Below are 72,089 nucleotides of genomic sequence, written 5' to 3' on the forward strand. Positions count from 1 at the left end.
ATTGTTTATTTTTTGGTTGATGCAACTTGTACTCATGTGTGACTTATAGTACCAAAAATACAGTGATAGAAAAGTGGTATCCTGCAGAGATGAAGTTTAGGCACTTTACTTTTCACATTGCCTTCTTTTGACAATTTAAATATCTCCTGATAATACCAGTTAAATATCTCCACTCTTCATCTAAATTTTATTTACCCAATCCTGGATGACAACTCCATTGGTGCATTAGTTTCTATTAAAACAATAATTCAACTCCTAAACAAAGAATTTTCATTTGTATTACACGTTAAATGTACGTAGAAGAAGAAGTCCAGTTTCTGAAATTTGAGTTAAAGCACCCAGTGTCCAATTCTTATACACATTCCATTAATAATTGTCCAGCATTTTGATCAGAAAGAAGGAAAAGTTCACCGAGTGTGTGGGAGAGGATAAGTTTGTTAGCGTGTATGTTAGAGAGAGACTGAAGAGAGATTTGCGTGTCATTTTTTTGGATATATACTGCTTGTGTCCTGCAATAGACTGAAGAGGTTATTTATTGCCGCACAGCGGCGTGCCTCACATTCTCGTTTGGTACATGTTGTGATGTGGGAGTAATGCAGCTCCACTGAAAAGCAATTAAAACCATCCACAGTATTAAAAAAAAATAGCAACTAAACCACACAACCCACACATTATTCCACGTTTGATTTCTCAGAAGTTATATTCAGCTTTTTTTGTTTTATTTCACAGGTTGAAGACTGTTATTTTAGTGGGTTAAAGAGTTTTATTACATTTTCTGAAAACAAAGCCAATAAGAATAAATCAAATTCATCTATTCCACAGAAATCACGTTTGTCCACATCTGCCATTCATCCTAAATCTTTGCTAAGGGAAATCATTTTTGTCTTTCTTTCCAGGAGGTAGACAACCTTTTTTACTTTAGAAAAATTCCATTTATATTACCATGTCTTTATATATAGACTTTGTTTAAGATTGTGCTGGAGGTACTTAACAATTTAAGAAGCCAAAACCTCTCTATCATTCACTTCCACTCAATCTTTGCATACAAAACAATGAAAATCACTCAAAACTATGGCACACCCATGAATTATTAACATTTTCAGCCAAATTTAAAATATGATAGGCCCTAAAATAGGTAAGGGAAAAAATCTGCAGAGCGCTACCAATGTGGAAAACAAAAACATTATTATAAGTTGTAACCTGCTATAAAAAGCAGACCCTAAACTTCATAATCTGGAAAATATGGTATACTAGTATTACTTCTTAAACTACTGAGAGTCACAAGATGTGAATTGATCTCCATCTTTTGGTTGATGACTTATACAAGAGGTCATTGCAGTCTGAAAAATATAATTCCAATCATTGTGATGAGATTGGAAATGTAGTTTTGAAGATATAACAACAACAACATACCAATTTATGTATTTCTCTGTGTAGGATACTCCAATTCATAAGAAAATAGTCTTCAAAATGCAAATAAATAAATAAATCTATCTGACAAAGCAGCAACTAAACCCACCTTTGAAATATAGCTTTGTTTTGAAGATTTTACATGTGTTTTTCTCAACCTAGAGAGACATTCATATTTTGAACACATGTTGAAAATGTAGAAAAACTATGCACACATTCGACCTTTGACCCCTAGCGAACTCAAACCCCTTTGAACTGGAGATCACATAAAATCCATCAATTGCTTCCCTAAAAGCTTGTTGAAATTTACAACTCAGCCTAGAAGAGAGCAAACAAGGACATTATGCAGATGTAGTGGACAAAGCCAGAATGTACTTTTGGTTTTCATCTCTTCTCAGGAATAGTAACACTGATTCTATTGGTTTATAATGGCAGAGTGTCAGTTTTATGTATTTTGGTTGAAGGAAATTCTCCTTGTTGAGCTAGTTGTTAACCTAGAAGCTTCCTCTTATCAGCTATATCCTGAAAATACACAAAATAAAGTTCAAGGATAGGCTAACCCTACTGCATAACCACTTAACCAGAAAATTCAACTGATTTTCTGCATGAGGAATTCATAAAATGTAGCGATTATGTTTCTTTCTGCCTGAACTTAAAAGCCATTTAATGGCTTGGCTGAGTCTTTCCTTGCAAATGAATCACGCCGTCAGTGAGGAGACGTAGTACGTGTTTACGAGGTTTTGTTTTGACGCGGGCTGACAGATTTAAAGTATACTGGTTACAGTTCAGTTTCAGACGCAGATTAACGCAAGACTATGAGTCACTAATAAACAGACAACATTATGTGTGTCATGATAAATTACAATCATCCAGGAAAAAACAGTTAGAAGTGAATCCAGGCTCTGTACTGTCAATTCTTTTATTGTTCTCAAGCTTATGAGAAAATTTTTGTGTCTAGGATGCTCTTATCAAGTTTATTTATATACTTTTCTGAAATTAGACCTAACTAACATTGAGAACTATCAGAATATGAATAAAGGTGGTTCTGTTCAGGGTCTTCTTCCATCCCATATTCCAAAAGAAATACATGTTAGCTATTTTGAAGAGGAAAGGGTGCTTGAGATTAATATGAATGGATTTTGCTCATTTATAACCTGTGATTGGCTGGAAATGATGAGGTACAGAGTGTACTTATCCTTTCTCTCTAGTATAGCCTTCCCCTTACTAACAACTCAATATATATATAAAAATAAATGTATTCATAATTTTCAACTGTGACAGAGAATAGTGTATTTTTTTTACTGTTTAGTTTGCAAATTTGTTCCACCTTAGAAACAAGGCAGATGTGATTTATGTTAGAGTTTAAGCTTAAAATTATTATTATCATTATTATTATTACTACTACTATTACTATTTGCATTATTTTTATTTATTATTTATCTGCAAGGCCTATTTGATGAACAATAACCATCTAAATGTCCTGGAATCGGCTGGCCACCATGATGTCCCCTGCCTGGTGCCTATGGTTATCTGGAATAGTCTCCAGCACCTCCGTGGCCCTTATGAAATTAAGTGGTACAGAAAAGGAATGAATGAATATATGTTGAAAATGTTTTTAAAACTTGGAATCTGAAGGTCAGTTAAGGCCACATGTTGCACAATCTGTGTTACAGTGCCCTCCTGTGGTAACTTTTACCACATACAGCAACACAGGAGACTACAATGGGGTCTGGCATCTTATTTCTGTCTCTGTTTAGGCTATACATCTCATTGAATTGAATGATTTTATTGGTGATCAATCACAGGATTTTCCACCATTTAATGAAATATGGTCCATAGGATTTTTTTTATTTTATTTTTAAATTGAAACAATAATAATGAAAATGTCTGTCGCTGTCAATGGTGCTGAAACATGAAGAGCAGAAAATCAACTTTTGGTTGTTATCTAACCCTAACTAGTGAATTTCTGTTTTTATGTAATTTATTTGTTTTTATTAACAGTATATGCATACATTTCTTTAAAAAATCATAATTTGACATACTAATAATTAATAAATTGTTTAATTGTTAATCTGTTGTGAAGTCTAACTATACTTATGAATGACTGCTGTACTCAAGAGCAGCAAAGAACTTTGACAACTAATAGTGAATCTATATATTAGTCACCAAACAAGACTAATTAGTGTTTTTAAATCAGATCTTGGCTGAGTAAACCTTACTCATCATTTTTTAACCACTATCCATAACTATGATCCATGATATTAAAAATAAAACACCTCATGATGAGAAATATTTCTTTGCATATGATCCTTTTGTTTAAAAGCTTTTTTAAAGGTTTAAATTATAGACAATACAGTTGCTCAAAGACTTTTAATCTATAGTTGTTAGGGTCTGTAACCCTAAAATTGATTAAAAAACTGAAACGCGTGCACACTCTGAGTAGATGTTGATACAAAGGGAGAAGTTCAGTGAACTGTGATACACTAATGGGATTTCTGACAATATAATTTACTAATGAGGCTGATGGAAACGACAGCAGTCCATCACCAGACACCCACTGGCTTCCCCAAATTGAGACCCCTCCCCCCAATGTACGCAGTGCTCTCCCATCTGCTGCTGTTTGCCTCCATTTTAGTCCTTATGTGCACCTTCATCATTTTGTGGATCACTTACAGCCTCTATGTTTTGTTTCCACACTCATTAGCTCCAATGAGTACAAATCATATGTAAGCCAATACATTGTCAGATGAGTACTTTATTGGTCTAACCATTCTATCTCTTCCCTTCAATGAAATTCAAGTGATTCATTCCTAACAGTATATTGCCTTCATTTCATAACATTTCACTTGACTACACAATGTTGGATAAATGTATGGAATTACAATAAAGTATGTTTGTGATAATATTTTTGACAAAATGCGCTGAACCTAATATTGCATATTTCCCAAAAAATAGCATTTTTTCATCCATTTATGTCTTTTAGTCTTTCATTTTTTCTAAAGTATTTCCTAACAAGTTAAACTGTAACTGTTCATGAATAAAAATAAACATTTTAATGTAATATTCTTCCTGTTTTTATTAGATATTTTTACAATGAATAATTTCCTTCATTCATTTTCTGTACTGATCATCCTCACATTGATTGTGGGGGTGCTGTAGCCTATTTAATTATGGCAGTAAGCAGGGGACACCTTGAATTAGATGCAAATGATCAACTTGTCAATGCATACTGGCGTAATTTCTTGCCATCTAATATTTGCCCCTACAGTTTTATGTTGTAATTTTTTAGCCTTTATTCAGAGAGTTATGTGTGATGCTTCCCAGTAGGAGCTTGACACCAGCTGGGCCATAAATCCCCCTGTCTGATGTGTGTGAGTTGCAGCTTTTACCACCTGCCTTTTGTGATTACAACTTACGCTCAGTGGGATGACACATTTGTTCTGATGACAAGACCACTATGTGCAAGCTTATCCTTTCGTTTTAAAAAGGCCCATAAATTGAGGATTGACTCTTTTTTGTGAACAAACACCCTTATATTACTTGCTTTTCATTTTCATTAACATCAACAAGCTAAATGTATACCCTGGGGTGTATACACTTATCTGAAGTCCCCCCATGCAACCCAAAATCTTTAACTATGCCAACATAAAAATACTAAATATAACAAGAAGTAATGTACTCACATTACCAGGTGAAGCTGGGACAATCAGACTTTACTTTACACTAAAACATGTGCTTTTTAAGGAAAGAAAGGACTCCACTGACTCAGCAGTTACAACCACAGGCAGCCAAGTGAGTCAAAGCCAGGAATCAAGAGAAACCAAGTCAGAAGTAAAGAGATCAAGAGACAGGAAACTTGATGAATCTTAATTGGAGGAGGGATGATGGGGAAATAGTCCCAGTTGTGTTGGTCTGGGCAGGGCTTTGTCACAGGGGTGGAGCCCCAGCTCCATGTACCTGTAGAGGAAAAGAAACCACACCCCCTTCTACATAGTGTGTCTAGGCTGACAGCCGTAACAACCATTATGGCCTTATACATTTGCATCTCGGACTTGATTTACAATCCACATCATAATTGAGGAAAGTAACATTTGAATTGACATCCCCACAACAATCAAGCACCCCCATATAAGGTTAACGTCACCACCATTTTTTACTGTAAAGTGTACTCCTCAGCTTCCAAAGCCAGCCACTAGTTCCTAAAACATATATCTTGTTTGTATTTTGATAATTTTGCAGCTCAAAACACACTTTTCCTTTGTTATGTATTGAGAAATTGAGCTTTGTTAATATGTATAAAGACTTTTTTCAACCCACTGTAAATCAAGTATGTAAAGAGCCTACATGAAAACTAGTAAACGTTTAACCTATGGTCATGCTTAATGAGACAGTTAACACTATTGGGTACCCTAAAAGGCTATGAACTTTGGAGGTCACGGATCTGTGATGCTGACGTTGCCAAAATGGCATGATTTATCTTGTGCTCCACTGTCACTGGATTGATGGTGGTCTCTAATTTATTGCGTCCCCCCCCCCCAAAAAAAGGATCCCTTTGTCCAGTAGAATAAAAGCCTGGAATGTTGAACACTATTGATTGGATGGTGTGTTGTGCTCACAGAGGAACATGCTAATTATTAAGCTATTCTTTTACTCCCATTATACACACACAATTATCTATAATGAATGTATTGAATTTTAGAGTTAGATTACCTTCATTCATCCTGTAAGGGTTTAACATACATATATACATATAACATGCAGAGTTAATGTAAATGTTCCCCTTTTTTTCCCATTTTTAATCTTCCCCCATACCCTTATCTAAATGTTTTGACCTCTGACCATAGGACTAAACATAATTAGGGCTAAATTTGGGCAGTAGGGGGCAGTACTATCAAGTGTAGGAAAGATGTAGTATATGCCTCTATTCATGTAGACTGAAAAATTGTAGTAAATGTAACCATTTAAGTATTTAATGAGGACAGGGGATAACAGTACAAACCACCACCAGTTATAAATGTTTTTTTTTTATTATACTTACCCTAACAGTGATTTAGATGGCAGTAATTTGAGTTCATGCTTAGGTTAACTGCAAACCCCAATTCAGCAGAATTGTGAATGTGAATATTTGTTGGTATTTCATTTGAAGCAATTGTGTCTTTTTTAACTCCCATTTCATCAAATAGGATGTTGAGTCTGAGTATTTCTTTTCAACACTTACTGACCTCCTTTTCCAGTTGCAGTCATACACATTGATGTATTGATTTCTTCAAATCAATAGGCTAGGGTCACAAAAGGAACTGAGTTTAGGATAATTATAAAACGTTTACAGATATGTTGATGTGTTTGGTCAGAAATAGGATATAGCTTATCTTAATTGAGCACTATTTTAGCTTCCATTGTCAAATATAAAATGCGTCTTTACAGTTCTTTAGTTAGTTTGATGATTTCTAGTAAGCAAAATTGACAAATATAACACATCAAATTTCTAATCTGCTGCTGCAAAAAAAGAAGCATTTGGATGAAAAGCCAGAAGATGCTGTTAAAAGAACTATTATTGTTTTGTCTTTGAAGTAAGTTAAATTGTAGCTAGTGGATGGACACAAGAAAAGCCTCTGATAGGCTTCTGTGAGTGACACAAGTCTCTTTCCTTTCCACACATGCCTTCCACCTCTCAGCACGTTTTTTTTTCCTCACCATGAATATGCCGGCCTGGATTTATCTTTGGCTCCACGCCTGCTGGTGTCCAAACTCTTTATCAGGTGTCAGCTGTGGGTTCGGTGTCACCGAAGTCGGGTTTGTTTCCTTTCACACCTCGCTTTTTTAAAGTGAGACAGTAGGCAAATGTAAGCGTCTACAACACGTTCAAGAATGGCTGAAGAAGTGTGAAAATTACTTTGTGATTGCACTATGTTCTGATCAGATTAGACTTCATTTGGCCTCATTTCTTTTGACTTATTCATAATTGGAGTCTTCTTGATACACATAAGTATATATCCTTTCCATATCATAAAATGCAGTACTGTAATGGTATTAATTTCTCAATGTAAATTCCTATTTTGAGGTCATTTGCAAGTATAGTTGTGTTAACAATACCCAATCCAAACTGTCTACAGTCTACACGGTTAGGAAAGTCCCACGGCTGGTCGTGGGAATAAAAGAACTTAAAAGGAAAAGTGAAGGCATGGTTGAAATGCAATGTAGTTTCATCCACATTATTGCATTTAGTGGCTGATCAGTGGACAGGAAAGGCTGCAGACTGTGGGAATGTCACAACGGAAGCCAGACATCACACGTCTAATAGCATCTAAATTGAGGAATATACAAGGTCAAGTCATCACAAACTAGTTAATAGCTTAATTCTTGAGGATCCTTAATATGCATGAGAAGAAAGCAGATTTTCTTTTTACACCATAGTATTGATAGATTTCCACCTCAGAAAATCCTCCTAAAAGAAGGATCGAATTTAGCTCATTATTGTTTTTATTTAAGGTTATCAGATATTCAAGCTTTTACAGACTAAAAAAAGTATTTTTGACCTGGAGGTTCTAATTATAGTATGTTTAAAGGATGAAGGCTCAACTACTTAAATTAGAATGTACACATAGAAATAAGCATAAGATGATAGATAAAATATAATTTTAAATGGAATTACAGATTTATATATGCAAAACTCTAAAATATTTACCAAGCAGTAACCCTGTACAGTAATATATTAGTATATATAATATATTATATCTAAAATGACACCAATATTCCAAGATAGCTTTAAATCACATCATTAAATGAATAGAGCTACAATTGATTCTAATGTCTCCAAGGCATAAACAAAATAATCTTTCTGTTGCCTAAAATTCACTCATAATCAACTAAATTTCCTCCTCATTATCATCCAGTATTAATGATGTAGTTTGGACACTCCAAATCATAAATTACATCTCTTTGCAGATTCATTTTGAACATTTTTTTAGGTAAAACTATGCTCATACACCAGCTTAATTTAAACAGGGAATCTTGATGTTGGATAGGAATTTTGTCCCCCCCTTTGATGTTTCTCCAAGGGTAACTATTTATACAATACAGTCACCACTTGTTGTCTGGAAAGTGCGGGCCTGTGTTGCTCTGTGGGCCCTTTACTGTATGCTTGCATGTAAACACAGTCAGGGCGCAGAATGCTGCCTTCTTATCAACAGGAACCCAAAGTTCCTCCAGTGGAAATGTCTTTGTTCCCCCTCCGACTGCCACACAATGAACGCGACTCTCTGGAGTCGTCTGAAGGCAGAGTACCGCAAAACTTTGCTCATTCCACACATAGCACAGTTAAGGCGCTGACCTTGGCGAGAAGCTATTAAGATTGTTTTGAACGGAACATGAACACATACGGTCGTTTTGGAGGATACATAATAAGCTATAAAAAATGAAGAAAAAAAACATCCCTGAAACTATGATGGAAAACACAGGATAATTTTAATTCCACCCATTAAATTAAGAATAATCCATACACCAAAATCTAGGGCCAAAATGCAGCCTAACAAAAATAATAATACAAATGCTACAGTGGTTCTTTTGACTGACTTCGGTGTGGGCAGCGTGGGTTCGATTCCTAATTAGTGGCGGTTTGATTGTGAATGTGAATGGCTTTCTATCGCTTTTTTTCCCTCTGATTGACTGGCGACTAGTTTAAGGTGTAGTCTACCTTTGCATTGTCATCTGTGTAGTTTTTATGTTCTCCCAAAAACATATTTAGTAGGCTGAATTGCCCTTAAGTATGGTAAACAGAGGGTAAAATGAATAAAATATATATTTTTAATCAATTTAAATGTGTCCTTCTCTAAAGTCACATTTAAGAAAACACTTCCAATCCAAATACCAAATGGATCTACACAGGAAATTTAATATAAACAACAAGACATACAAATATAGATACACATGACACCCACATGCAAATAGTACTACAAAAGCATGAACTTTTCCATAATGACTAGCCACACGGCAACAGTCAGTCTGAACTTCATGGAGAGAACAAAATGCTGTTACTGCTCCTTTTATCATGATGTCTTTAACTATATTAGACCCCCCCTCCTACCCATCTCAAGTCCAGATCCAATTTCCCTGTCAGACGATGGGTGCTCTGTGACATGGTGGCCTCCCTTAATGTCGTAAAACAAAAGTGTTTTCTATTCTCTGAATCTCCAACCATTGCGTTTTTCCTAGGTGGACGGGAACAGGAACTCAGGCAGACGGTTACGTTTAGGAGGGGGATGTCCTCTATGTCCTCTTATCAACCTTTGTTTACTCAGTTGCTTTATGGAAAACCGTTTGGCAAGGTGTAACTGAAATATATCATTAGGGGTTGAAAAAGGCGGATAGAAAGACATAATAGCGTTTATTAGAATTTAACTAGTTGTGTTGATCAGGATCCAAACTACCTAAGTTGTTTTTTCTTTATTTTATATTGTCCCCAATAAAGGAAAATGGGATTAAGTGATCTTAATAGCATTTTATCATATGTATAAAAGAAAAAAGGTCATGTATGGTAAGGCTATTTTTCATATTTGAAAAATGTTGTTTGAGGTACTCCATCTTTTCTAATATCCTCCCAATTTATTTGTTTATATTTAAATTCAAAAAGCACAGATGGAGTTGACCTCCGATTATTTTTGCAAGGTCATTCCTGTCAAGTGTCAAGTTGGGTCAATTGATTAAAGGATCAAATGGGATTCCTTTTTATTGATGCAGTCTTTCCTCCCCCACTTGGTCTCACCAAAAAACAGATATGATCTACAAAATCTCTTATTTCCATTCTTTTTTTTAATTAGTCTTATAATTGACCCTTACCACAAATAGCCAAGATTGAAATATATCTAGATTTTGTGTATTAAATAATCAGAAAGAGAATCGAGTGGCCATTAAAGTTTACTCCCTTTTTCTATTGTGGGCAAACTGCTAAACCATTAAATATAATGAAGTACTGTTATTAAAATAATAAATTGGGCAATTCCATTTCTTTAACCCTGTGTGACAAACCTAATATTTAATGAAGGGTAAAACAGCAGCCGGAGGGCATACGCTTTTTTTCATCTACAATTTTTATGTCATTCAAAAAGTCAGTAAAGCAGATCTAAGACATTAGTGTGGCTTATTTGGAGAATGAGTCAAACGTACTGCATTTGTTCACATAGCGTAGCACACAACTCTCTAACATGTCCTGACAAACATAGGAATGTGCTATGTTGCAAAATCATTCTTTCATTATTTCATAATAAGGAAATGAATGGAGTCAGCGTCTACAATCTGGAGCAGTCCATCATGGTAAAGAAGGTATGTTTTTACTCACATAAGAGGCTGGATTTTTGGCTTCCACTTAGAGACAGGATGAGAAGTTTGATCATCCAAGATGGGCTCAGATAAAGCTGGTAAAGCGTTCTGGGCACGTTCCACCAGGAGAAGGTCAACCAAGAACATGCTTAGGAGATCTGAAGGCTCTGAATAAACTTGCTGGGGAGAGAGAAGTCTGGGCTTTCTTCCTGAAACTGTCACCTGAAAGATTGGAGAAGATTGGAAGGATGGATGGTTATGCATCAGTGGCAAAATGGATAGAAACACACACATATACTGCAATAAATTGATTAACCACTACATTGTGCAATGTTAACTACTGTATTTTTCAGATTATAAGTCGCATCTGAGTATATGTCACACAGCCAAAGAATACACAATGAAAAAGAGAAATATATATATATTTATATAGAGTCGCACTTGAATCATAATTTTGTATTTCACAGATCCAGATTTACATTTTTAGGGTATGAAATGTTGCTTTATTTAGTCAGTTATTTTAATTTTGTATGTCGATATCAATAATTTGGCGTTTTTATTGAATTAAATTATTTTGAAGTGAAGATTACTCATTTCCTTTGAACTCCTAAGAGCATTTACACTGTCTAATGTCAGTCAAGCTCAAGAGGTGCAAATTGACCTTCCACATATCACTGTACAAGAGATTGGGTTGCACTGCACACTGACATTTGAGCAAGCACAAACAGACATGTGCAGAGTACATAGCAACAAACAAACAAACAAACTGAGGAGAAATATATTCTGCATCTCTGTTAGTATTCCCACATCATGTCTTAATACCTCAATAGACTGTTTTCTCCATTTAATAATTGAAGGAAGTGTTCATTTATGTACTCGGGTGCATATGTGTGTACATTTCAACATGCCTGTGCATGCTAATGGAAACAAACTGGGTACATGGGATAGAAAGTGGTTGCAAATTCACAGTTTGTTTACCCTCTTGCCCCATTTGCTGAGTGCAACAAAATCTGTCATCTAAGTATGAAAAGGTTAACATGTACTGTAAATAACACAGTCGAAGCTATTAAATGTACACTTAAAGTGATTTAAATGATTAAATATTATGTATAATACACGTAGGTGCAAGTTCAGAGTAGTACTACAGGCGTAGAGTGTACCTTGAGTCCTTGGCAACCCCTTAATGCTGGTGTCAGTTTACTGATGCAGTCTGGGATCAGTATGGTGTATTGATGCAAGCAGGATGTACAGGAGTTAGAACCTTTTGTGCCAGGAAATGACCATAAATAAACATGAATTGATGTTTTTTGTTTAGATGTCTCAAGTTGTTCTGGGACAGGACATGAGCAAACTCTAACCACAATACTAAAAGGACTTTTAGTTTGATACCTTTTGAGTATCATGACTAAAACCCATTTCTGGCATGCAAATACTTTACCATTACACACTATTCCCATAAACATAATGCTCAATGTAAGATGTTCTTACGGAAAAGGGAGGTCCCATTAGTCAGTGGGGGTGGCAGCCCACCCTTGCTAAGCATCATAATATTACTCATAAAACATTCACATCTTCATGTGACCAAGAAACATCACGCCAGCCTCTCCATTGGTGGAGACAGGATGGGCCCAGAACAGGAGATGAGTTTGTATTGGTTTACTGGGAGGCTGCTGAGCAATTTCCTATCGATTGATCCAGCATAGTCAGCCCACACAGACGTGGGCAAGGAGGAATGTGGAGATGGCCAGTTCTACTTTTCACGTATGCTATGTCAAATAATATTTTTTTTACATGAAAGATTGAGATAGAATGGGAGGTTTCAAGTGCATTCTGCACAGTAATTCAAATGTTGAACATTAATAGTTTGCAAATTGCAGAATAGTGGTCCCTGACCAATGAATTAAATTATATATATACACACATATACATATATATATATATTCACATATATATATACATATATATATTCACATATATATATACATATATATATTCACATATATATATACATACACATATATACATATATATACACATACACATATATATTATATATACACATATATACATATATATATACACATATATATACATATATACACATATATATGCATATATACAGACATACACATATATATGCATATATATACAGACATATACATATATATACATATACATATACACATATATACATATACATGAACAATCAAGGGGACAAAGTGGATCAAATACTGCTGATCATGGCAAAAAAGGGAGACTGAAGACTGCTAAACGCTTTCAACGGGTTTGCATTCAATGGCCTGTTTGAAGCTCAAATGTTAAAATGGCTTTTAATAACTTTAAAAGCATTTTGATGGCACATCGGCTTATATGAAAACTGACTTAGGACAACCTAGATCACTCGAGTTTGAGGGCTGTAATAAAGGAAATAAAATATGAATCTTCAGTTTCTACACCAGCAGTGATGCTGCTTTAATTCTTTATTTTTGCTGTGACCCATTAACAGAAAGCATGATGGTCTTACATGATATGAAAAATTTTGTTTAACTTGGATATGATCCATTTTTTTTGGACTGAGTTGGTAACTGAAACACACCTGCAAGGTAGCATCTGCAAACATTGTTCCCTTCATTAAAGCCTTGAAACCAAACATGAAAATGATGCTTTTTGTCCACATTTGACATACAGCTATCCACATTTCTCAAACATTTTGCGGATGTTTTTTTTTCTTTCTCTTTTTCTCTTTCTTTCTTTGCAATTCTGTCATCATATTAGCCAGAAATCTCCATGAAAGTAAAGTGAGACAAGAAAAGCACTTTACGAAGGCGAATAAAACACGCCACAGTACAACACACCATGTTTAAAGAGTTACTTGTGAAAACAAAACAAAAACATAAAATGACGACAACCGATTACACAAATAATGAATCACTCAATACACTAAGGCACCTGAAACAAAAAGGATTTACGACGGGTTTAAAAATGGTTTGTGTTGCAATGGTGAATCACAAAGGCTGCAATATTGTGCTAAATCCTCAAAAGAACAAATGAAAATATGACAAATGCCACTTTTAGTGTGGAGTTGGGAGTAAATTAACGATCAAACTTTAACGTGGAAAAATACAGCACACATTTAAGCAGTCCAAGTTGACAAACAGCAATGATTTGGCCTGATATAACTCCAATAAATTTCGTAGTAAAGTATTCACAATTAAGTTAGTGAACTATAACCCAAAAAGGGTAAAAAAAAGTGAAGTCAATCCCTCTAACAAACCATTTTTAAACCCTTCAAAAAGTCCTTTTTTATCAGCGGTACCTTATTGTACAGGTTCTTTACTGTGTGATTCTGTATGACATAAAACCTGCCTATTTTGACCGGCATAAATAAAAGGAATGGCATTGTAAAAAAAAAAAAAAAAACAGAAAAAATAATATTAATCATAAAAATAATAATAAAAATGTGTGACTTGTCTTAAGTTACTTATTTCAAATATACACAGCGACTCCTTTTTTTTTTGTATTTACACATATGTACAGAGTAATCATTTCTGTTTGGATCAAATACCTTGAACGACGACGACGTTGCTGTGAAATGGAACTCTTTAAATGCACCCGAAGACATTTGAGATTGGGAAACAAGGAGGTCAAAAAATGGGCAGCGCGACTTGGGAGCCTGAAACGGACTCGTCAGAAAGGCACTTGCTACCAACTCAAATACTGCAAAAGAAATTCTCAAACAGAGCTTTCAGCCAAGACAATAGTGAGACAGGACAAAATTATTGAAGGCCACATCGTAAGGGGTTTGTGCCCACCCCCTAAGCCGAGTGTTTTGGTAAGGCTGGCGTGAGATGGCCTCAGGCAGGTTCGAGGGTAAAAGCCGAGGGTGGGTTTTCCTCTGTAGTTTTAACAGCAGCAACCCAAAAAAAAAAAGACCCTTTCTTGGCCCTTCAAATTTGTATCTGTCCCCATTGCATCATCATAGACGTCAAATAGACGTTTGCTGACTTACTCAAAGTCATAACAGTCTGTAAAAGAAACAAATGATACAGATTTGCTTTAAACTTTCAAATGAATCTTTTTTTTTTTTAACAAACAAAAATTGCAGTGCGTTTCTTTCACCGGTACCCGGACGTTTGGTCGACGGGGGACACCTACTGAAAATTGTTACACTTCAGTTCAGCAGATGATTAAAGAAAAAGAAAATGGAGGCAATAACAAAACAAAAACACTGCTGCCTGAACGCAAAATACAAATGTCAGGGGGACAGTAACAAACAAGATGATCACAAAGCAAAAAAATAATGGCTTCTTGAAACACAAAGCCTTTTTCCTTCCCAAAAGGTAGTCAGAAAAAAAGAAACAAAAGAAAACCTGCCTCACAGTTTCTCGCTTCCACTTTGCGAGTCTATAATTGAAATGTCTTATACACAATGGTCTCTGACGTCTTTTTGGCCGGTCATGACGGCACTGACATTTTTCCAGCGGTTGTCTTTGGGGCTGTAGCCTGGGGTCCGATGAGGTGCTTTGAGGGGCGAATTGGAACTGTGCGTGGTGCAGATTAACCCCCCACTTGACTGTATTGCAGTCTTTGAGTACTTATAAACTGGCTGTTTTCCCGCTTCCGCTCCACACATCTCCTCCTCCAGCTCACCTTCCGTCTCCTCCTCCTCATCATCATCATCCTCCTCCTCCTCTTCACCTTCATCACACGTCCGATAGGAGGGCTTCATGAGCTTTTTACGCTCCTGCTCAGCCTCCCTGTTGTTTTCTTTCAGCTGCTGCAGTTGCTGCTGCTGCTGCTGCTGACGTCCCGCAACGGGCCGAAGTGGCTCCCATTGGTTGTTGACGCTGTCGTCGGCCGGTAGGCGTATGTTCCTTTCCCGCTCTTTTCTTCGTTTGCGAGTCCACCAAACGCAAACGATGATGCAGATGAGGCAGAGCAAACCGAAGATGACACATAGCAGAGGCACCAGGTAGTCTGTTGACATAGACATAAAATAAGGGAGTGTAAGTGAAGTCAAAATATGAAAGTCACCATGATTGTCCTAATAAAACAACTTTAACATTGGCAAAATCTGTTGTAGTCAAGTTCTTCCAATACATGATGCAAAGAAGCAGACATAACCTGACATTAATTTTGTTACTAAAAATACCAGAACAATAGTTTTGTCATCAACTAAAAATACCCAGTTTAAGCCAGTAAAGTTTGAGTCAAATGAAACAATATTATTCAAACTTTGTATAAAATTGAGCTCCAGATAAGAACCAGTACAGGACAGAACTTAGATTTAAAATGCAAGAGATTCTTGAACAAGTGTCTTAAGTAAATGTCTAATAAATGTGGTTCAAAAACTCTAATACGCGAGTTGCTCAGTACTGACCGAGTGAACGGGATGTGACCTGTGTTTCCACTTTGACCTCAATGACTGCTAACATGATGGAGCTGTTGTGCCTCTTTGACAAGGTGTCCACTATGGTGTTGGCCGTCTGCTGTATCAGACTGTGGTCTGTGAGATCCTCTGGCTGGAAAGACTAAGAAGAAAATGAGAGTTTATGCAAAAATTGTGAATCCCATGGTTTGCACCAAGAGCATATGTTCAAAAGATCCATTCACTAAAGTTGCTTAAATGAATATCTCAAGCAAAAGTAACAATAGCAAGCATTTATAAGCCCGCATACATTTGCTATACTAGTAAACATGAGGTAAATGTGGTGCTGCTTCCTTGGGTGAAAATTGAGCTAAGGTTGCTTTTACTTATTTTGTATTTATTATTCTTTTAATTACCTTAATTTCCATAGTAACAGAGCCATTTTTGTGGACATTACATCTATAAAAAAAACTATGAATGTACTGCAAATTGATTACAGGAGTCCAGTTTGTCACAGACATGCCTATTTTAAACCTCTAACTGTTCATTCAAAAAGCATATGTATTATAGAATATAGATAGGAGTAATTTTGCACCATGAAAATAAGAAAATAAGATATAAGACTTGACATTGCAAGGTTAAGAGTGATTATACAAGAACTTACTATAGCTACTTCAACAGCATCCTGACTAGAATGAGAAAGGTCACAAAGAAGAAGGAGCGTGTGATCTTTTGCCAAAGTTCTGGTGTCAGGAAGATACCTCAGCTCAAAGCAGATGTTCTCAACAGTTGTTCCCTGGGACCAAAACATTAAAACATTGGAATAGTGAAGCAATTGTATTTAAAAAAAAACCCTTCCAGGAAATCTCAAAACAACAAAAAAAGAAAAAAAAATCAAACTGCATGGGACAACTGTCCTCACCAGTGGGACTTTGTCTTTGTTGAAAACCAGTGTAATGCGGCCACAATTGTTGTCCAGGTGTCCACTGTTTGGCTGACACTTGGTGGTAGTTTGTGTCAGTGCTTGAGAACAAACCCCCCACTGATTACAAGGGGCTGAAAAACATGTGAGGTATCTGTGTGGTTCACACTCGCGTCCAGCAGGGCAGGATTGACTGATCTGGTCTGGGTCTGAGGACTGGAGGCGGCACGGCCGTCGACCACACTGAACCTGGTCAAAGTTGGTAAATGAACATTTTGGTCAAATTTGTTGTCATTACATATTGTTTTACATAGATGACAATTGCAGTGACGTGGACACATTTGGTCTCAAAAATACAACTAAATATATCAATATATTAGTACAAATAAGGGAAGATCCAGTTAAGACTTGGTTAAATCAACCCTTCCAATTTTCTAGTGTGGATTAGTGACCCCTGATTGGAAATCTATCAATAGCAAGGGCACTGTAAGAGTCATGCTATACATGTGCACTATTTATACATCTCTCATTTGATGGGTTGTATTCTGAAGACAAGGTTTTTTTTAATGGAAGCTTGGAGCTCATTCACTGAAAATATTGTTGATAATCCTACTTGTGAACTTAAAGATGTTGAATATACTGACATGCTACCTTTGTGCACTCTACTTTTCCGTCGCCACAGTAGCAATTGTTACACTCCTCCTCCCAGCGACTGCCATGAGGAAACTGCAGCCCGGCATAATGACACGATTTGCCAATACCTATGACTTAACACATGAAATAGACAGTCAAAATCAAGTTTCTATGAATGAATGAAACAACATCACAATAAAATGCAATTGTGTCTTAAACAACAATTAAAAAAAAAAAGATATTTACATTCTTGACATCTGACTCCTGTTCTACCAATTGGGCAAATACAACGGAACCCATTGATCTCGTCAACACAGGTGGCGCCGTAGGCACAGGGGGATGACTGGCACTCATTGATGTCTGAGGAACAACGGGAGACATTTGACATGAGGATCTCATTATAACAGACAGTGAGTTTGCATTGAATGCTGGCTAACTCGTTTGACATCCTTTTAAATGTGAATAGTGTACTAGTGATGTCCCGATTCCGACTTCTTATACAGTCAGATTTTTCTAATGATATGTTTTGCCGATACCGATGTCCCTATTTTTAGACCAGTAAAAAATATTGTAATACAATGTAACTAGTCAATGATAAATCGCTTTGTGTGTAATAAAGTCAAGAAATGCTTTGTTTATGATGTCATTAGTTTCTAAAGATAATGTTACTCCCCTCAGCAGGTGTTAAAGGCAAATGCATTGGGAAAATTGTGCATTTTGGCATTGTAGTAAGCAGGTTTTATGTTTGTAATTCAATTATTTTGACATCATTTGGATTTTTCAAGACGATAGAAATCCTGGCATTTGAACTTTACAGTGTAGGCATAACAAATAACAAATTACATACAACACTAAAGAGATAAGACAGGAAGATAAGTGTCGAAACATGTTAAATTAGATTTTTCTAGTTAATTTTCCCCTCAAAAATTTGACACTGCAAATGAGACAAGATCAGACAGAAATATGAGTCAAGAACATTTTTTTGTCCGTGTCAATAGATCGTGTGGCACATATCCAAACTGTAATAGAAATTTCCTGAGAAGAATACCTAGCCATCATTAAAAAAAACAAAAAACAAAGTAAAACTTGACAATTTAAATCTGTAAGAAATGAGTTAATTACACAAACTAAGCCACGGTGATTAAAATGTAAGCTTTTTGGAACAAATAGAGACTATAGTTCACATCTTATTCCTATTTTCCCGCGGTGGCTCCCATGATCAGTAAGAACTCTCTGGCTATTGTCATTAGAAATTCACACAAACAGTCTAAATGGAAAAAGCTCAAATTCAAGCTGGACAGAAAAGGTGGACACTTTCTGTCCATAACAAAGGAGAAAAGAAGAAGAATTTCAGGGTCACTGGTTAATTTGTCTTATGTGGGCATTTGTGTGACTGCGCGAGTATAGAGGAGGGCTGACCCCTGACCCCTCAAGGCATGTAAGGACAAAGAAAAAAGCCGAGAGGGCGCCATCCGGGGCTTGGATTTTTTTGGTGTTGATGTGACCCACAATAGTCAAAGGAGTCCTGTTTGAACTGGACTGATGAGTGTGCTGTATAATTAGATAAAGCTCGGTGTCGTCGGTCGGTACTCACTGATTCGGCAGTCGGGCCCAGCAAATCCAGGGGCGCACTCGCATCTAAACCAGTTAACTCCATCCACACAGATACCACCGTTGTAACTGAGAGAGGGCAGACATAAATGATGATTAGATGAGTGTGCAAATCTACATCTACTTGCAACAAAGCCCATCATTTGTGTGTGTGTGTGTGTGTGTGTTTGGGGAGGAGGGTTACAAAGCCCAGTTCAACTCATCAATACAAGCTTCCACCTTTCAGATGCTAATAGGCGTGTCCAGTCCCTCCCCTCCTCTCCTCTCATCATGCCACTCTTCCATTCCTCCTCAAAGCCCATCCCAGCTTCCCCCCCCCCTTCCAGGTCGCACAGAAAGAAAAGGGCCATGTGCACTACCTCCTCCTCTTCTAGCCTATCCCACCCCCCACCTGCATTCACCGCGGGGTAGTTGGTACTACTCCACCTCTCCCCTGTCCTATTCAATTCCCAAAGCTCTAGGCTTGGCGAGATGGCCCTTTGAGGCTTGATTTAAGGACAACTTCCACTCCTTTTAGGGTGTCCCTGCACCCCTGAGAGCCTTGTGAGGCCTGTGTGAAGTGCATAGAGAAGGGAGGCTGGGATAAATGAAGAGGAGGATGGGTGGGGTAGCTTTGACGATACTACGGGAGTGTGTGAGGCAGGAAACGATACATACCATGGATGAGGGTTGCAGTCGTTTATATCTGTTGAGGGAACACAAAAGGAATGACTTGTGACCAGGAGTAAAATTGCTTGTATTACAATGGAAAATATGTTATGCATCACTGGGTTTATTTGGGACATTTTGCAAAAGACAAAAGGAAAAAGATAACCTACTTTGGTTGCAGGTGAGTCCTTCCCAGCCTTCTTTGCAGATGCAAGTTAAGGTCTCAACACTGCCCACGCAGGTTCCACCATTCAAGCAAGGACTAGAAGTGCATGTGCTGTTCTTGGCTGTCAAAAGATTCACAGACCAAAGATTAGTGGAAAAGAAAAAATGTATGCATTTTTAATACATGGTTGGTTTGGCAAATTCTTTGATTCAACAATCCCAGAAAGGATTTTCTACAGTGACTATCAAACACATTAACTGTCTTTAGCGAGAAATTTAGTTTCAAACCCATCTTTCTCAGTGTTTACTGCTAAAAGCTTTGCACTAACAAGCAATGTGTGCACAACCTAAATTAAATAGAAGCTCAGTCTACTCATTAGGCAGGGTTAATTAGCAACAAATACAGCAAATAGTCAACAATGACGGATGGTCTTAACACTAGAACTCAAAAGTTTGGATACCACCGTAATGTAAAGAAAAAAAGGCATTTTATTTATGCTCTACAAAAAGCAATTATTTTCTTGTTGATGGCAAAGAGAAAAAACTGGACACTTTAAAACAAAAACTCGTGATTTTCTTTTGTAGTAAATGAAATAAAACATTTATAAAGAGTGGAAATCAGACTGTCGGAAATAGAAACAAACAAAAAATGTGATTGTCCTTTCAGTCCATTTTCTCACATTCAGATCCACTAGAAACCAAAAGAAAACTCCCAAGTCCTCACCTATGTTGCATGTGTTTCCTCCCCAGCCAGGTGGGCAGGCACAGCGGAAAGCATCCCCATGGTCATAGCATGTACCTCCATTACTGCATGTGGTCGCGTCACACTGTCTTTCGCCTGTCCCATATCACAGACACACACACCCATGTGACATCCACAACACCAAAAGGATGTCCAACATAAAGATGAACAACATAGAGGGTTGGAGGCCACTAGCAAGTGCGAAACTCATTACTCACGGGAATGGCAGGTCTTTCCCTTCCAGTTGTCAGCACACTCACAGTAGAAGTCATTCACAAGGTCGACACAGTGGCCACCGTTCTTGCATGGGTTGTGTCTGCACTCGTTGACATCTGAGAAAAAGCAGTAAAAAAGGTCCTTTTATAACATTTGGACCCAGATAAACCACCACAGGCCTTATTTACGCGTGGTTTATATTTGCCAAAAAAACAGGCACAATGATACCAGATGTGGAAATCTAACAGGGGAACGTCATCTAGTTATTATGTTCAAATAGATTAATTTAGCACATTCAATGTGACTAATGAAACTCAATACAAATGTCTTATTTTGTTGCATCTCAAAGGCGGCTGAAAATGGCATGGCTACGCAAAAGGAGGGAAAAGTATGGCTTTCTTTTGTATTTTTCTTAAATACAAAAAAATATAAAAATCGTAACAGCATTTAATTAATTTATTCTGAAAGATTTAAGGTCACACTTCGACCCATTCAGAAGAATGAGTCATGCTTTGTGAAAAAAATCTGTTTCAGTGACACTTGGTGCTGATCTTTTGCAATGACAACAACCTACTTGTACATTCAATTCCCGCACACTATGGTGTCTTAAAATAAAATGAGTCTGTTGGGTGACTGCGGGCAAGCCCAAAATGATCAAAATAACAAAAAATTGAACATATGTCGTTTGGTATCCTAGTAAAACTGACCCTAGTGTTCAGACAGTGGAAATGTAGATGTTAGTAACTCACTGAGGTCACAGAGTTGGCCCTCCCAACCGTCTGAACAGAAACACTGAAAGGAATTGATGCCATCAATGCAGGTTCCTCCATTACTACACGGGCTTCTGAGGCAGTCATTAATGTCTGAAACATCAAGACAAGTCTGAGATTAGACTTTCATCAGGATTCAATAAAAACACTGCAATTTGTTTCTACTGGACCAAATCAGCTTTGCCGGTCTACGTACTTTCATGACAGTAGAGGCCACTAAACCCTGGATCACAGATACAGGTAAAGTTCCCAGTTAACCCGCTAAGACAGTGTCCTCGAGGTCCGCACACGTTGGAGGAGATGCGCTGCACTTCTGTGGAGTCGTTGGTTGCTATGGCAACAGTGCAGCTGTCGATAACTGTGAGCAAATAAAGAACAGTTACTTCCTCTATTTGGCCATTTTTTTCCCCTCATAGTTTAAACAATTGAACATAGTAATGGGGGGTTTCGCCATATGGTAGATTTTTTATGTATTTTTTATTTTTTTATTGAAGTATTATAGTCACCTTGACAAGGGGTGGTTTTACAATCCTCTTTGAGTTCCTCGCAGGTCTTTCCCTCAAAGCCCTCAGGACATGCACAGTAAAAGTCCTGGACCATACTGTGGCACTTGGCATTGTTCTCACATGGATTGGGGTTGCACGTGTCCAAATGGTGAGAGACCTGGATCTATGTAGGTTAAAGAAGTGTGGAAAGATTGGAATAAAGTCAAAATAAAACAAGGAATAGTATGTAGTAAAGTTACAAGCAAACACCATTACTATGCTGACATGACCTAACTGGTTGTTTGGCCAGCAAGCTGCTCAGGTTTACTCAAGCCGGCCTCATTTTTTAAGACAAACGTTACAAGTAAAACTCAAAATCATATCCTAAACTCATCAAAAAAAAGTCTCTTTCCTGTTTAGACATCACTGTAATGCTAAATTAACCCATGGCAAAGGCTTAAAGGGGAAAATGAAGATGTTATTCACTGACATGTAGGGCAGGACAAGTAAACAAATTTAAGACAATGAACCATCACCCTGCTAGTGACTATGGGAGCGTGTTGTTTTTTTCACCTTTCATTACCGAGGTTGAAAAGGAAAAATCTGCGGGTTTTTGTAAACATCACTACTTTACATATAAGCTGGGTTGTAGCCCCTGCCATTTAAGGTGCTGAGCAGGAACGTTTTAGTGGGTCAGCAAAGTGAGTGAAGTCTGTGGTCGCGCATAGTTTATTTTAACCCAAGTGTCATGCGCACATACCAATTTTCTTTACTATTTGGATGTGTGTGGTCAGAGCAAGGAGAACTAAATCATTCCATTCCAGTGTTTTTGTTGTATTTGTTCACATTATGAATGTCATTTTGGAGGACAATGTACAATTGTATTTATTTATTTATTTAAATCAGAATACTGTATTTTTTTTAATTATAATTCACACATTTTTCATAGTTTAGCAATAGGCATTATAAACTATTACAGTTAACTTACTGACCATTATGGTTGAATTGCTTGTTATCAGCATGATTATAACCAAATATTAGATGTAGTAGTGGTATTTTTATTTCCATCCGCATTTAAATGAGTAATTAAATATGTCGCTCATAAATATATATATTTTTTAGCAGGCAATTAGACCATGCCCTAGCAGGCTTGAATGTTTTGTAGTAAGCCGGCAACAACCCAGCGTCACCTCATTCAGTGAGGTTGGTGTATATAGTGGAGAAGCTAAATCAGGATTGGCTTCTGACCAGCAATGTCCTCCATTCAGCCCCCAAGAGAAGCAGAACAGAATCAGTTTCCTCACAGCTAACCTACATTGGCTTCAAACACACACTAAATATAACAGAATACAGCAAGGAGACAGAGACATCATGTGATAATGATGTCTGTACATCCAGGACAGGTGGCTTGGTTTTGCTGTAGTCCCTGTCTTTATACAGTGAATTTTAAAAAGATTAATCTTCATCCTGCTTTATTATTCATACACGTTTGTAAACTTCAGCTTTTTAAATTAGTAGTAAATCTGCAGTTTTATAATACACTCTTTAACCATATTTTTTAAGATTCCCCACATAATTGGGTGTCCCTGACCCACTTTAACACTAAACTGGCAGTGGTTTTCTGGCTCAATTTTATAACATGCTTGTGCAGTAAAGACAAAACAGCACAGGTTAGCAGGAATGCTTTTTTTGGCACAAGTTTATGCCTTTGCATGGCTGACAGTGACATATTTTAAACTGCTACTGCCTACATTAGGGCTGAAGGTAACAGAACTTTGTTCAACATCCATTATTTCCAATGGGAATCTCAGTTTTGAAATCTAATTTAATGGGTGGGTGTCCTAAATATAAGAGCATGCCTTAGACAATTTTCTCCTCAACTAGTATAAAGAGACGATACGTTATTCCAGCACTATGATGGTTGTATGCCTTAAAATGAATTCTATTACCAAAGCAAAATGTAATTATGTACCTCACATAGTTGTCCTGCAAACTGTGTTGGGCATTGGCACACAAAGCCACCTAACAAAGTGTGACATTGGCCTCCATTCTGACAGGGTCTGCTGTCACACTTATTCCTTTGGATTTCACAGTGAGAACCAACAAAGCCTGGTGGGCACTGGCAATGATATCCGCGTGGGCCTTCCTAATAGAGACAAAAGGAACAAGAAAAAAAAATGGTGTCATCTAAATCCAAGAAAACAATGCAGTAAGTCACATGAAATGGTTTCTAAATCACAAACCTTGCATGTTGCTCCATTCTGGCATTGGCCATGGCAGCTGCTTAAGTCTGATAAGCAATAAAAAATATATATCAGCATAGGTTTTAAAATAGTATCTTTACAGTCAAGTCTAAATTTATAAAAAAGGTAGAGATACTGGTAAAGCTTAGAATCTGTTCATGCATTCAATTCACGGTGGGCATGCAGTTGCTTTCGTGAGGACAGAACAGGAGCATTTGATTTGCCAAGACAAGAGAGGAACAAGTTGTCACATGTGAATGAATGAATAAGACTAAACTTCACCTATGTTGTGAGTCCAGAATGTGAGTCAAGGCATTTAAAAAATGTAAACTTTTTTTTGTTTTGTTTTAAATAAGAGCAGCAACTCAAAGATGAGACTGCCTGTTAAAAAGATTGGAGGGACAAACATTTAAAAGGCGGTGACTAAGATGTAAGAAAATACTGACTGATGTCACAGTTTTGTCCAGACCATCCGCGATAACAGTCGCAGTGATATCCACCAATCAAATTTTTGCAAGACTTAGCGTTCACACAAGGCTTTCTTGCACACTCATTAGCATCTGTAAAAAGCAGTAAGTAGAAGGACATAATGTCCATAAATTGGGACAAAGAAAGTAAAGTCCAAAGGATAAGAAGTGGAATTATGGTTTAGAATGATCATATTTTGTCTGATGCTGCCCATATTTCACAATGGAAATGGAAAAGGGAGCTCTGGGAGACTCAACTCTTCAGGGAGGCCTTCCATCCATTGATAGAATAGTGAAAACGCCAAGGTGAGATCATAGTTGAAAATTAAGAGTTAAACCTATTTAATGTAGAAAAAAACTTTAACTTTACACCAAAACACACACAAAACCATTCTTTTTAAAACTGATTGGAACATACAGGGATACCATGAGTCACAATCTCTTCAACCAATAATGTTACGACTTTATGGCACCCATGACAAAAGAACAGCAAGTACCATGGAAACGAAGCTACAATCATAAAAAGAACGGGGAAAGATACCAACATACATTGGTCAAGATATTCTTTGCTTAAAAAAAGGTAATCAGGGCTGTCCCTAAACGTATGACTGGCCATAAAGAGGTGAGGGTGGATGAAATGGCAAGTTAATTTAGATTTCATTTTATTGGCCTGACAAAAATTGTGTTCCATGCTTTCAGTTGACCCTTTCATGGAGGTTGGCTGCAGTCCTGTGGGTCTTCTATTACAAAACAATATGGGAAACGGTTGTAACTGCAACATCAAGGTACTTGAGGATGGTCTTTACCTTTAACAGGCTTGTCTATAATTTCCTTCTCTTTCTTGTAATCTCCTGAAACAACTCTCCTTTGCTTCCTCTTGTCTTTGTTAAGTGTGGTACGTAACATGTCAACCAAGAAACAGCAAAGTGACTACTCGTCACCCTTAAAACAGACCGACTAACTGATTACAAGTTCCAAAAACCCTGTGAAGCTAATGACAGGACACACCTTGGTTAAACATGTCCCTATGGTCAAATGTTTTTTAATCCTTCCTAGGAGTAGCCAACTGTAATTTTTCGAGACCCCTTTCAAATTCAATCCACTATATTTCTTCATTCATTCTGAGTGATAAACCCAGCATCATAAATTGTATCCCTCAAGCTTTGGGAAACAAAAAAAAGGAAATTTACCTTCACAGTCATTTTTAAGTCAAACAACAAAGCATTGCTGCTCAAATATCTAAAGGCATGGTGAAGTGGGGGTGGGCAGTCCTCAGGGGGTCCTGCTGTACACATGCACATTCACAAACACACACCTGTCTTTTTTTCAGAAACCCTACACTTAAAATGCACATGAGAACACACACCCATACACACACACACTCAAGGCCAGGTAAAACTGGAAGCCGATTGCTGTTTGTAAGATGAGATCTAAGCTGGTAAAATGAGAAGGTCTCTTAGGATCATTTTCCTGGACAACCCCCACGCCCCACCTCCGACTTTATTTACCAGTTGTAAATTTTCTGGCTTTATGCCCTGTCATGCCTGCTTTTGACAGGAGTCATAGAAAAAACAGATAGATATAGGCCCAATGTTAGCTCATTAAAAAAAAAACACAGGCAGCTGCCATCTTAACAGAGCACTGACAAAAGCTAGTTAGTGATTGTATATTTTTCCCCCATGCAAGAATCTAAATATTCAGAACAGTGAGTAATTTTGCTGACATATAAGTGATGGTCCACAGTGGGAGGATAAAAACAGGTCACACAATTAGGAGATGAGCTAATCATAGATTGACGTTGATACTCACCAATCTGGCAAGTCTTTCCTTCCCACTCAGGTGGACAAACACACTCGAAGCCATCTTCCCGGTCGATGCAGGTTCCACTCCGAGCACATGGATTGGAAGCACAGTTGTTTAAATCTGGAAATAAACCATAAAATATTAGCCCTGACCAACAGTATTAAATGTGGCATTTATTTAACTGTTCATTATTCCTCATAGATTTGAAAATTGGCGAAGAAAGGTGTAGCTATATTGTTATCGGGTTTTAAATGCTATTTAGTATAGGTGCACAATATACTTGGAGGTGTTGTCATATTTTAGTTTCACATACTGTATGAAGCACAATACAAAATACATCTTGCACTTAATAGTTGCAGTTGCAAAGTATAACAAAAAAGTGCCACCTATAGTCTGAACCATACAGTAATTGCAATACAACAGACAGAAATATGAACAAATAGTGGACAAAAGGCAAATTGAAACTCACTGTTTGAACAGGTAGGCCCTTCCCAGCCTGGTAGACACTGGCACTCAAAACCTGATGGACCCTCTTGGCATGTGCCGCCGTTAGCACAAGGACTGGAAACACACGAGTGCTCATCTAATGGGGGCAGCAATATATAAAACAGCATTAAGATGATGGAAATGACTTACAATTTCATCTCAGAGCATCTAGGACCGTCTTTTTGAAACACTCACCTATCTCACACATTTTGCCAGAGTAACCCTGAGGACAAGCGCAGTGATACTCATCTGGCTCAGTGTTCATGCACGTGCCCCCATTTATGCACGGCTGGTGGCGGCCACAGTAATTCAGATCTGGAGGAAAGAGCATTGATGTCATTTGAATGATACAACCATAAGATAAATTCTTAACAATATCTATCACTTTTTCTTGTAAGCAATCTCTTAACATGTTTTTTTTCTATGACACTTACATTATTTATAGGATGCATATGAGCAGTACATAAAAGGTCTTCCTAGGTCAGCACCATAACATGAATATAAGGAAATATATACTCCCCTCAAAGTGCAATTATGCTGTCAGAGCAACAGAAGGTAATAGTGTCCCTTCAGGACTTTTTGATTATATGCTGACATTGCCAAGGCAACCCCAGATTATGTACACAGACGAGTCTATACATACTGTTAATATTATTGGAGCGGCCAGGACACCTCATGTTTCAATTTAATGTTACATAATTCAAGAAACATTATTAATGGCAACATGTGGCTGAACGCAGTTTTCTTTGATTTTAACAAACAAAGCTTTTGAAGTTAGAAGTGTGTCGGGAACATTCAAAGCAGAGAAAGATTTCTCTTTGAACATGACAAGCTCTTGGAGCGATATCGGCTTCCACGGCATCCTCAACTTTGCTAATTGGCTGCCAACATTCATCCGTTCAGTGCCAGGAGTCCGCGGGAGCATGTCGGAGTCTTCTCTTAGTATAGCGCACCAGCTGTCAGTTTGATGGGAAGCACTGAGTGTTTCCTCAACCACTCTGCTGCTCGGAACTATGACAGCAAGCGCACAGGATTTATAGGATGTGTTCTGTAAGTTAGAACCCAGTCTCTCTTTCAATTATTAAATAGTGACGGAATCCGAATTATTCAAGAAAAATATATCGTAAGCTTAGCTTGTTTCTTTGTATTTTTTTTCCACATACATAACACTTCAACTGAACACATTTGATCCTTGAGAACCTGTGTAAGCCTAAAAGACAGGTCACACTCAAGGCTGTTAAATAAATGAACAGGGATGAGCCTTCACTGGGGATCTTAGGACCCACTCTCATCCCCCAAAGTGCACTCAAGTGACGAAGAGGATGTGTGGGGATCGAGTGTCCCTACGAGTACTCAAATCACACGAGCAGTAAAACTATACAGCTGCTGTTTTCCAGTCACAGAAGGGGGAAAAGACGTCTGCGACCCCATAGAAGTACCTTGACATACAAACAACGTCCACCTAACGCAGCGTTTCTTAACCCTTATTCAGCAAAGTCATACATATATTTCCCATTGAAAAAAAGCTCATGTAAAACTATGCAGAAACAGGTTAATTTTTCTACCTTCTGTCTAGCCAAATAGAATTTTTTGCCTGTTACAATTTGCATAAGTATTTGAACAAATACTACTTTGTTGCCTTCATATTGCTGATTTTTTAATACCCCCCAAATTTGTCACATCGCATAAGTTGTAGCACACTACTGTGAAACGATATAGTGACTGAGATTCATTTTTGTTAGTGTTAAGGGACACATGTACAATACAAATCTTTTAACTACATCTGAAGAAATGAGAGAATGGACAGGCAGAAGCTTAGACCTCTGGTTAACTTATCCAAATAATAGGGCTTTCATCTTGTTCCACATCAAAGTCATACAATGTTACTTAGTTGATTCTTGAATTGATTATTCTTTAGACAAGATCCCGACATGTACAGTATGTCTCGAAGGCAAAAAAAAAAAAAAATGGCAACAAGTGTATTGAAAAGAATAAAGGAAAGGAATAATGACTTGAGGGTACTTGCAGGAAGTCTGTGCCAAATTTGGAAGCAAGAAAGTTGATGACAAAACCTTTTGCATACCTTTATCACACAAGAGGCCACCCCAGTTCCTCTCACAGTTGCACTGCCAAGGGTTGTTGCAAGTACCATGGACACATCCGGGGAACACGGCACATTCATCACAGAACTGACCTTGCCAGCCGTAGTTACACCTACAGCACAAAAAAACAGTGTTGGTCCTCTCAGATGTAAAGTTATGCTATTTTTTTTTTACAATAGACTTAACATAATATACAGTAAATATCTTAGTGACCAGAGGAGAAAAACATAGGGACAGTACCTTATTACATTATTATCCAAGAAGAAATGATATTCCAACCCTTTGAACATTTAAACATTACATTCTTGCCTAAACAAAGGAACAAGAAGCTCACCCCACATCCTGTTCAGATGTGCAAGTCAACCGATAACAAAATAAACTCAGGCATAGATATTTGTGTTGAGAAATGCGTGCATGTCAGCACTTGAAAGCAGCCCTGTGACAGTCGGAAAAAAACACCTATTCTTGAACACAAACCTGACTTGAGGGGATCAGGACAAATTGTGCCCACCTATATACATGTATGTATATATATATATATGTATATGTATGTATATATACACATATATTTACATATATATATACACATATATACACATTCATATATACATGCATGTTGTACACTTTTATATATACACATGCATGTATACATACATATATATATACGTATGTGTTTATATCTAAATATATATATAAATAAATATAAATTCAAAATGATGGTCATAACCTCACTGGCATCTCCCTGACAAATGCTTTGTTTGCAAATATTACACGACACTCTTTTACTGCCATTAGTCTCTAAAACGAAGTATTCCCACATGTTGGCCTGGTGCTTTGATTCACAGATGTTAAAAAGCACAATAATGTGAAAACACACTTGTTACTGGATCAGACCCAATTTTGTGACCAACTTCAATACTCCGAAAATAACTATATTAGTCAGCAATATTGAAAGAGTATCAGATCTGAACAACACTAGTGGCAGGGGCACGCTAGGCATTAGACAGAGGTACAGAAGTAACACTGGAAATAAAGACTTGAATGAATGTAGTAATGATCAGGTGCTGTCACATGCATCATGTTCTACCAGAAACCCCATTGATTAAATTGCCTGTGCTGGATCAGTTGGAACAAAAACCTGGACCCACAACTGCCCTTGAAGAACAATGTTGGAGATCCATGGTTCAGACTATTGTTATCTGAATAACATATTACTTTAACAGACGCCTGTTGTTCATTTTATTGTCATTACTTGAATGCTGACCCTTGCAGTTACCCCTTCCCCTAAAAAAATGACTTAAACCATACTATTTGCTCAATAAGTCACACCAGCCAAACAATGTATGCTCCTTAGTAGTAGTCAGTACCCCAGCCAAACTATGATAAATGTGCAACTAATAGTGCAGAAAATACGGTACTCCCATGAGATATTTTCCCACCTCTTCTTTATGCATATTTAGTTGCATCTTGTGTTGTGAAAAAGCCAGTCATTATTTGTGCATATATTCAATATTGTATATATTGTATAACTTATGTTTTTTGTGATGTTTTTTTTTAATCCACAGTAAGTATTTTTCTTCCAGACCCACTACAGCGAGCCTCATTGTTAACAAAGGAACGAAGCCTAACTGTGAACCAAAAATTCCTGCGAATAATTCAAACCATAACTATACAAGCTATGTTCAGAAAACATTTAACCTTTGAAATACAAACATGTTACAGTATCACGTTTTAGGTGAACCTATTCCAAGTACCCCAAACAACTAATCTTAGTGTTGGGTGACATTCCAGGGCAGGAGGGGTTAAGAATACATCCAGCAGGCTCCTGTCTGGACCGGGTTTGGGGGGGTGTGCCTGAAAGCCTATGATGATGGCGGTGGTGCGGCCGGTTCTGAGGGTGTCTGGAGACGGCCGTGTGTTTACAGAGGCTGCGCACGCGCCTGCCACTTCATGACAACACCCGGCTATTCCGAGGTTGTGGTGTCGTCGAGCCAGCTGTCTTGTCAATTGGCTCCTATTTTGAGCCAGGGCTCCTTCAGACGACACCGCTGCCAATGGGAGAGACAAAGTCTTTGAACGGTCCCTGGCTGGGGAGGGGCGAAGAATACTTGACATGCTTTGCGAACACTATTTGATCAGCTTCATGGGATTTAACGTCAATTATTTCCATAAAGCCTCTTTTAATCAGATTTCCCTAAATTGCACTAGAAGCTAGTAAAGTGGTATATTGATCTCTTTTTAATTTCAATCTGTAGTCGCATAATGGTACGTTAACTCTCAATTTTCCAACAATTTTCAAGTTTCATTGTCTTGGGATGCAAGCCAAAATTTGAGTTACAAAATAGGAGAGACCGCAAAGGGCAAAAAAAATATAAATTAAACGCAAGTTGCAAGAGTAGGTCAAAACTCATAACCACATGGTTTCTAGGCTGCCAAGTGGGCCAATTGGACTAATGTCATTAACTAGGCCACAGCCCTTAAAGGAATACATGACTATACATTAGTTGTGAAGTTCCCCTTATTCCACATCTAGTAAGGATATTAAATAAAACTAGTCCTTACATTTTTATATTGACAAATATTGGACAAAAGTTGTATTTTGGGGAATTAGAAGCGATTAAATGGTATAATTTTGGAATATTAATTTAACACATATACAAAAATATAGATAAAAATTCGTACATGTGTAAATTGTGTAAGGGATTATGGTTTTGAAATTCCCCAGATAAGGAAAACTGCAAGGTAGAATTAGACTACCGTCCCATTTTGTGTCTGTTATACAGAACAGAATCACGCAAAAAAAAAAAAAGAGGCATTTCAAGACCCACTTTTATACAGGAAATGTAAAAGCGGATTGAGGCTGCAATTCTCTACAGGATTCCGTGGATAAAATCTAGGACACACTAGTAGTACCGTTATTCATCTACAAGTAGGCGTTTGTTCGATTCTGGCACTGTGACTTGTCAAAGGCAGCTCAGGATACACCAAGAGTTCAACAAATATGTCAGAACATGCCTAATGTGTGCCGATATAAAATCCTCAATGCCGCAGCCACACACACACTGAAGCCTCTAGCAAAATGGGACTGTGTAAAGCCCACAAAATTGATGAAATAAACGGAATGAAAGGGTACCAAGAGATCACAAGGGATTTATTGCCTGCTTTCTGTGACCTGAGGCTTCATTAAATTCATGCCAGAGCAGGAAGAATCTTTACTGCTACTCTTCTAACTCATATCACTTTTCCTGTCTGCTGGGATTTGACACTTCAGGAAAAGATGCCTCGCTTCTTTTCTATGCTGCTAACTAAAGTGAGAATACAGTCAGGTCAAGTCTCCTCTTAATAATCGTTTCATCTAATAATAACATAAAGCAAATGATGAATTGAATGTGGACATCCAATGGGGCAGATAAAATGCACAGTATACTTTATATATATTAAGTAAACCACTAGGATCATTCTGTATCTTTTTAATGAGTATTTAATTGTCTACCCTTTACTCTTATAAAGAAAAGTGGATTGCAGATACGGACACAATGACAACCCCCATCTTTGGCTCAAGTGGTAAAAAAAAACTGATGAGATGCTTGGTATTCTGTAAAAAGGGATTGGGACTGCCTAAAAAAATATACGTCAAGCAAGGCATTCCCTGCCCCAAACGGAGATGGGATGAATAACCCCGCATTTTGTTTTTCATGGGCCCAAAATGATGATATATTTAGTCTTAAATTGTCTCATCTGTGTGCATTGTAAAACAACACATTAATTCCATTTTGCAGTGGTACAGGTTTGTGTTTAAACTATATACAGTGAAACTATTTGGGACAATGTTGAGCATTGTAGCGACCGCAAAATGTGCCTGTCAGTACAAAATTGAATTTGAAAGCTATCATTATATAAGTGAGTCAATTTGTTTTACCTGCATTCTCCTGGAACCGAGCAACCACCGTGTAGCAGATTACAGCCTTGCTTGCAGGTTGCTAAGAATGGCAGAAAAAGACAAAGTTAAAATTTTGTTGACATACTTGGTAAATTAGTTAGAAATAACAAACTTAGAGAAAATGTTTGGGGGTCAGAGGGTAGTTAATTCCAAAATCAAGTGCAATGGAATATCAAGATTAGTGTTACTCTGACATGAGCTAGTGGTTGAAAGAATGAGACAATATATAAACTACCTTTGAAACCATAACATGTTAAGCAGTGTTAATTTCAAATGCATGTAAATGATTTCTCTTGTACTATTTACTATTATAAAAATCAATTAAACTAAGTATTTTTAAGCAGTTTTAGAGTACAAACAAGACTGAAGTTAGAATTTCAGTATCAATAACAGATGTCGAAACAGCACAATGAGAAGAGAAGAAACACAAAGAATATATTGTTACTGTGAGTAATGTTGCACTTTTGGTTTGATTAAACTTTTTGTTGGTGAATATACAATCAGCCCACACAATTTCACAACTTAGTATTCGCTCCAATTTGTAATCTAATCTTAGCCTTAGCGATTTCACCGTTGGGAAGACTATAAAATAACAGATTATACATAGTCACAAAATGTGATATGCCAATACCACCATAAACCACCTAAAGTGAGGCCTGTTGTCTGACTGTTAGCTCACCTGTTTTACAGTCGGGACCCATCCAGCCCTCAAGACAAACTCGAGCACCTGACTGGTCACACCGATAGTGGCCAAAGTAGTCGTCACGTGGAACACACAGTCTATTGCATTTGTTGCCGTAGTAATTCTCGTCACAGGACACCCGAATACGGTAGTTCATGCGAGCTACAGGCCCATCATGATGGATGGTCTGCCAGGGATCACCGGGAAGCACCATGCCAGTGTGAGCATAACGCTCAATCATGTGGTCGTCCTCCTCTGGAATGAACAACAAAAGACATTAAATACAATTTTATTGAAAACTGCCCAACAAATTAGGGAGTAGAAACAGTTTAGGCTTTTTAAAAATACAGATTATGTACAGATTCCTCATATTAGTGCATGTATTAACATGACTTTATTAAATTGGCCTCACAGATTATTGTCAGAAGCATCATAAAGATGGAAATAAAGGCAAATTTCTGTCATTGTTGGTTTCACTGCAGCACAAAGTCCACCAAAAAAAGGCAGTTAATTAATCATACTGTGATTGCAACTGGTCAACAAACTGTGGATGTGGAGAGCCAGTAATTTCCTTTTCTCTAGAGTTTTGACTTGCTCTCAACTTTCGTCAATTTTGAAGCGAGCAAGCTCTCACACACAAACATGTACACACACTCGTGCATTTTCCTCAACCGGGGTCTGACACAATGTCAGACAGAATTAAGCAACAATAACAAATAGAACCCCCGGCAGTGGCCAGATAGAGAACAATGGGCCTCGGGCCCAAGCAGGCTCAGCTACTTCGGTGTCTAAACACCGAGCCCAGCCGCCCAGTCCGCTCCGCTTCCTGCTCGATAAACACAAGGAAAACAGCCCACTGCCTTTCCTGAGGACGCAGGAGGTGTGTGGGGGGTGGTTGTGTTAGGGAAGAGAGGCAAGTGGGAGGATGTGATGCTGGAAGAGAGGAATCTCACTGACATACTGGCGGGATCTTACGTAGGACAAGCTAGGAGGCGGATGCTGACTCAGGCCAGGAATCCACTCCGATCTCTCAAGACAGAGTATGCATGCCCAACATGCATGGTATAAAATTCATTTTCAAATTAAACTTAATATCCAGAATGGCATTGACATTTATTTGAAAAATGTAGTATGATCCAAATCAACAGATGGCACTGTAACCTAAAGGCCAGAAGAAAATGTGATTGTAGTTACAAGGAGCAATAGGTGAAAAAAATTGTAAAACAAAAGGAGAAACATTCCAAACAACATAGTTTAGATGTGCCCCCATTGTTTGTGGCATCACCAACAGAACAAAACACACTTGACAGCACATTTGCAGATTCCCATAAACCCATAAACCAACCTCAACCACAGGGTTTTAATTCCTGAAGCCCCACCAAGTTAACAGTTTCTTTCTACTACACTATTTTATCACCTCAAATACTAATCTTACTGATTGTAGACTACCAAATAAAAAAACAACAACATCAAACCAGTAACATTTTGGAATCTATTTTCATAGATGGGACAGCTGTGCTCCAATGCAAAAATAGACCCACTTGATTGTGGTCTCACTGCACCTGTTTGGGAATTTTGCAAACACTTTGCTCCAAGCTGGGCAAACTGAAAGTGTTTTTCCGAAAAAAAACATCTATCCCATTGATAATTTAATGTCAGAAAATCATTCCAAATACTATGATTAGTCAAACCATGTCCAACAATTGTCTTCCTAATCATGATGTAAGCAGAAATCTATGCTCACCAAAACTTTCTATTGTATTTCAAGCAAAAAGTAATGGAAATCATGTAAATGAACTAAAAATAAATGTATTGTGCACATTATAATTTTCATTTGTATTGTTTTTAACTCATGGGTAGACGTTTGATCTCAGTTTTGTTCTTAGAGATCATAAAGCAAATCTGTTTCATGTACCGTTATGTCATAGACCATCAGGCCACCTCTTTGCAATAAGATAAAGGAAATGGAAAGCACTGCTATGATTGGCAGTGAATGGAGTCACACGGAAAGCTATTGTCTATCAAATGCAGTAGCAAAATTGCATGTTTTATACCAGGGGATAAAAATAGAACTCTTAGTGTTTTGCAAGACTAATAATATATAGACACGTCATGATTATAATGTAGCAGCCATGTTTTCCACATATTGGCTAGAGGTATTTCATTCAAAAAGGTGACTATTATTAGTAATATATAATTAGCCTGGGGTGTGGAAAGGGTGTTTTACCTCGATACAATGCATTTATATAATGAAATTAAATACATCCCAATGTAAAGTGGTGTTTGTTGTATATATTAAACATGTAGACTATAAAAAGCGTCCGACTCATTGTCGATACATGCATTTACTGGTGATTGTTTCCTCCAAAGAAACCGGCGACTGGGTCAAGAAGCTAATCGGAGGTATGATGTCAAATTCTATTTCTTCGCCATTGTCTGCAATCATGAGCATGTTTGATGTCATGGTCTAAACAGGATGTGACGGCTTTTTACAAATACGGCAGGAAAGTAGACAAAAGAAGACAACGAGGTATGGAAATACATCCATCCTCACACACATTTCCATGCACACACCAAGGGTATTTGAGACTTGTCAAAAATGCCATGGGATCAAGGGTGCCACAACATTTATAGAACTCAAAAGATGGCCTCCTCCGGCTATTGCTTAAACGGGAGTGAGGGAAAAAAAAGGGGATGTACAGGAGTCAAGCCAACGGACATTTCCGAATGAAAACAGGATACAGCTGGTCAAGCAGTGACCACCGACATAGCTGCTTGTATTGTATATAGGGTCTCTTGGGAGGCCAATATATCCAATGCTACATATTTTCAAGTGAAAAAAATGTGGCAAACACAATAAGAAGTAATATATTTTTTGTTAAAAACAACAACTGAATGTTATCTTGCTAAAACACTCATTGAACAATTGAAGCTGAAATATGTCACTTACTGTTCCGCGTAGTGTTGTCCCAGTCCCAGGCCTCCACAATTAAAGTGTACATCCGCTGAAGAAAGAAGACAAAAGATGACATCAGTAGGGTAGGATTTTACTGCTGTTTTTGTGTTTTGAAGGTCATGTTATCCCCCTCTTTTTTTAAAGAGTTTTGTGCATACACACAAAAATACACATTGAAATACTATTCAGTCACATTGTTTGCACTAATCAACAAATGGGTTATATCCTGTAACAATCTTAAAAAGATTTGGCAACCAAACATATGTGGATAAAGTGAAAGCTCTTTTTTCTTCTCCAGAGAAGCTCAGGTTTGCAATAAACTTAAACTTCATAGCCAGTATAGGAGGTTATTTGAATCCCTTATCTGATCATTGGGGCTATATTGGGGGAATCAATCATTGGTTTTGGGTCTCATTTAGAATGGATAATCTTTTAGAATATATAAATCTGGGAAATAGCTGGCACGCAGAGCTTGAATTGACAGCGGACTTGTCTGTAGCACTCATTTTCCGATTCGCTTATCCTTAAAAGGATTGAAATTAGATTCTTATACACAGATACATTTTGTTGAATATTGACTAATTGCATATCAGTACTATCAAACACTATAATATGAAATGTTTTAAGACAACACGGTCAAAAACACCTTAAATAGTCATGCTTCAAAGGGAAATTAATCCACTCTTTCAAAAAATGAGGCCTTATTAAAAAGGTCACTTTGCCATAATTAGCTACAGTATGAGAGCTAAAATCAGACTGGATTTGTCCTTGCTTGTCAGACACTGTGGTACAATAAATAAGCAGCTAATGGGATTATCTTGTGTTTCAGTTATGCTTTGTTCCAAACACATCATGCAATGGATTAATATAAACACTCCCAGCCTTTTTTAATGTGATGCAATATACAGTTAAATAAATGAAGGATGTGTTCTCAATAGAGTGACTGTTGTGCAAAAATTATTCAAATTCATATAGGGTCCCTTAATTTACTATAATAATATGCCAACATTTGTCTGAAAGGTTCACACACCCAATGGTGCTTGATGCAGAATACAACCCAAACATGCCAACTGAGTCTGCAAGGGAAAAAAACATGATCCCACACTCCTGGTCTACGGTTGAGTTGTGAAAAATGTCAACAAAGGAAAGTACTATCTACTTCTCATCCCCAGAATTGGCAACTGATTTCAATCCCTTCCATGGAAATCAAAACAATACAGAAAATGCAGTTCCAGGTGCAGAATAGTTCCTTTTACCTTCAAAAGGTAGATTTAATAAAAAATTATGCACATCTATTTATAAAATAAGACTAAATGATAATAAATGGCAACACGAAATCAAAATGACCACAACAGAAGTCCAGGCATTCTACTATAAAAGACTTAAAACGGATGCAGATTTGATCCATTTTGGTTGCTGTCTCTAATCAGAAGTAGTCCTTCCACTTTTGTTTCAAACAAATTGTTTCACTTTATTGTAAGTAATGCTAATAGATCTACCAAAAAAGGCATGTGTCATTTTCTCATCCGGTCTGGATAAGAAAATATATATATATATTGCACAAACACACCCTGCGATGGTGGCCAAATCTGGACTGATGTAGAAATTTCACCATTTCACCGTGTTGGTTGATGACTACTGTTTCCGTGAAATTAGAGGAAAGACCTTACTGAGTTTAAAGAGGACATACAATTGCATAGGTTGGTTGCTGATTATGTTACTTTCAGTGCTATGTTGACATCAGGTTGTTACTAGGCAACTATGATGTTTGTAATGACAGAGCAAAATCCTGAAAATTATGCATGGGTTAATGGTGCGTGCTCGTGTGGGCACATGCACAATCCATAAGAGTAATCTAACTGGTGTGCTGCAGGGGACACTGCTAGGCAACCAGTTGACCTAAATAGCATTCATTACATCACCATAAGAGACAGTTGTAGTAGCCACAATGTGACCTCTACTGTAATGTCACTGATGGAACATAAGACCCCAGAGGAGTTTGGCAGTGGCCATCAGACCAGTGTTAGATCTTGTGGTTGGTCAACTGAAGCAGGAAAGAGAATCTGGGAAGGAGGTTGGTGATCTGTCAAATGTTGTGTGTGTGTGTGTGTGTGTGTGTTGTTGATCAAGGGGACCAACAAGCTGGTAGCCTGGTTGCTGCTGGGCTGCAGGATTAAGTTGGCTTGTCTGGCAATGGGTGGTGGCGGGAGGAAGGGGAGGGCTTGTTATTGTGGAGAGAACACAAGGTGAATAGGAGAGAATAGAAGATGAAGTTACGGAGGACCTTGTTGGAAATGTCTCCATTTTTTTTATACTTCCGCAGGTGGGTCGAAGGTCTGGCGGAAGACGGTTTGGAATTTCTGGTGACTAACTTGTCTACCAACACCATAAAATCCAGAATGAAGCCACCCTTGTGCAGAGGCACAACAGATGCAGTTTCAATGGTGGATTATTTGACATGAACGTCGATCATCCCACGACATGTAGCACGGCTTCTGACCTTTCCACTTACCCTCCCGTTCTCCCCCCACCACAATCGAGCGAGCTAGTCTGAGCATGTGCATGGGTGGGTGGGTGGGTGGGTGTGTATGCCAATGCATAGAGAAGGTACTATAAGTAGCACCATGTGCATTAGCCGTTCATTGGGCTGGAAATCGTTAAATCTTTGAAATGATTCAGACTCAATGGCTGAAGAACAGGTGCCTTAAGTGACTTCCTTACATGCTGGCTGCATGTTGTAAATGCCTGGATAAACAGTCTGCACAGCCCGTGTGTGTTGGTCTTGAGCAAAGCCACTAGTCTGGTTTCCCACAGACCATCCCAGTCTGTGATTAGCTGGATTAAGTGACAGCTGCCCAAATGGTCCGAACAAGATAGATGATGGGCAAGGGGGGGGTTAAAGGGGAGGAGGTGGGGGAGGAGAGTTGCTACTGAACAAAGACCCTTGTCTCAATACCGTAACTCACCCCCATCCCAATCAAAACTATTGTCCGCGATGAGACCATCGCTTGAGGACAATTAGCAATCTGCATTTGCACCAGCGAATCAGAAGTGATTAGTAAAATACAGTAAAAAAAAAAAACCAGACAATTCCATGAGGTTGAGGCACACATCTGTTCAATGGATTTTAAAATAAGTCTAAAAATGTTGCAATACTAAAAAATTATTCTTCTGTTTGGATTTTCAAGTGGCTGCATCAAATACTTTATCTAAGAGCAAGAAGAAGCCACTGTCAGTCAAATGTTCCCCCCAAAAAACCCTCCCCTGCCCTATCCCAAATGGATAAGAGGATTTACTTTAAGAGAAATCCTAGTTTTCACGTGAAGGGGGTATTTTTACGAAGGGGGAAAAAGGTTGTTAATGTGTCAATGACCTGATGAATAGGCTTGCAAGGACTTAAAACTTTGTATGAACTGAAAAGAAAAAATTGCAACATTTCTTCTTATATTCGGGTGGTCCCATACCTTCGGAATTAAGTGATTTAACGGATTGCTTCATGAAGCCACAGGTATAGATTCTCTCAACAGATGAGTGGTGTATGGTTTTGTGGGTGGGAGCCTTCACGGCTGCTGTTGAAGCGGAGTCATTTTTTTGTTTTCAATCAAAAGGGCCGAGAATCAGAGGGAGGCAGCAGTGGGATGTGGAAGCCGAGGCAGGTTGGGGTCACTAAGCATGGGGATCTGCACGCTTCTTTTTCTAAAGAGGGGTCAGCGCTCTGCATGTGGGGCGATGTGCGTGTTTGCATTCGAAGAATACTTAGAATGTGAGATCTAGGCTTGTTGTGTAATCCCATGCAAAATCCCAGTCGGCCAACAGTCCGCTATCAGTGGGAGCGTCTGCGATGAGGATCAGCAGACTGATTGACTCATTTGTTTCTGCTGGGAATATTTTAAATCTCGGCTGATGCTCTCACAATGACACCATGCCATTACATTTTACATTTTCATTTAGAATAAGAGGAAAATCAAAGATATCTTAATTTACCATGCGACATCTTAAAGTGACTCAAAAGACAAACATTCCGCCACTCCATGCAGAGTGTCACTGACATTTCTTGATTTATTGCCTTTTGATGGGACATGAGGTCATCACGATTCATCCCGTGGCCAGTAATCGCTACATGTAATCTTCATTAATCTGTGATGTCAATCCCAGCTTTTAGTTTTACTAGGGCTGAGTCTACACTATCCCAGCGAGGGCAATGTGCCACATCGTTCGTCTATGCTGGATCGAAAGACCTGCAGGTTTTATTTTGTGATATCCTTTCCCCACACATCTGAGGATTGCTCAAATGGGGAAAAAAATAGTCAGTTCTCATACATAATTCAGACACTGCTGTCAAAATATTGGGATTAACTATTTCATGAATTTACAGTATGTGAAGCAGTTCTTTTATAATGCGCTTGGAAATATTAAATCAAAAATAAAATTGGTCATGAGATTTTCAGGTTGATGAGGAAGATGGAAGCGAAACAATCAATTTAGCAAGTGTTTTGCGATATAATATAAATGAATTAACTCCTTAGCATTGAGATAGAAAATGAATTGTATTTGATGTTACAGGTTGCTTGTAAGGATGCCAATAGCAAAGGCAAGGCATTTGGCTCACTGGAGTACACCGGCTGTGCACATGCACACACCAACTCACAGGAACACACGGCCCATTGAACAGGCTGCTATGATGCCAAGAGGGTCATTAACCATGCACTTCCAATTCAACACACTGGTGCTAATTAACCAGCATGATCCCAGGACCATGCAATTTGCAAAACAACAAAAAAAAAATGTTTGGAGCGAGACAAACTACATAGCTTTACATGCACTTTTATGACATACAAGTAACTGAATGTAAAACAACATAGTATTTTATCGAAGCAAAATGAATAAATAAACGCTCTAGTAACAAGTCCCAAACTTTAACAATACATAACTTTCCAGAAAATATGTACTATCTTAGTAATTAGCATCACTTAAGGCTTTTTTTATACGCTGACGCTGGACAGCGCCAACATTGCTTTCAAGACAAACCCATTGGGCATATTGTAGTGTTGCTGATCACTTGGTACAAAATGTAACTAATGCCTCTGCAATAATCACTTATGATTAGTCTATTTCATCACAAGCTGTAATGACATGCAGAGAGAGAATATAGTCACGTCAGGTTTCAAAACGTTATGTTTAAATGCAACGTGTGTGTGGCTGTTGGTCCATTACCTCCCAAAGGTGGTTAATTTGCCTAAAGACACTAAAGAGTTGCCACAGCAATGGACACGTTCGGCAAACATTAACAAGCTCATTCCTGATCCGAAGTAACAAATGGCCTTAGCGAAATGGAGCACCACCGAGACGCATTATCATTTCAAACAGGTTCAACAGCACAGTGATGAGTTAACTGCCCATGAAATGACATGCACCAATTACCTACCCAGGAATCCCGTTACACATGCACACCTGTTAAGAGGAAGGGTTCACTATGACTGTGCTTAAGTATACAACATGGTTACAGACGGGAATTACCGTGTTCACTAAACTTATTTGGTCAATGCAAGGAGCCCAATTCAAACAACGCAGTGATCATTGTTGCATGTCACAAACCTCACAGCATCTTTACCCGGTGTCGTCACAATGCGGCTATAAAAGCTCTAAAAATGGAGCCGGCCAGCCCACAAGACTACACTATAGACTGGACAGTAAGACCCACTACCCCAGCTTTAAGTTTATTTCTGTAGTGAAGTATCCATGACAGCTCATTACCACTTTGAATGGTGGTTTACACATTCAAACCGAGGCCAATTCGAGTGAGGTTGGTCACCAACCTGGACAGGTTTGGTTTTCCATACAACTTTGCCACTGGATACCAATTTTATTTTTGAATTGCTTCTTGAAAGCATGCAGACACTGGGTGGGCACTTCCATGAATTGATCTAAAAATAAATGTTGACATGTAATGTATACCTTTAGCTAGTTATTAATGGAATAGCCACAATTGGTATCAGTTACATAATAGTATCTGCAATCAAAGTCCAAATAAAGCGTGGAGGGTTTCAATATAAGAAAAAAATACAGCATAAAAGTCCAATTAATCAATGGACAACCCCAGCTGCTCAAGCATGAAGCCAGTCACAACACACATACAGCACAATAATAATAATAATAATAATCGCCTAAAAGAAAAACATTCAAATCAATTGATTAAGTCTGATAGTGACCAAGCCCTCCCTTAAACAACAATTGGATTGATTTATCTTGTTTCTTCTTTTTAGATAACTGTTCTGTATGAATAAATCAAAGGACAGTCAACCATTCTTAAAGGCTATGGCTGCAACTTCACAAAATGTTGCAGGTATACGAGACTCGACCTTTACAAAGCAAATTCTTTTACTCTCTCTAAGAGGGAGTTTCTAAAGAAATCTACTGCAAAAGATCAGGTGTCTAGGAGGAACTCAAATCAAAATTGGAATATTTCTTTTATTGACCAATGATGAAGACAGACTCTAGTACTATATACTATAGGTTAAAGGTGAGGATATGCTTATCTACAATTGAGATGAACATGAGTATTGGCTGAAATATCACTCAAATATAGTGAACTATACTTTCAATTTTCAGATGGCACTGTGTCAATGGTTGAGTTTTTACTTTTCCAAGGTCTAGGATCAAAAGGCAAACACCAGAGGACCAAGCCCTACTTTTTTATGCTGCTTTAAGCTCAAAGCCTCCTGAGTTGCGGCCACCTAGGCAATTAGATGATCGATTCAATGCTGGGCTAAACCACAGGTGAGTGGTTTTGCACACTACTGGATGGGGGAGGGATGCACCGTGGCGAGCAAGGATAATTGTTTACCACAGGCCTATGGAGCCGTCTCCTAGCAACAGCTTTTGACAAGCTCCGTATCAGGTGTGGCTGAACCACGGCCGCCTCCACGCGGCCTCAGTTGGCGTGCTCATATGTGCACTTAACAGGCCAGTATTCCTAAAAGTAGAGTTGACTTATTGTTAAATACTACTTCTGTTTACTGTCAGCAGAATGTTTAAAACAATGTTGGCTGAATTGATGTCTCAGCAGTACAAGTCAAGAATACAAAAGAGTAACTTCTTTTAAATGACAATCCGTAAACCTTCACCCTGGAATATTATCAAAAACCTAGTTGCGCAGTCATCGTGACACGAAGAAGTGTTTTCACAAACCGGATTATGCTCATGTTTCATGTTCTAAAAACTTGAAGATTACTGGATTATTCATGGAAAGCAAAAGTGAAACTTTAAATTCCTGGTACATTGTTCCCCAGAAATGATACTCTGCACTGATTCCTACTCAATGAATTGATCACACGGTTTTCAATATCTTCTTTTTTTTGTGAATTAATTAACAATTCATCATTTAGGATTTAAAGTAGGGCGACATGAAATTGGCTACTAAACCTTGAGACAAACAGCCATTGAAAAACCTCCTTTATGGTCCATTTACTCCCCAACACTAGTCTCCACACAAGAGTTCAGGACAATAGTCTCATGAAAATGCCATGTTTTCTATACAGTTCGGAAAACAACCAAAACCCCTTCAAGTAAAATAATCCTATTCCATAATAACCGCTGCTCGATTTGCAACCACCAAGGAATCAGTCCCCACCCAGTGATGGTGTTAAGTGTGTCTGTCTAGATGTGTTTGGCTGGCAATCTCCCCAGTCTGCGTTTTACCTGAGGTCTGTAGTCTAGTCACTACCAATTCAATTAATTTTCATGGATTTGGCTTCAACATTGCTGACGTTTGAAATTCCTTTCGTTCCTTTACATTGAACATGCTTAACACTATGAAGCTTGAAAGCTACTGTACTGTACTGAAGCTGTTTTGTGTTAAGTCATAGCACAGAAGCTTTGTATGTGTCCGAATCATAAAACAGTTAAACGCAGTACTGTATAACATGACAGCCACATTTCAGCAAGTAGTCAAAAGTTTACTCTGTGTAGTCCGCAGTTCCCACTTTAAAAACCACACGCATGGCTGGCTGCACTTGACTGCATCTGCTTAAAAGTGCACGCCGCGTGTATTTGACGGACACGTGGCCTGAGGAGGCAGCCAAACCCATTCAAATAGTTGGAGTTCCATCTAGTAGAGGCAGTCTCATACAGGTTCGTGCACATTGGCACATGGTTTTAATACAAGTCAGCACTTCCTCTTTTGATACGGTCACGTTCATGAATCAAAGTGTTCGCCAATGATAAAATGCAAGTAAGATTTATTTCACCTTACATCTCTTGACATGCTGAAGGTTCAACAATTTGAGGATGCAGTAAGCCCAAATAAGCTGTTAATTTCCTGTTGTGCCACTATTTGTCTGACATTAATTCACAGGGGTTAAAAAAATCCATACTGTGTTTAATAGCTTTACTGTAGTTTCCCTGTGTACTACCATTTAGTAGTAACACATTGAGTAATAAATCAATGTGATGGAAAGCCTTACTTGATCGTGGGAGTCAATTAATAGTGCAAAAACCACCAGAACTTTGAGTCATTACATCATTCATCAACTAATCGGCCAAAGTAATGGAGAAAGTTGAACCTTGAAATACATCCTATTTAAAACTAATTAAAACAATTGAAGTGACCTTTGTAGGGAGAATTAAAGCTGGAATCCGGTGTATAATTTAGTACCTTTCACCTAATAAACCAGAGCTCCAGCCAAGTCCTAAAATCTGAGGCTTTATGTATTTAAGTGGTTGAGAAAATGAATCAATGAAAAGGTAGTGTCAGTCAAGTGCATCCTTGTTTAAAAAATAAAACAAACAAAAAGGCCAATAATACATCCATCTTTCCCTGATATTTAATTTCATTTCTTATCTAAATAGTCAAACTTCAGCAGAGTAGCCAATATCACAGCCCATTTGACCAGCCCTCATCTAGCTTTGATGGACGTTATGATATATTTTTTTTCATGAATAACAACACCATATTCAAGCTTATCGCCATTACTATCTCCCTGACAATATCGCCGCATTTCAGACTTTAACACTATAATACTAATTACAAAGAGGGAGCTGAGATAATGAAAGGGGAGGAAGTGAAAATTCAGTTTACAAAAACAGTGTATTGTTTGGGCATGTCATTTTGCGTGGTTGTTTGAATAGTGACTTGTAAGTCAAAAATGCGTGGGCCCACCCATGTAATCAACTTTCTAGCATTAGCACTATAGACTGAAAATGACATATGGCCATATGCTGTACTGTCCCTGTTGTCCTTGACATATATCTGTAAATGGGCCAAGATTACTATTAATAACCCATCAATGAGTTATTTTTATGTATTCCTTTTTCAAACACATCTATGCAATTATAGGTTTTCTAAAATGTGTTTCCCTTATTAACTTTTCCTACTAGAAGCAAGTTTTTTAAGCATCTTCAGCCCACCAGTCTGCTGAGTTGCTGATATTGTATGAGATATAAGGGGTTAAACGATCCTGAATTCAGTTTTTACAAGATTTTATTGTCCAAAACAAGCTATATGATGAAATGAGTCATCTTGATCATGTCTTTTCTATTTTCATAATCATGTAAAACTGTTTGCTTGTGTCCCTGAAATTGCTACCTACTCTGTCATTATGTGGTAACTGCCCTTAAGTATCACTCTCAATGTTTTCTGTGACAATATGACAAGCATTTGCCCTTGTTCAATGGAAGCTGAAATAGTGTAAAGTTGCAGAACAAATATTTACAGTTTAGGCCAGTAGGGTTCATATGATAAATTTAGTTGGATATTATGATTGTGTTATAGTTATGTTCTTGGATGTTAGGCATTATTTTACCTGTTGGGACCCCTTCAAAACAAGATGATGCATATCTTATGAAAGTGAAACTGCTTAATGCGTTCAATGCATCATGTTGCAACATGAATATGAAATACATTTTTAAATAATGCACACCAGTTAATAATTGAATCCTGGGGCTATGTGAAAATATCGCAATATTTGCAATAAATGTAGACATTAAGCCAAAAGGTTTATCCTGTCAATTTTTATGGTTTCCATAAAATAAAAACAATAACTTCAAACAATATTATGTATCTACTTAGTCCATACATCTTTTTCAAAGCACTAAGAGTAGCATTTCATCAGCATATGGACAACAAAGATGCAGTTGTTTCTTTTGACTTCTAGTGTGTGTTAACTTTTAATCTATCTTTAAATGATAATTTACTAAATAACAAAAAGTATGTGATTCTTTTCACTAGTGAACATTTCCCAGCATCGACAATGTGAGCAGACAAGGTGTGCCACGAAACCAAAAGTCATTGGGGTTGTCTAAATCTCACATGCCACCATAATGAAAGCAGGCAGTATATAGAGAATGGATGGAATACATTTCATGCATGTCAAATATTTGGCTGAACACTTGTTGCTTGGCAGAAACTAGAGGGATCAATCATACATGGCCCAGAGGCTCAGAAGATCATGCCAAAATCATTAGTTTGAATAAATGGCAAACTAGGTGTACAAGGTTAACCAAACTCAAAATGACATTGGGAAAAAAATACCACTTGTATTTTGACAGCCCTTTAAACAAATTAACTACTGCATTGTATTAAATTAGCAACACGACAAGTGTTTTTTTTTTGTGAAATCAGTGTGGGGAATAAAAAATAAACCTTGTGAGAACTTAGACCCCTTCAAAGGCTTTCACATGAAAAGGAATTCAGTGAAAACCATTTGATTACTAGACTAGACAAACTACTCTGTTGCTCATACTGTTCTTCTCTCCAATCATGTTACATCTGCACCACTTCTGCGTGACTCAAGTTGAAATTTTTGACAAATTGACTGGAAGAATCCCTTGAAATTTCAGTCCTTATGATCTAATCAGTACTTTTTTAACTTATATATTGTAATGATGTTATACGTTTAACTGATATTTTAAAACATAAGCGTTGAAGCAAAAAAAGGATCAATTTCATTACACAAACCAAAAGAAATAAACTTTGGACTATGCAATTTTGAAAACTCAGTGTACTTGGGCTTAAATTGGTCATTGTGAAAATATTCTGTGTTTTGTATGTGCTTTTACGATGAATTCCAATCCACGATCTCAGGGTGCCTTGGTCACAAAAAAAGGCATTAAAAAAACAAAACAAAGGCACAAATAGAGACTTACTGGAGGAATTCCAAAACATTACGCAATCTGATTCCAATCAGATATGAGCAAAAAGCATCCCGATGGTCACTACACCAAAATGAAGTGATGATTTTGCAGCATGGAACAAGCAGCTCTTACCAGAAATGAAATCCGAGTAGTACAATCTGATACCAGCATATATTTACTGTATCCAAGTCTGCAAAATGTAATCTGAGGCTTACTTAGTTAATTTTACCACCTTTTGAATGGGACATGTCACAAAAAATAAAATAAAAACATGTCCAGTGGGTTTAGAAATGAAAGGCATAGTAGTCTCAATTTTTAGAAGTCAGGTTATCATCTTAAAATCAGAAATCAAAAGCTATTGTTTGTCCAATTTTCTTATCAACAACTACCTCATAACTGTCAGAGGGTTAAGAACTATTATACACTAAACTTAATGATAGTCTACAGCCTGGTGATGTCAGAAAGGGGCAAAGCAGTGTGTCAAATGTGTAAAACGGGCCGTTAGCCAGATGACACAGTCAATGGTACACTGCATCTTTGTTTTCTCAGTGTGCAATGTGACAACGCCACACAGCAAGTGACCCCAACGGGCTTGCTGTGACATCTGTCACTGGAATACTGCTGTGCTATCATCAGCCAGGAGCACTTGGCAGGTCACACCAAGAATAAACCTCTTCACCTGTGACTAAAAGTGTCAAGCAGTGCCTCAAATGAAAACAAATGTGGGTGGTCAATACATTTTCTACTGTCCTTCCACAATTTTATGCATTTTCAAACAGCTTCAGTTGGGAAATTGCAATCAAATCAATCGTTTCAGTATTTCAGCAAAAATTATGATTATATGGCTTATTTTCCTAGATGTATTGACTAATATTACAACATATAGTCCCATAGAAGAAAGAAAAAAATGATTTTCCATGAAATCTAGTGCTCCAATTGCTTCAAATGATCTTGCGCTCTAAATATTAAAGTTTCAATACTTGGTTTACATCGGTCTGGTTACATCAGATTTATTAGGGTATTTTAATCATGTGTAGTAGTGTTTATAAATCACAAACCAATATGACATTTTTCAAAACCTAGATAATAGTCAAAGATAGGTGCATCTCCCCCTGCTCGCTACAACAATTGGGCAAGTAGAACTAGGACAATCAAAGTATGCACACCTAATTCACTAAATCATCATCTATCAACATTCTACTATGGGACTAGCTTAATTGCCCTGAAGGGGCCACCTGCCACCCACAGCAGGGGAGGAAGCAGTGGGATGCAGAAGGGGGCACTCCAAACAGAGACTCACTCACAACACATGATCATCCAATAAAACTCCAGATTAGGTGGATCAAAATCATTCAAAATACCACTCATTTTGTTAAATACTGCTATTTTACCCAGGAATATTTGAGTAGAAAGAGCAAGATGGATCTACTTGCAATATTGAAGCATGTCCCCCTGCCCAATTAGCCTTTGATGGCCTTGGCAGGTGCTTAGTGGTGCACTGGAATAAAGCCAAACCTAATATATCAAGACCACTCAAGAAGAGATGACCCAGGTGATATTACCATGCACGGTGGCTGAAACAAGAGCCTTGGAAGCCATGCATTCTTCAGCAAGGCTCAAAGTAATTGTGCGCATTAAGAAAACACGCTTAAGGATCATCCCGCTCAGAAAAAAAGAGCAATTTAAAGCAGATTGTGCAAATATTGATAACAAAATGTCATTTGGACACACACACCCTTCTGATCACAGTGATCAACAGATCATATGATCCCCCCAAATAATTGTACAGAGCAATTATCCATGGTGTAAAGGGGGAATATATTCTATAACTGGTGGTAACAGCAAAAAAATCCAATTGCAAATTCTTGTCTGTAGACATGGAAGTGATATAAGGCTGTTGCCAGACATGAATAGAGAAGCAACTGGTTTTGTTAGGGGTTTTTGCGCAATATGTCTCATAACTCCTTCACCACAGTCAATGTGACAAAGAGAAGAGCTGGGAATCTCAATCCTAACCTGTCAGCTAAATGTAAAACCTTTATTCCCTCAGTTTTCCTGAAATGTTCATGGAATATCATCACATATGTATATATCTTATCAGTTTCTAATTTCAGACCGGCATCCTACTGGGCGATTTGCCTATATATGATAAAGACACCTTTTTTTTCCTGGTTTGGGTAAGGTTCTGCAACTCAAGTGTGACATTATTGTGTTTTCCCTCTGATAATGTACAGCCTGTTATGTTTTTTTAGGCTAGTTATCTGAAAAATTCATGTAAACAAGATTCCCATTTTTTTTGTTTTCCTTTTTACTATTGTTATTTTAATGTTTATTTTTGCTTTCTGATTAAATTTATAAAATGCACTGCAAATTATACTCCACTTTGACTCAAATTAGTTTTTCCTCATCACTATTCATTATTTGGCTGGTACTCTAAATGACTAGCTATTGCCCTAGGCTAAACCTGCCATGAATGAACCCATCAACCACATTTTTTTATGAATTGCAAGACATATCTTTAACACTTTGCAGTAATCTGCTTCAATTTCACAGCTAGCAGATTGTTGCAGATTTTGCAAAGATGGATGTTAGAGCTTGCCTTCCAAGACTGCACTATTTGTCTCCTAGTATGCATTTTATGAAGCGGAGGAAAAACTAAAGCATGTAAATGACCTGTGTGGTAAACCAAGTTTTTCATACGCACCAAAAAGTGCATGGTCAATTTTAAGATTTAAGCAAGCAGTACTTTAAGGCTGTTAAACTGGACTCCCTTCCAAACTCCACCTGTTTTGGACACACGTCTCAAAGCCTCAACTTTGGTTTCTACGTTGAGCTGTGTTTCTATTCAATATTGCTGCATTGTAGAGTGCACAGTGCAAACATTGATTATAAAGAGCTAATTCATAATTTATTTTCCTTATCATTAGTGGAGAGCTCCAGGGGAAAGGATGTAGTTTCAGCATTGTTGTGTGTGAAAACAGCACTAATGCAACAAAACATGGCGGTGTCTGCTGAATACAAAATAAATTAGATCCATTTTCAACTTTGAGCTTTGACAAAATAATATATATCAAAAGGTAGTGATTAGAATAAACAAAGAACAAGGGAAGAGACTTGCAAATGCCAATGGAATTATCACTAATGTTTTTGGTCAAGTGAACTCAATTGCACCACTCTCCGAAGCAAAAGTGTTTTTTTTAACCTCATTAACTGTGAAATCGTTGACATTCTAAACATTGCGCGCAAGCTGGTTGAGAAGGCAAACATTACAGTGAGATGTGAGAGGCACTAAATAATCAATTTCTAATCCCAGTGATGGGAAAAAGCCATTCATATATTTCAACATTGACATTGCAAGACCATTTTTTCTTCAGTGACACTAACTATTAGCTTTCATCTTGTTAATTATGGCTGTAGCGGTGTGAAAGAATGCCGGCTGGCACACATGCATAATCAAGGACATGAACTTGAAACATTCCCAATTCTGAATCATCATCATCAGAAAGAAAGAAAGAAAGGAAGAAAGAAAGAAAGAACACAGACATGTTAACCTTCAAGCCTTTAGTGGAGAAATAAATTAATCTCTTACCGGCCATGCAAATTGGAAGGGGATGAGAATCTTGCCTGCTTCGTCAAATTTATTCTTTGCGCTGTGAAAATTCAACATATTTCCACCAAGGACTTGTGTATATCCACGTCCGTAGGTGCAGGGCCCTCCAGTGGTGATGTCCACTTGATACTCCTTGAGGCACACCTTGAAATAAGTGTCACACTCGTCCTCCACGCAACTCAGATCCTCCTGGGACCTCCTGGAGCCGTCGCAGCACTCCCCACTTGCCAACTCGCCGTTCACATTCTCAACAGAGATCAGCTGCAGCTCAAAATAGCCTGTTGACTGGGACGCCTGGAAACAACGTTATAGAAATGCCCACAATTATATGAGAGCTACCACCAGATATTTGCCTTCAGACTAAACAAAGCTCTGTTCTGCTGTCAATTTACAGTTTATTGTTAGTTGTTTATAGCAGTTACAAACTGTTGTATACATACAACCTATCACAACTTTCATTCAAGTCCTTTCCGATCAAACTCAAACGTGTTAATGCCAAGGCAAACATGTAAACAACAAGTTTGAGTTCTGATGAGAGAAAAATGTCAACAGTTTAGGCATATCGGCATGTGGTTTGATTGTTATATCAGTGTTTGCAGCTGAATTGGAATGCACTGTATACAGAAAGCATTTTTAATTGAAAGAAAATCACATTTCTATTAAAATCTGAATAGCCAATTGCCCTGCAGAAAGTTGTGAATTCAGTCCCATAAGATTGCAAATTTCATCCACAAAAAAATTAAGCGTTAAGCATCACTTCCAACCAAAAGCAAGCACACTTCCACCATAAAGACAATTTTGAAATACACTGCATGCTTTTAAATACAGGTGTACCTGATACTAGGTTTGTGCAACATATCTCATCTCCTTTTCTGAACCGCTTTATCCTCATAAGGGTCGCAGGGGGTGCTGGAGCCTATCTCAGCTGACTACGGGCCAGCTGGTTGCAGGGCAACCATGCACACACACACACTCATTCCTAGGGGCAATTTAGAGTGTCCAATCAGCCTACCGTGCATGTTTTTGGAACGTCTGAGGAAAACAGTTTGGGCAACACAATATCTAATAAATCAAAAACAGCCCTTGATGAATATCTAACTCTAAATAAACATCAGTCTTGATTGACACATCTGTCTCCCAAATGAAACCAAACAAATATTACAACCTGTTTTATTTAGTATGATCCAGTAGTTTACCACTACCTATAAACAGCCAGTGTAAATGTTTTTATATTTTCCCCAAATAATAAGCTTTTTGCCTTAAACAATCGGATGCAAAATGATTACAATCTAAGCATTAAAAGAATGTGGGGGGAAAACAATGTGAATTTAGTTAAACTTTATAGGGATCAATACAATAGGCTTGGTTGCATGTGGCTGGTTTATTTTAGATATTTGTAAATACTAACAGCAAGCAGCCACATCATCATGACCACATTTAACAGTCATGACATTGTGCAAGGGCTCATAAGATTACGTCTGATCGTGAGTGCATCCTCAGTGATGAGGCATAGCAAAAGAAAGAAAAAAGAAAAAATGAAAGAAACAAGAAAGTGTCAGATCGTGACTGTTAACATCTGATGTTCTCTCTTGTAAATTGGCACTCTGCAGCATCCAATCGGTGCAATGTAATGGTCGCCCTGGCCAATTAACATGAACAAAACCAATGCCAGGTGTTAATTGAAAGCAAAAGGTCGCGCTTGGGTTACGATTCATCTCTTTGACATGAGCGCGGGATGTTGGCGTGATCATATGCACAGCAACTGACGTCCGTCAAATGTAATTAAGCAACGATCGGGATGCAAGAAAAAGGTGCAAATCGGCCCACGCCCCCCAACTTTTGCCTTATTGATTCCAACGCGTTTCTTGGATGCGTGCGCTTGTGCGCGTGCGTGCGTGCGTGGCCATGCTAAATGGATGTTTTATTGTTCAAAGCGAAACAGAGAAGCGTCTTACCTTGGCCCAGAACGTCAACAGCAGGCACACTATTAGGAAGCGATGTCTAATCCTGGTGCGAGTCCACATGCCTCCGATTAATTAGAGTCCCATAGGAGGAGGGAGGGGGGGCCACGGCGAGCGCAGACAAACAGCCGCAGAGCCGGCGAACAGCAGCTCCGATCCTTCTGACATGCAACAATAACAAAAACAAGCCCCCTTCAATTAGAAAAAAAAATCTATTTTAAAAAGGACCAAAAAAAAAAAATCACACGCGTGTGTCGGTCGCAACGCGCCGGGCAGAACACGCGTGCGCAAGGGGCGGGTAGGCTGCGGTGCGCTAGTGATGGTCCACGCACAACCTTCACGCGAGTGGGCTCTCTTCCTCTGTGTCCGAGCTCTCTCCACACAGCGAAGTGACTGAGGCGTCTCTCAGAGCGACAAGCCCGAGGAGAGGACGTCGCTTTTGATTGACAGCTGCGCCAACCTCTCAGCGGTTGGCCACGATGCAGGTTGACAACCAACCGGATTAAGGGGCGGACATTAGGAATAACCCCCCCACCGACGCATCACCAGGCATACACCCACCCACCCCAGCATCCTAATCTTGCACCCCCTAAAACTCGATTTTTTTCCAATTCTTATTCATCCAACTAGTCTGATATTTTCATAATACAAATACAATCCTGCTTTCAATACATCTAGACATATGAAACCCTCGTGGGGATAAATGATCTCATCTCTCATCTGATTTTCTGAATCTCTCATCTCATTTTCTGAACTGCTTTATCCTCATTAGGGTTACGGGGGGTGCTGGAACCTATCGCAGCTGACTAAGGGCGTCACGGTGCCCCATAGTTCTGGAGTCGAGTTTTCAATCCCACGTCAGTACTCATTATGTGGAGTATGCATGTTCTTCCGGGGCTTGTGTGGTTTTTCTCCGGAGACTCCGCTTTGCTCCCACATCTCAAAAATACCCAGTGTATGCTGGGTGAACACTCTAAATTGTCCCACCGTTATGAGTGTAAGCGTCTCCTTGTCCCCTGCGATTGGCTGGCCATCGATTTAGGCTGTCCCTATCTGGTCTCCATCATTAGCTGGGATAGGCTCCAGCACCCTCCACGATCCTTGTGAGGATAAGCAGCTCAGAAAATGGATGAATGAACATTTGATATTGCTACATGTTCTAAAATTGCTCAAGATATTCTCATTATGACTGTCAATGAAAACTATCCATGTGTACGGCTTCAAAGTTTTAATACTGTATTTTAGAAGAAAACTAAGTATTTATCTGGAACAGGTTCACTGTCTCCAAACACTAGAAAATATGTTCAAAACAATGATACTTTGAATGATTGAATAATGACACACAGGGTGGATTTACTGTGGTCAAAAGAGAGAAAAAACATCAAAAACTTTTACTAGGATGCAAAAAAAAATCTGAATAGAACTGACCATATTTAAACTGAACATGTCTACAAAAGAATCATCCTAATTCCAAACCAGAGACCATTAGCATCCCCTGAAATTATTTCCATTAGATAGAACACTATTTTTCCCCAATTTAAAATAAAAGGCAGACAAAGGTCGGGGTTGAATCAAACATATTAAGCTAAATACCAATGCTAAACCTTTTGTGGATTGTCATCATTAAAGCCGAAATGTATACATAAATGCATTTTGGGAGATGAAACACAGCATTTTCGCATCACAAACTATAATATACACACACAAAACAGGTATTCTAAGGCATTTTCATGAACCCTAGATTATGGAATTTATTATAACAATGGCAGGTAATTGTAAACGGATTATGTATCTTTGTTAGAATTAAATTGTGGTTATATTTTAAGATTTGTTAGAGGAGCCCTAGTTTCTCAATTCAAATCTAAATTATATTGCTTCAGTTTAGAGCGCCCTCTACTGTTATTAGTAAGACGTGTTCCAAGATCAGAATGTGATCTGATTAGTAAACATATTTAGGTCAAACTTTGATTTGTCAACTTGGCATTTGTCCCTATGCAATGTGGTACATTGAGCATCTCATATCATTAATGCGTCATGTTAAATAATAAATAAAACTTGTTAAAATATTTACCTACTTTCTCTTTCGGTTGAGCAGCACTTTGCGGCAAAGTTTAATCGTCTGGACGTTTTCCACTTGTAAAACATACACTGTGTATTTTTATCCATACTGTAAATAGACAAAGACAAGCTTTCATTATGATATTTGCATTTCCTGACACTATCGCCGGTTAAACAGGCCTTTAATGACAAATGGCAAATGGTGAGAGTGAAGGAATTTTGCATGGATGGAACTCAAATAAAAAAAACTATAAATATATCTCACAATATGCTGCTCCTTAATGTGTAAAGCAATTGGCTCTATTAAAGTTTTTTAATAGGCTCCAGCACCCCCCAATGCCATCATGAGGATACACGGTTCAGAAAATGAATGAATTTTACTCCCCTCCAAAGAATTAAACAATGTTGCCTTGATATACAAGTTGAACCTGTTCAAGATCACAGCCATATCTCAAAACCTCTTATCACACAATGTGTTGGCCAATTGAAATGAATTGGAATGCCATTATTCATTTGTAGCCCTGTAAAACACATTGCTTAATTATACTGTTTATCAATGAATAGATAGGAATGCACAATTGAAGGTGTGCATCTCAAAAGTGACATATTAACATAATTTTCAACATTATTTAAGTACTAAGCAAAATATGATAGTAGGAGAGCTTCTTATATTAGGGAAATAGCTCAATTAAAATGTTCACCTCCCCCCAAATCCACTACATATGTGTTTTCAGCTCATTGTAAGGTTCGCGGATTGTTAGGTTAATTTTAAAGAATGCAACCTATAGCCTGACCTTCTGCAGAGTTTCTTAAACTGGAACATTTCACACACAGCCACAAGTGCATGACAGTGCCTTTAACTGTGTCACACCTGGTTTTGAGTACTGGAGGAACAATGTAGGTGTGGCTTTCGTGATTCCGCTAAATATGCCATTGACATATTGGTTTTCATTCAATTGCTATACATGCATTTATCCAATGTTGCAAGGATGAGGCCAACAAAGAACTATCAGAAATGCAAGCTTGCATTCACAAAGCAAACTTTTTTTCCATCTGAGTATTAATTTACTTGTATTTGATTAGCCTATTATATTTATTTTGTAGGATTTCTTATGGTTCGGGTTGTGTGTGTGGTTAAACATGACGCCATTGTAGTACTGCCTTTCATTTACCTTCAGATTGAGTAGTGCTGGTCAATGTAACTTGGAATTATGTGAGCCATGGGACTTTTTCTTGAGGAAATCCAAGTTGAATAGGTGCTCACAATGAAACAATTGTTTGGTCTGTGGAGAAAGTAACAGTAAAAAGACTAATAAAACAGATCTTTATCCACCTTGAATTTTGAGATAAATATTTCGTCTAACCTCATCCAGTAGGAAAAACCTAACACAATGACTTAATGTTACATTGCATTTTATGTAGTATGGAGGAGGTATTGTAGTATAAATCACTACTAAATACTCTGAAAACAAATGCTTAAAATCATGATGAGTTTAGGAAGTCTACTTTTATAAATCAACATATAAGAAGGTGCCATTTATGCTGGATTTCATACCAAAAATATTTTAGTCATTGTTCTATGAATGGTATAGCCCACGCCAGCAGAATTCCATGGCGAGTCCCATCTGTTGTGATCATACATGAACCAGGAAGTAATCTGCAAACAAACAAAAACGTGTTCAAGCAAACACTATATAACCAAGGCATAGTTCTCTGGAAAAGGTTTACTGAACTGTAATTGCATGACAAAGGCTCTAGTAAAACAAACTATAGTAATTATTTATGCATTTTACTGAATTGAAAGTTAATATAATAAAAAGAAAGTATGGAGAGGTTCAAAGGTAAATGGGATATTTTACGGTTAGTTATTTAGAATACTTCGAATTTACTAAAATACTATAATTTGGATCATTTAGCATAACTTGTATTATCTTGCATTGCGTTCATACTTAGAAAAGGTGCGGGGGGCCACCAACAATATCGTGATTTTTTTTTCCTAGCTGCAGACCTGTTAAATTGATAATATGACCCATAGTTTGACAAAGGATTTAGAAAAGTAGATAACAGTATATTTAACTGATAACTGGGCTATTTTGCATGGTGTAAAGTACTATTTCACATTGGAGAAAATGAATGATACATTTACACTTATTATGAATACATACAATATAATACAGTATTCCACATTGATGTGTATGTAAGAGAAGAAAGGATGATGACTGTGTGGGGGGGTTCACCATGCTAGAGTGTGTGTGTTTGTGTGGTTGATGGGGAGGGGGGGGGGGGGGGGGATGAAGTGGATGTCTTAACCTCATTCATTTTTCATGGCTTTTCTCTTTTCAGATGTCTGTGAGTGTACATATATGAGTGATGGGCCCCATTCTCTTTTATCTACTCCATTTTTGGGGGACTCGCTCATGTGTTGGTGTGTGTGCTCTTGTCTGGTGGAAGATTTTTCCTATAATGATGGCAAGCTGTGCTTAGGTTCATGCAAAGATTCTCATGTTTTTAAATTATATTCTTGCTTAGAATTCATAGAAATAACCTTGAGTTGGTGGTGTATTGTATTGTGTGGCTCAACCAGTCATTGTAGTAAAAAAAATGATTCAAGCATCACTATTTGAACCATAAAGCAGTTTATTCCCCCTGTGTATAAATTCAACTTTGAATAATAAATGGCCTTGAGTGTTGACCTCAGGGTTGTAGGTTTCAGCATCATTGATATATGTTTCCTGCCCAACACCACCCTTCCCCTCTTTAGCACAATAGCATGTGCGACAAAATTGTGGTGTGAAAGAATGAAATAATAGAGTGGCTTTGTTTTGTAATTTCATGTTTTCCCCCTCCTTTCCTTCCTCTTCACTATATTGTTATATTGTTTCTTCTGTACTTCTTATTTTGTGAAGAGATTACCACTTTACAATAAGGGGGTTCAGACTTTATGTAAATAGGTCAAAGGTGGCATCATATAGTGTTTGAATATCATTAGGTCTACAGTATAACATAATAGTGTTTGACTTGTGAACTCTGCAATCGACCCTCATCTTATTGGATCAAATTAGTTCAATAATGACATTATATGTTGCAGTTTAAAAAGGATTAGCCTACTAATTTCTTATTTCTGGTGTCCTACAAGTGTCAAGTCCAAGTCCCTCTAATATCAATAGATTTCAACATGAATTATTGCATTGTGATGCAATATCACATCATGTACCTTCTTTTTAAAGTGATCGTTTTCAGGAAAAGTTTCATTATTACAAATTTTGAATGTATTTTTAAAGATCCCTCAAAGTTTTTTTGTAGTTGGAGATGATTTGAGAAGAGAAGAGATCTATTTATTTCTGATTATGTTAATGTTGTCTTAAAATTAAAACTCTCTGGGTCCAAGTTAGCAGTTCCCACTGCACTAATATCTAATCATTCTTCCATTATCACTTCCTATCACTTAGTGTGATTGTCTTCTCTGTTTAAATCTCATTGGCCCATGATTGAAATGTCAGTTTCAAGCTCACGTTTTAGAGAAGCAGCCCGCATCCTTATTTAATGTCCTTGTTGCTAATGTATACATCCCAGTGTCGCTGTAAATGATGAATCTGGAGTGTCAATGACTAAGTTTACTGCCCTTTCGTTTTGGTTCCCATGGTTGACTGAGCTATCAAGTGTGTGGAAATGGCAGTTCCGCTGAGATAAGAGGAGACATGTAGTCACCATTGACACACAGAGGTATCTTTTTCATACCCTTATGTTCTGCTCTGCTGGTGGTACTGTATGCATTTGTTTGCTGTCATGCAGAAAAGCTCAGGTTTCATTCAGGGAACACCAGCTAGGCAGACAGTTAAGTTAGGCCGTCTGTGTGAAATGTTGCTGTTCAAAGCGGAAGACTTTCTCAAACAAACGGGAAATGCATATTTGCATGCTATTACCTTTGCAGCCCTACCCATAGACAAACATGTTAGCCAGTTAAGCAAGTAGATGACAATAATGCCATTCAAAATATCTTCATGTTGCATTAGGACGGATTTCTCACACGAGATTGAGGGTGACGACATGCACCCTACACGAGTACCTTTCATACCAATCACATATTTGGACCACATGGACAAAGGATGATGTAGTTTAAAATAGCCAAACCAGAGAATAATATTCCATTTTTACTATCCCAATAAACACTTTGTGTTCATATTCTGTGGTATACTTTTTATCACTGAAAACTTATATTTTATATTATTTAGTTAATTGTATTAAAAAGTCCAATAGATGCTACAATCCACTATACAGTACTCATGATTTTGATGATTTTACCCTATTTTTTAACCCCAAACAATGCTCAGTGCTGTCAACCAGTTCAACCAATGTTGATATGGAAAAAGAAGGAAATGTAGCACATTACCGAACTTTCCTGACAGTCTGAAGATAACTGATAAGACCATCTCTTTCCACATGTGGAGGCATGCGAGGAAAGTGCCCTTAGCCCCATACCATCCACCCCTCCAGGTAAAGCTTGGGGTGCTCGTAAATATTCCGATAAGCCGCAGAGCAAATCGCTTGAAGAAAATTGGAGCAAAACCTCAAACGGCAATTCAGCTATGGTAGGGTTTAAAAGCAAAAACAGGTTGTCAGCATTCACCTTCTTATCTATGACTGGACCAGTACCTCACCCGCTGATCCCCCTCTCAAAGCATGATGGTGGTGAATCAATTTGGTCATGACTCTGCTATAAGAAAGAACAGTTTTTATACTTTTAGGTGGAAAATAGAAAACACAAGATTCAAATGTGATAATGCATTGAATTTAAAGATGAAATTCAGTACTGTAAAAGTGTATTTAAAAGCTGCACATTTTTACCTTGAGCATGTTTGGAAGTTACAGCTTTTCCTCTTCAAATTGTTGAAGCACTCTGTTCAAGGGCTTTTGCAATATAGTCGATATGTTCATCTCTTCTCAACGACCTCCCGCAGGACATTCAGGATGTTTTATTCTGGGATGGATGAACCAAGGTTTTTAGATCAGATAGATAAACTGGGTAATTTGTAAATCAGATAGTATTGTTATTATTATTAGAAAATATTTCCAAAAATAAAGAAACTATTCTTTTTTTGTATTATATACAAAAAAACCTAATTGTAAATAATTTACAGATAAAGACAGCCAAATTAATCCAAACTAGATGACAGGGTTCTGATAACATTATTGTTCAATGAGATAGATTGACCCCTAGTTTACATTCTGCCCAATGCTGCTTTAGACCTATGGTGTAAAAAGTATAAGTAAAATGTGTAACACTTATCTTTGGGTCATACTAACAGACAACACATTTTTTTTTGCCAGTTTCCTTGGATTACAATTAAATTATGTTGTTATTCTGTTTTGTTTTGTTTGTAGCCAAAGAACAGCACTTTTTTTCCAATTAGGGTGGCTTAGAGCTTATCCTTGGTCACTCTAGACAAGAGGCAGCACCCTGGACTGGTCGCCAGAAATGTCAAGCCACATATAAACAAACAACCATTCATGCAGTCTATAATTAACATGACGCATATGTTTTTGGAATGTGAGGAAGCTGAAGTACGCCAGCGCATGGAAAATATAAAACTCAACATAAAAATGCCAAAGCCAAGATTTGCTCGTATAACCTCACAACAGCAAGCAAGTACAAGTGCCAGTGAACAAACATATGTGTATACAAAAAATGCTCAAAGACAAGAAGTCATATTAATTAATACTATTTTGTCATTATAAGACAATGAAGCAAAGTTACTGATAGTGTAACGGTTCAGCGGACTGACTTCCGTGAAGGGAGCGTGGCTTCAGTTCCCACGCCTGGGTGTAGGCTGCCTTTCATTCAAAGTCAACTGGGGTGTGCGCCAGTTTTCCACATCCCGGAACAGGCTGAGTGATATTGAAAGTGGATGGAGAGATAAACTATTAAAATAATGCTATTTTACTTGTGAAAAATTGTAAGGGCTTTTAGTCTACACACTTGATTAACTGTAAAATTAAGTAGGCAAAAAAAACTCACATCGATTTATAATCTACTTTTTTCCGAGTCCATCTCCACAAAAATGTTTATGGAAATTAGGAAAATAAAGTTAATATACACATGCACGTACACAAACACACACCGGAGTAGGAGCAGGTTTGGCAGAGCAATTTTTTTATTTTATCAGAAATAAAATGAAGAACTACAGGAGAAGCACCAGCAACTTACTATATAGGTACATATATTATCTCTAAAACAATATTAGTCAGTAATCAGTAATTTAGTCCAACATAACATGAACTAAACTGAAGTAATAGCGATTTGTTGCTGTTCAATATGCTGAGGAATTGTCAATATCACTATGGCAATGTCGAGATAATATATTTAAAATACACGCAGATAGACCAGTGATGAATAAACGGATGAAAAAGACATTTTCCTGAATCCAAAGCCTTGTTAGCATACAGATGGGGACTGTGGTGGAATCGTGTTAGCTTTTAACTGTGGAGTTGGATCTCATCTTCCCTAGCTCTTAATTCCCACCTGTGAATGGGTCACATTGACAAGGTAATCCATCTGCTCGGCCAACACATTCATTCAGATAGTCTCTTGAGAGCAAGGACATCCCATGTGTCCTTTTACACCATGAGAGCAGAATATAGGCAATGCAAGTTCTTCCAGGGAAACCAAGTAAGAATTGCCTTAAAATAAGCCTGTATATCTTACAGAAATTCTATTTTTAAGGGATATGTTTTTATATTAAGTTTGATGTTTTGTTTTAGGTTTTTTTATACTAAAAACTAGACTTTCTTAAAGAAAAATACATTTAAGCAATAACCTCAACAAAATGTTACCTGACCTCTAAAGATCAGAATTATAGAAGATAAGTAGAATTATTGAATATGCAGTAGCATTTCTAAAATTATTCAATTCAGGTATTTTGTTGGCATGTATGGTATGAATCAGACACGTGACGTCAATCAGGTTGAGATCAAGACTAACTCACACCTGGTTTGTATACAGTAAAAATCTCATAACAGTAAAAGACCACTAGATTTCGAGCTAGATATTTGCTATTTTGGTAAAAAGAAGGCAATCTAGGTAAAGTAGATTACAAATAATACCACCACAAAATCTGTTATTTTGCTCTTTGGTGATCTTTGTAAATTAGGCCCATGGGCAATGATATAAACAGAAGACTCAGATTAATTAAATCTATGGGTGCACACCAGGATTAAACAAAATGTATGCAAACATTTTTACAGTATCAGACTTTATAAAAGTGGACTTGTGTTTGATAAGATTTCAGAATACAGAGAGGCATGCTGTAGAGAATATTTTACTGTGGGAAGATGTGCAGCATTCCATGCAAGCTTAGGCGTTGAAAGTGACAAGGCTAGTTGATGAAAAAATATAAAGCATTGTAGGAAGAGTGCCAGTCTAAAGAGGAATTGCAAATGTATACCGTCATTACCTAGAAAGACTCTCACGGTCTGAATTGTTCAGATTCTTTTAGCGCAGTTTTTCTTTCTCTTTTGCTTTTAATGCCTCAGAAAATGTCTGCCTATGAAAGAAATTAACAAACTGTTAAACTGACACTCTCAAAAGTATATTAATTTCAAAAATATAGGATTTATTATATGTAGTTTCTAGAAATAAATCTTCTTAATGTTAGTTTATTAAGAAATAGAAATTGCAATTCAGTCTCAGTGTGATGTTGTGCGGTCATTGTACTGCATTACATTAATAATTAGTCATTAAAGATGATTTAATTTTTAAATATATATAAATATATCCTTAAGTAATAAATGTGGTATATAAGCATGACCTCCTACCTTGTTCCCAAGCAAAACACATTGCAAAGAAGTATAAAATAAGTCTAACTGAAGCCTCTGTGAATAACGAATGCTCAAATTTTGTATGCATTGTAAGACCTTAATAGTTGCTTAGAGGAAATATGGTGATCTTGGACTATTGAGGAAAAAAAACCCTGAGAAAATTCTCATCTACTTTCCAGTTAATTTCATTTGTGCAACCTAATGATAACATCAACGAAAACAGCATAAATAATCATTTCTTGAAAATGATCATGTTGTTGAACTGGAAGTACTGTGACTACTTTTCTCTCATGAAGTATCACACTGAATTTTTTAGTGATCAAATTTCTTTAGGCCTGGTGATGAGTGAGTCATAATCATATTCGAATGCTTTGCAAACTAAAGTCATAATAACAACACATTGTAACTCTCTGGCAGTGCCAATATATATATATATATATGAAGAGTTTTAATATATTATTTATATTAACTGTGCAAATAAGTGACATGACTTTTAGTGTACTCTTCAAAAATACAAATAAATGACATTATTTCAAAATTATTTTGGGCCATCTGACCGATTTTATTCATTTTTTATACCGTTTAATCCATCACAGCTAGTGGACATGCAAAGAAACATATTTTATACCATTTTTGGATCCAAGTGTCATATTTTAAAAGTATTGAAATGTATATTGACATTTAACGAAACAGAATTGGGACATTACAGTCAAACAGCATCCACAATGATCGAACACTCTTAATAAAGCATAAAACTCGTATTCACGTCTTTGAGAAAATACTTCTTTTAAAAAAAGAAATGAATTGGGAACATCAAAAAAACAAAAAACACAAAAAGTTACTTTTTTTTTAAATGTCAACCTTGTAATTAAAAATATTTTGTATTTTTGGTAGCATGTACAATGAAGTGTTTTAGAACTGATCGCCAAATATTGTATGTGTAAATCCAGCTACAAGTCTGCTAAAAAGAGAAACGCATAAATATAAATGTGACGTCTAATGAAAAATTGGGAGAATTTATGACTTGTTGCTCAGAGTTATCATACAAACTGCAACACCTACTACATATCAACTGTTATTTTAACAGTACGCCACCTGTCTCACTTCGAAAACACAACATATAGCACCTTATTTAAAAAAAAATAAAAAGAACACTTTAGTAACTTGGAAAGAAAATATTCAAAGATCAAAATAAAACAGTATCAGTTAAAGAAGCAACAATAGCAAAAGCCTAAGGGGGAAAATAACATAGAAATGTGGTATCAGTGAATGGAATTATTTTTTAAAAATTTCTGATTTAATGCTAAAAGCTGGATATGTCAGTGCCTTGTAGACAGCAAACAGGCACAAAATTGATATTTTGCATGCCTGAGTGATAGAGGTAGAAGTGTCTTTACATTGAGCTCATGGTTCAATTCACCATATGCAACAATGAATTCTACAACCGTCTACCTCAATTATATGACTTGAATAGAGGGAGTGTATGGCTTTCATAGGGAAAAGTCACTTTGAATAATAAGAAAAATGGCTTGTTCAAGACAAAAATTGCATGGTAAAAATGTTCACAAAATATCCAGTGATATTTTTTTGCAATCAGTTTTCTAATTTTAACAATATGAGAGATATTTAAAACTCAGGTCATATTTGAGCTTTGTAAAGGGGAGGGGGGGCGATGTTGAAAGGGTACAGGTAGGTTTTACAGGCCCATAAAAATGCAATGATTTACAAATTAATTTTAAAAAACTGCCATCTGGGGAAAATGATTTCAGTCAACCAAACAGATCTATAGTTGTGGTTAATTGAAATGCAACAAATATTACAAGAAATAAGAGCAGTGTTTCTACTTTGATTGAGATTACGTGACTAGGAAAAAATGATGGATGTAGAAACAATATAATGAAAGCACAAATATCTTGTTTTTTATAGTAGATACAAGTTTAAAGTAGTAGTATATTCTAAATCTTATTCATAAAGGGAAAGGCTTTGAAATTGTTTGTGTGATAGGATAATTAAAAAGACCTTACCTGAAATATGCTCTAATGTGGTCAACACCCACAAAAAAATACATTATAGAAATCTACATTTTGATGTTGTTGCCCTACAATTTCTCGGTTATAATAGATGAAAATTGTGGGAAAATAAATGTACCTTCAGGAATCTCAGCACTACCAATACACAGTCCATTCAAAACATTAAATTAGTCATCATACATTACTTTGAAATTGTATTTGAGTTTAACATCAGAGCAAACTGATTGGATACGCTTTTCCATTTCATCCTGGTTGCATTTACCATGCATGAAACCTATATAAATTGCTCACTATTCATGCTCCAGCTGTTTTGTAGATTTTTATGTGATTGATATTCTGTCTACCAGAAGAAATACAGCATATTTTAGATCAAGAGGAAAAGGCAGAGAAGGTCCTTTACTATATACTATAGTCATTCCAACAGAGCAGGAATAATACATGCCAGTGGACATTGTTTTATGCTGTGTTTGTACATGTTGCTGCTCCCTGTGTGTTTTAAAGACAGAGCACAGTATTCATTCACAATCATAAACATTGAATGGAGAATCTATGAGAATGTCTCGTATTACTTTATCTCACTGTTAGAGGAGTTAAATGCTGAATGGTTAAAAAATCACATATCCCGTACTACACTAGGCCATACAGCTCCAGGTGTCAAAATGTGAGTGAACATTTTCGACATATTCTCCTTTTTTTTGGAACTTACAGCTCCAAAGATTGGACATTCCTTTGTGATCTTCCAAGGGATGTTGGAAGGATGGCTACTGTTTGTTATTTACTTTCATGACTGATAATTTTAAATGTTTTCACAGACTGTAGCGAGGGTTTTTTTGCTGGTTTGTTAGTTGTTCTCGCTTTAGGCATGGTTCAGACGTCTAAATAGTGTGATATGTTCATGTCTCATAGTTCCAATTTCTGTCCTGATGAATAAATAAATTCACTTTTTCCAGAAAAAGTAGCTGCCTGTGTTTCAAATATTAATATATTTTGTACAGCTTAGAGCAATGCCTTAAACAGTATCAAATTATTGCATGAACACACCTGAAATAACACAATTGCTTATGCTTGGAGAAGAGAATCTTTAAAAATTATTATAATTTACTACATTACAAAAAAGTTATAGTATAACTTAATGTCCAAATGTTGATTGTCATGTTTTTTGTGGGTATGTTCACAAAATAAGAATCAATCCCTACTTTAACACCTACAATAAAGCAAATACTGTTTAACTTAAGTTCGTTATGATTACATTATTGTCCCAACTTTTAGTCACAATTCTGTCACTTGGATTAGTAGGCAGTTGTGGTTATTTAGATTTGAAACCAACAGTACTCCACAATGTCGTGAGAACTGCTTCCCCCTGGGACACCGAACAATACAATGTGGTACCAGCCCTTTTCACAGATACTGGGAAGATTGAAACTTTTCTGCAAGTGACTTTGATTTAAAATGTAATATTGCATGCTGGTCATCATCGCAGAAATTATGCCTGAATAGGAAAAAAAGCATATTTGGACCTGAGCTTTTAGCAAACTGCTGCTTTGATTTACTATGAAATATATTGTTTTTGTATGTAGGCAACAAATCTGTTTTTTTTTTTTACAATGCAAAATAGTTTGACCAGTGGCATTTATCTATAAAGTATAATTACAACATGAGCTAAAAATCAGTTTTGATCCAACCGTGTTTTTTTTTCCTGAAGAGATTTTTTGAAGCCCCTATGAGAAACGAAAATCTGGTGCCAATTGAAAATGTTTTGTGGTACTCACACAAATTATGCAACTGTGCTTATAGGAGACAAATTGTGCATTTTAACTTTTAAAACAGTTTGCATGTATCTCCAATGGCAGGCCTGTCATACAGTCATATTATGATGAATACATTGAGGGGAAAAAAGTACAGCATATGTTCAATCAGCCCTTTTGAGGCCCTGTCCAATTCATATAACAAAGCCCCTATTTTACTGCAGGATATGCAATGTGTTTACAGCTTTTGAGTTAGCATGACAAGTAGACTAAGCTTTTTGAGCAGTTTTTTTTAACCTAACAAATGTTAGAAAAGTCTTTTTTTTTTTCATTTTTCCACAAACCTCCTCTCTTGAAGCAAATGGCACTGAGCAACATTATGCTAAAAGCAAAAGTTATTAGAGCCTTTATGTCATCAAATATTTTGGTTTGGCATGCTTTGTCAAATGTTCAGAACTCGGAAATTGTTTGACGCTTTGCTTAACAATGTGATACAACAATTATCATAACGAGCATAGTTTTTGCATTACTAGATCACAGCATGGGAGAAAGTGCCACTCATTTGCATCTTGTGTAATGATAGGCTTAAGGGCACATTTTGCTTTCCAATAAGATTGAAACCAACCTGGTTCACAAGGTTCTTTAGCAGAAACGTTCTGTATTGAACATATGACTTGGCAATAGTATAAAAGATCAGCAAATAATGTATGAATAATGGCTCTGTAATACTAAGATTTTAACAAGGAAGCAGAGGAGCATATGATGACTTTAGGACTTGCATATAAAAACCATGATACCCAGCTATTTGTTTTGAATGGTGCCATATAAACGAATCAAAATGATTGATAACACAAAAAAAGTGCAAGAGGAAGCCTGATAAAGGCAATTTTTATGTATATGGTATGTATAGACCTAAAAAGTTTAAGTTTAAAAGGGGGAAAAAGAATACAACACGGCAGATATCCACACGTCAGGTTTAAAAAAAAAAAAGTGGAGAGCATAAGGGCGCACGTAGGTGTGTTGGGCCAGTGTTGGACAAAAAGTTTATAGTGTTTACACATTGGTGGAGATCTTGTATTTAGGGGACATGTTGTTATGGAACCAAATGAAGCTAAATATGACGCCCATGGTTTTGGGTATACGCTCGTTGTAAGCAAAGGTCATGGCTTCGTGTAACGGGATTTTGACCACTTCAATGAGCTCTCCCTCCCGTGGCTCACCTCCACCTGCACTCACGCAGTTGTCGTCAGATACTTCTGCGTAAAACATGGTCTGCTTGGAACCTGTGACTCCCACACCGGACCTGGAGGGAGAAAAAAAAAGAAAGTATGAATATGCAAGCTGTATTGCAGACTGATGCCAATGTGGCATCTCAATCTTAGTTCTTAGGCAGCCTAACTTAGTCAATAGAGTCCACCAAGTCATATACTTTACTTCAGTGTGGTCCAAAAATGTATTGATGTACTCATTAATGGTGTGAAAATATATGTATTTAGAATTTTCCACCAATAGCTATTTATACATATCATACATGTGATCTAGACTGTGTCATTGTCTATTACTTGAGTGCAAGAATTGAAAATAATTAGTTTTTGCTCCCCTTATATATTGTATATTTGGATGCAAATATCCCAATGTATTAGTTTGTACTTTTGATCATGTGTTTTCTTATTCTGAAACGTATTTATGCATTTTTTTCTCTTTAAACCCTATTATACACATTTTTAACAAACACACTAATTGTCAACAAGGTACCAAACCTGCAAAAAATAAAATGAATGACAGTAAAAGTACAGATATGAATGTAGTTATCTGGTAAATTCATGTAACAATCACAACCCCAAATAACATCCTATCCAATATGAGACATGTCAACTCAACTCTTTCAGTGTAATGCACAACAAAGCCCATTTACCCACGACACAAAATTATCATTATGGCAGGCTGTGACCTGAACATTCAGCTGTTCCACACAGTGCACTTCCGTCAAAAGCACCCTCATCAGAATCATGAGGGTTAAGGTGATACCCATCTATTAAATGGAAGAGGCCCACACGTAATATCGACCATAGACTACACCAACAAAGCTGGAGGAGGTATCCAAGTCAAATCAAAAGAACAGTTATGTGCCTTGTCAATCTTGGCTGTGCAGGTGCAGCGGTAAATGTGGGGTTGTTTTTCTCCTTTCAGTTGTCTGCTGCTGAGGTCTGGCTGCTGCTTTCTAATATGATTAAAAATGGATGAATGCCTCACCTGATGCTTTCTACCACATTGGTTACATGAACTAAATGTATTTGTCTCCAATAGTTCAATACAAAAAGATAGGTTTGTTTAATCATGACATGTTTTATCCTTGAGGATTCTTACAACTAGTTTAGAAACCTAGTATTTCCTGCACTTCCTCCATGATTTCCATGTACTCCAGCTTTTCCCCACATTCCAAAAATATGCATGTTAGGCTAATTCGAGACCATTTTGTTCATGCATTTAAATGGTTGTTTGTCTATGTGTGTTTTTCAAATAGCTGGAGACTAGTCCAGACCAGAATTCCCTGAAATTCAGCAGAGTAGGCCACACAGGAGTGAAAGCTTGTTGACTGCAGTGATTTCCTAAATACAACTGCATATAGTTTTACAAGTAAAATAAACAAAGCAATTGACGCATTATATCCTCACTTTAAACTTCAAAATTATTCTGTGGCTCCTGGTTGAAATGTACTTTCTGTATTTAATGGTGTGAACCCTGGGATATCCATTCCTTCTCTAAGCCACTTATTCATTCTATTGACTGATTTACATAACATGACTATATGCTCACCTGTAAGAAGTAATGCGCTTGAGTTTTGAAGCTGGTACATCGTAGCCACATTCCTCTAGCACTTCCTGTCTGGCAATCTCTTCCAAGGAGAGGTTGGGTTTGTCCACCAGCCCAGCACATAGCTCATACATGATGCCTGTGGTAACCGGTGGCCCGGCAGATGAGCTACCCCCTTCTGTCTCTGCTTGGCCCTCCTGACTCTCGGAGACTGAGGCGACAGCTTCGGTGGCCCCCTCCTCTGTTTTTTCAGTGGCCGGACATGGTTGTGTCTTGGCTCTTTCCAACTCACACATGTATACAGCTGGAGGATTGGAAGGAATATTAGACTGCATTTCTATTTCTGTATGCCATGATGTTCATGTAATTGAGCAATTTAAACATTATTCTTGCAGACACGGCTGAGAAGTTTACATGTCATCCATAGATTGAAAACAAATGTCAGGTCAAGCTTCAGATGCCTGGTACATCATTATCATATTTCTCTAAAGAATAGGGGAAAAGATATCAATACCAAGATTTAATTGAATTTAGAACAACAACACTAATTGTGCCTTTCTAATGTATATGTGAATGCCATTCACATCAATATCACTGATTTATAAATGTACTTAACGATTAGTGAGAGCATAAGAATACAAATCTCACACAGTAACAGATATATAATAAATAATTCATACATTATACAATATGTGCCACAAAATGGGTGGGCAGTTTCAAACCTACCTGGACGGAACTGCTTGACAAGTACAAAACAGTGGGAGGTGGTGTTGAATATCAGCACAGATACACTGAGAATAAATACAAAAATAAAAATGTTTTAGGCATCAATAGAAAACAAGCAGTATAAATTGACTTGAACTGAATTGAATACAATATGTACATTCATACTCTTTAAGCACCCATAATGCCTATGCAATGTATTTGGAAAGTTGCACCTGGCAATATGACAGCCACATAGGCAAACTAGTTAGGCGTGATACTACAGTAAGCATATCCAGTATTTGTATCTATGGGCAAAACCATTGTGCAAATGTGTAAAAATGGCCGACGACAAATACAGTCCATATACACTGGTATGTGATCATCTGTTCTCATCAAAATTTTATAACACTACCTGTGCCATCACCACAACCACATGGTACCTACCACAAGCACTCAAGCAATTAAAACCATTGCCGACACTCGCAGCTGTAACGCAAAAAAAACAACGTGTACCAGCAACTGCGCTAGGGTAAAGGTACAATTATGCAGCAACAGATTGATGCAATAAAAAGTAGGACATGCAGGCCTGAGGCATAGAACCTGTCCCTTGAGGGAGCTTTGGGTCTTTCAGAAGTGTTCCACGCCATACAACGCTTCTGCAGCTTCCCAGAGACAAAACGCTCTAATGGTTATACCAAGACACCGGGGACTTTCTATCCATCGTTAAATTTGCTACCTTCTCGGGGGAGCTTTAAACTAGATAGTAGGAAACGAGTGGGATGTGAATCACAGGTCAAAAGTGAATGTCTTCTGAGGGAAAAGAACAGGAGCCTTTGGATTTGATACCTTAATGTATGAAATTGTATATAGGATGGATTTCTGAATAGACTCTTTTTCATCATGTTTCTTGGAAAGCAGCAATCTGCCACCGCTAACACAAAGGTGTCAAAATAACAACACAATGGCAGTCTACCCACCAAGTGCACATGTGTTTTTGTGGCACTGGTAGATGTTTATCATACAGTCCTACAGAACATTCTGTGGTCATTGCAGTCATGGCAAAGAAGGTGTTTTTTTTCCCCTTTCTCCTAAAATGTTTTCAAAGCAGAAGCAAAGTTACTTCAGTAAACCATTGCAAATTTCAAGAGAAAGGATCACCGCAATACTAGGGTAATTTTAGTGCGACATAAGACAGGGGGGACCTTAAAGTGAGATGCTATTCTGGTAGTCCCTAACCAATAACAAGTGATGTGTTGT

At 37.5% G+C, this 72,089-nt stretch overlaps 2 protein-coding genes across 3 annotated transcripts in view; both read right to left on the reverse strand.

Moving 5' to 3' along the window:
* Positions 1-13,167: 13,167 nt before the first annotated feature.
* jag2b (jagged canonical Notch ligand 2b) lies at positions 13,168-54,062 on the reverse strand. Of its 2 annotated transcripts, XM_077744323.1 has the most exons (26): positions 53,660-54,062; positions 51,684-51,998; positions 36,959-37,013; positions 34,006-34,263; positions 33,306-33,366; positions 29,368-29,498; positions 27,480-27,599; positions 27,268-27,381; positions 26,805-26,918; positions 24,975-25,088; positions 24,529-24,575; positions 24,258-24,431; positions 22,307-22,469; positions 21,997-22,158; positions 21,780-21,893; positions 21,033-21,146; positions 20,797-20,910; positions 20,078-20,194; positions 19,917-19,944; positions 19,243-19,328; positions 17,895-18,008; positions 17,667-17,782; positions 17,016-17,264; positions 16,758-16,889; positions 16,106-16,256; positions 13,168-15,702 (listed from the first exon to the last, which is right to left on the reverse strand). In XM_077744323.1, the coding sequence occupies exons 1-26, from the start codon at positions 53,726-53,728 to the stop codon at positions 15,146-15,148; spliced, it is 3,789 nt and encodes a 1,262-aa protein (XP_077600449.1). In that variant the 5' UTR covers positions 53,729-54,062; the 3' UTR covers positions 13,168-15,145. The 2 variants fall into 2 exon arrangements, with proteins under 2 accessions (XP_077600449.1, XP_077600459.1); XM_077744333.1 differs by lacking the exon at positions 24,975-25,088.
* Positions 54,063-67,950: 13,888 nt separating this feature from the next.
* The window catches only part of nudt14 (nudix (nucleoside diphosphate linked moiety X)-type motif 14), a 9,421-nt gene continuing 5,282 nt past the window's right edge, over positions 67,951-72,089 (reverse strand). The window contains exons 3-5 of the mRNA XM_077710782.1: positions 70,854-70,918; positions 70,131-70,431; positions 67,951-68,616 (exon numbers count right to left, since the gene is read on the reverse strand). Of these exons, the coding sequence (XP_077566908.1) occupies positions 68,367-68,616; positions 70,131-70,431; positions 70,854-70,918 (616 nt within the window). The 3' untranslated portion in view covers positions 67,951-68,366. The remainder of the gene's footprint in view (positions 68,617-70,130; positions 70,432-70,853; positions 70,919-72,089) is intronic.

This window comes from Stigmatopora nigra, chromosome 2 (assembly GCF_051989575.1).
Source record: "Stigmatopora nigra isolate UIUO_SnigA chromosome 2, RoL_Snig_1.1, whole genome shotgun sequence".
Taxonomy (NCBI): Eukaryota; Metazoa; Chordata; class Actinopteri; order Syngnathiformes; family Syngnathidae; genus Stigmatopora; species Stigmatopora nigra.

Excerpts from the sequence above, each read along its gene's own strand:
- jag2b (XM_077744323.1), bottom strand. The coding sequence starts at position 53,728 with ATGTGGACTCGCACCAGGATTAGACATCGCTTCCTAATAGTGTGCCTG. Across the intron at positions 25,089-26,804 it reads AGGAAAGACTTGCCAGATTG|ATGCTAATGAGTGTGCAAGA; the intron begins GTGAGTATCAAC and ends TGCTTTTTACAG. Across the intron at positions 20,911-21,032 it reads GGGAAAGACCTGCCATTCCC|GCGAAAGACAGTGTGACGCG; the intron begins GTGAGTAATGAG and ends GATATGGGACAG.